Source organism: Sciurus vulgaris (genome assembly GCF_902686455.1).
Source record: "Sciurus vulgaris genome assembly, chromosome: 9".
Classification (NCBI taxonomy): Eukaryota; Metazoa; Chordata; class Mammalia; order Rodentia; family Sciuridae; genus Sciurus; species Sciurus vulgaris.
The window spans coordinates 135,054,768-135,126,856 of record NC_136469.1 but is presented as its reverse complement, the minus strand read 5'-3'; the positions used below and the strand labels follow the sequence as shown (position 1 = coordinate 135,126,856).

Sequence of the window (72,089 nt, the reverse complement as noted above, 5' to 3'; positions counted from 1 at the left end):
GTCTGACCCGACTCCCCTTCCTCCCTCAGAAGGAGCCTCCTGGGGCTGGATCCCAGCAGAGAGCCAGAGCAGGATAGAGAATCTGGGGGATGTGCCACCACAGCCTCCTGGGTAGGTGTCACCAGTGAGCGGGAAAAGAAAGGGCAGGTGGAACCACGAGCTTGGCCGCCTTTGTGAACCCGGAGCTGCTCCCCTTGGGAGCCCTGGATGCCAATGAGGGGAGGCCCTGAGGAAAAGAGTGGCATTCTGCACAACAAGTTGAAGACTCAAGAGGCACTAAAAGAGGATGTGGGGTTAGTGCGACCCCATTATGAACTCTGGTCCAAAGGGACCGAGGGACTCCGGGATGTGTGGCTTGGAACCATCCTCAGATTTCCAGATGTTCTCAGAGGCTCGCATGCTTACTGTTGTCCCCTCCTTAGGGCTGTGTCTGCATCTTCTGTTGGCTGACCTCAGGGCCTTGTTGGGAGCAGAAGCAGGAATGCTGAGAGCAAAGCCACCACCAGAGCTGGGTGGTTTCGAAGGACATGCAGAAACAACAGCCGATGCAAATGCACTTGCTCTGTGGATTTCTCAACTGGCGGGCACACTGTTAAGAAGGCCTGGGGGAGGAAAAGCCAGCTCTTCTCCAGTGGGCCCGTTTCGTAATGCATTAGAAACAAACAGATTCGTTTAAGATGACAAGTGGCGCTTTTTATATTATTTTTGGAAAGGTAACATATACATATGTTTAAAAAATAAAATCACTACAAAAGACTGTTTTTCACCTGTCTTATCTCAATTCTTGAGACTGAGGAATTTATCAAGGACGGAAGTTAATTTGGCTCCCGGTTCTAACCCGTTTCTGATGGTAGAGCCCTCATGACCTGGTCACCTCTCCATCGTGGGACTTTGTACTGTTACAACACAATTGAGTTTCAACATGAGTTTTGGAGGGGACATTCAAACCATGGCATCACCTGTCACCTGTTCTGATCACCCTTGTCACTCTGAAAACCACTTGTTTAAAGATTCACATAGGTCTGTCCAGTGTGAGTGTGTGTATAAGTAAATGCAAACAATAAATATTATTGCTCCCTACCTTTGATTACACAAAAGGCACTTTAAATACATAATGCTTTGAACCTTGATTTTTTTAATTGTTCATTCATCCTAGAGGTTACTCTGTATCAGCGCATAAAGATCCTTTGCTCTTTTTTCATAGTTGCATGGTACTCCATGGAGAGATGTCCTGTCACCTGCCTACCCTACTCCCTGTTGGGAACATCATGTGGGTTTTTTTGCAATCATTTTTTTTTTTCTTATAAGCAATGCAACACTGACTCATCTGGCATATCCACCATTTCTTCTGTGGGCAGAAATATTTGTGGGATAAATCCTGAGAAATATGACCAGAAGTTAAAGTGTGGATGCATTTGTAACGGCAATGTGTGGTTCCTTGCTGGATCTCTGTAGGCCAGCAACAAATAGAACAACTGCTTATTATTTACCAGTTGCAGACATCTTGAGTATTTACACACATGCGTGTGTAGGTTCTCATGTGTATTCTGAAAACCCAATCCGAAAAAAAAAAAAATGTAACCATCTGATTATTATTACAAATAAACCCCCTACTCCATTTCCAGAGAAACTTTCTTAATCATTCCAAAGAAGCCCCCAGGGCAAGTACCAAGTAGACTGACAGATGACTGTAAGGGTCCAGCCAACATTGAAAATATCCTCCTGGTTTTTTTGGCAAAATAATCATGAACTTCAAAATCACAGGGTAAAATCATCTTTATTTAAAAAAATAGAACACGTGACTAACAAAAACAACAGCAAGGAAACACAAAAATGGAAAATAAGTTTTATCTGGTGTTTTTACTAAAACACAGCAGGGTAAGTTGGGGAAGTTGTTCTTTTTAAAATATATTTCAAAGTTTATTTTTATTTTTTGTTTTATTAAATGGTGACAAAATACACATATCATAAAATCATCCCTCTCACCTGCTTCGAGTTACACTTGAGGGGTGTCAGGCACATTCGTGTTGTGTGGTCATTACTCCGTCCGTCTCTGGAATTGCTTTCATCTTGCAAAACTGAAACTCCACACTCAATATACTAACATCAGCTCCTTGTTCCTCCTCCTTCCAGCCACTGGAAACCACCATTCTGCCTTCTCTTCCTATTAATTTGAGGACTTGAGAGATACCTGAGACAAGTGGGTCAAATTTTTTACAGTACGTTTATTTGTGAAGGCCTTTTGTTCTTTTTGTATGACTTAAAATCTTTGCAGAAACAGACTTTCTAGAAGTAAAATAAATGTCCACATATGAAACAAAATATACTGAGGGTGTATGAAGAGGGGAGTCCCTTGTCTCTTTAGCCTCCAGCGAAGCTCTGCAGAAGCAACTGCTATTAGCAGATTCTCAGGCCTTTCCAGAAAGATCAGTGGCACCCGTCACATGCATTTGTTACATAAATGGGCACATATGTAGTCTCTGCGGCCGTTGACAGGAATGAGCCTGTTCTCCAGTGTTCCGCAGCTTACTTCTCTTGTGTTCACCCATTCCTGACTGTGAGACTGCATGAGGAGTTAGTGTTTTTCACTGGATAAGTACACCAAAATGCCTTTCCTCACTACCCCATGGATGTCAGCTTCCTTCCAATTTGCTCTTTCTAGAGGTAAATCCTGTGCTCCAACTAACCTCCCATGTGGGCCTCGAGTGCATTTGCAAATCTGTAAGTAGGATATATTTCTAGAAGTAAAATTGGACAGATGAGAGATTTCTTTAGTGTCAAGTGTGGGTAGATATTGCCAATATGCTGTCCCAAGAGTTGGTTCCAATTCATACCCTGCCAACCGCGTATGTGAATGCAGAAAGGAAGCTCTTGGTAACAATTCCTGAAATCTGGGCCCAAAGAGACTGCCACTCAGTGGTGAGTGCCCTGTCCTCAGCTACTTGTGGGGTTGTTGCCCAGGCCACACCTTCAGAATCACAGAAGGAGATGGATGAAGCTGGAGATGCTGAAGACACTACGGATGGTTTGGGTGACCCCATCCCTAACTCCAGCGAGCCCACCTCAGGTTTGTTGAGTTATCAGCCTCGACACCTTTGTGACAGACAGAAAGAGAGCAGGCTCTGCGTCTCTCACCAAAGTGGGGGACACTTTTTTCATAAAAAAGAAAACACTAGAAGACTTGGTCTTCTAAAGAGTCACCAAAACAGAATGTGCAGCAAAACTTAGAATTTCGTTGTTGAAGCCCCCAGAGAAAAATGGGTTCTGTGCTAGGAAACGCTCAGCTAGCAGAAATGTTCTCTTCAATTCCTAATATTTGTGGCTAGAACTTGGCGACACCCTGGGATGCATTTGCAAAACACGTACTGAATTTGCTTTTTGCACGCCACACACGGGAAGTGACACCCGAGTTTCTTTTTTTGCATGCGGGGGATCAAGCTCCGGTCCTTCGCCCTGCTAGGTAAGTGTTTGACCACAGAGCTACACTGGACTGCACCCCCAGCCCCAGCCATATCTTCTTGAGCAGAGTGGAGATGGTTTGAGGGCGCCGTGCAGGTTAATTCAGGTGGAGGAAACTGTCAATGTGCTGCATGTTCCCAGCCTTGTGGAGATGGCATCCTGAATGGAAAGGGAATCTTTTCAGGATGTCTCAGGCCATCTCCATGAAACTGGGTAATCGTAGCGTCCTGCAGGTGGGGCAGGTGGCGGGGAGCTGTGGATGCAGTGAGTGTCCTGGGGAGTCACAGCTTCCCAGGGTGCTTCGGGGCCATGTGGCAGCCAGCCAGGCCTCTTTCCATGAGGCTCTGTTGCTGGGGCTCAATACACCCAATCCAAAATTTGGCAGTAGGAGACCAGAATATGCACTCCAAAATAAACTTATTTGGCACATTTTGGGCCGATTATTCCAAGAAACTGCATATGCAAGAGTAGCTATGAGAAGCTCTCTTTCTGTGAAAGACATTTATATCTATAAAGGAAATCAACATTAGTAAAGTCTCTTTTAAGTTGCTTGTAGACGATTTCTACTGCTGGGAGACTCTATGTGTAATAAAGCAACTTTTATTTACCATATGTTTCCTCCCCTTACCCTTCCATAATTTATATTCCTAAGCCTCCCCCAGATCTCAAAGCCCCTAGTCCTTTCTGTAGCTCAGGATGCTGGATAAACTGTAATCACCTGGCTCTTCTTCAAGTCTCATCTTGTCCTGGGACTCCCGTACACATGATGTCATTAAGTGTGTTTCTTCTCTTATCTATCTGTCTTGGGTCAATTTGATTTAGAGCCCAGCATCAAAGACACCAGAAGGGTGAAGGGAAGCCACTTTCCCCCTGAAGTCTTCAGTGTATCTTTCTGGTCCAAGGTCAAACACTATTTCCACTGTCTTAGTCTTTGGACTATTGAACCGGAACTCTCTTTTTAAAATTTTGTTCTAATTAGTTATACATGACTGTAGACTGCATTTTGACACAATATACATAAATGGAGTATAACTTCTTATTCTTCTAGTTGTACATGAAGTAGAATCACACCGGTCATGTAATCATATATGCACATAGGGTAATGAAATCCGATTCATTCTACTATTCTTTCTACCCCCCATACCCCTCCCCTCCCTTGACTCCTCTCGGTCTAATCCAAAGTACCTCTATTCATCCCTAGCACCCGCTCCCTTGTTGTGAATTAGCATCCACACATCAAAGAAAACATTCAGCCCTTGACTTTTTGGGTTCAGTTTATTTCACTTAGCATGATATTATCCAGCTCTATCCATTTACCTGCAAATGCCATAATTTCATTTTTTAAGGCTGAGTGATACTCCATTGTGTATATATACCACATTTTCTTTATCCATTCATCTGTCTTAGAGCACGTAGACTGGTTCCATAGCTTAGCTAATGTGAACTGAGCTACTATAAACATTGATGTGGCTGTGTCATTGTGTAGTATGCTACTTTTAAGTCCTTTGGGTACAAACTGAAGAGTAGAATAGCTGGGTCAAATTGTGGTTTCATTCCAAGTCTTCTGAGGAATCTCCATACTGCTTTCCATAGTAGTTGCACCAATTTGCAGTCCCACAAGTAAGGTACAAGTGCACATTTTTTCTTACATCATCACCAATATTTATTGTGAAACTCTTGAGATTGAGGGATAAAGGGCTTATTGATTATAGATGCTAAACAAAAACAACAACAAACAGAAAAGCAAGTCTTGGAACCAGTTCCTGCAACTTCCAGTGCAAGGCTGGGTAGCAGTTGGAAATGTCCACTGGACCAGGGCGCAGAGCATTCTGAGCGAGGATTCCGGGCAGTTAGGCACATGCTGCTTATACTGTGCCTGCAGTGGCTGTGCATGAGGTTGATGGGAGGACAGGAAGCCTGGGTGGGAAGGGCTTGGGATAAGAGGAGAGCCCATCAGAAGTGGTTGCTGCTTCTGGGCGGGTCGGGGCTACGCAGGATGTGGGCGCTCCTGATAGGATCTGAGTTAGGGTTTTAACAGACACTCAAGGTCAAACACTGATCTTTTGCTCTCAGCCTGCTGCTCACTAACAGGGTGGCCCTCCCCTCTCCCCTATCCTCTTGCCCCTATGAGTAAATCTAGGTGTCTCAGGAGTGTCCTCTCTAAGCATGACCTGTGCTGCCAGCCCAGGTCCAGCCACTAGCTGCTTGAAAACCAATACCAGGAAGACGAGGGTGAGTGAGGAGAAAATCAGTTTTCTTCAAGGACCAGCATCCTGAGAAGACAGAGGGCCCCCATCACCAAAGCTCCATCTTGGGGAGCTCAGGCACACCCCGATAGGAAGGTGAAAGGGACAAGGGCCAGGAAGACTCCCTGCTGGGCAGGGTCTTAGACCTGCAGGGTGTGTCTCCTTTTCTCTTCTCAGGCTGGCAGGAATATCACTGTTAACTTCCGCTCCCTGCGCTACTCCTTCCTGGATGGAGTTCTTCAGCAGACATGGCACTTTTCTGCCAGTTAACTATTACAACTCACATGCCCTTGTGTGAGTTGATGAGCAAAATTCAGGAACCAGGAGGGTGCTACACATTCTGATGCAATCTGAAGGTCGCCAGGTGTTCTCTGCACATCTGAAGAAAGTCTTTAGCGTCACCATCTTCATCACTGAGGTGCAGCTTCCCTCCAGAATTAGAAAACCGGGTATGGGGAGGGGACCCAAGCTTGCAGAGGGCAGGTCGCAGAGGAGTGGCCACTGTTACACTTGCGGGGCAGGATGATCTTCACGCCTGGGAGGGGACGAGAGTGCCCCCCAGGGCAGCTCCAACCCAGTCTTCTGCAGAGAAAGCAACTTCTCCTCAGCTCCGCCTCTTCCCGCGACTCCTTTCCACTCATTACAGAGAAATGCTTACAGAGGATTCACAGGGAGCTTCTTAGATATTAAGTGTTTAATTTTTTAAAAACCTAATAGCATCAGCCTTTTGACTAATAATATTTAATACCAACTGATGAAGTTTTCAGATGACCTATGTATTTGAAGCCGAGACCTACATTGTCCTATAAAATGAAGCAGAATGGAATACCTTCCCCCTGAGCCACGTGCTCTTGCTGAGGGTGAGGCTGTGGCCTGTCACTCAGTGCCTTCTGCAGGGTCTGAGGCTAAGAGTGAAGGTCTGCAAACAGGGATCAAATCCCATTTCGGCTATAAATTGCCTGTGTGTCTTCAGTTAAGTTACTTGGCCTCTCTGCCACATGCAAAGTTCTTAGTTAAGTACAACAGACCATCTCCAGGTAGTGCATCGCAGGATATCAGGAGGCCCCAGGATCTCTGGGCAGGTGGAGGAATTAGGAAAGAGTCAGGAATAATATCCAGATTATACCGTGGTCCAGTAGAGAGCCCACTGCCCAGACTTCTGGGTGAAGGAGCTGACAGCTGTACCGTGGACATGCCGCCCAAAGTCGGACAGGTGGAAGCCCGTCCGCACTCCCAGCAGATGCCATGCTTCCGAACCCGCAGAGGGGGCGGAGTTGGGCCAGGCGAGGCTTCAGGGACACGATGCACACGAGGGGTCTGGGGGTGAGCTTGGCACCTGCTCAGTGCTTCTCTTCATTTCCTCCACCTTCTCTTTCTCCTGTCTTTGTGTCTCCACTATCTTTCTTCCTCCTTCACTTCTCCTCCTCCTGCTCTCCATTCTTGATCTTCCTCCTGAGAGTTGATTGGAGACATCATGTGAACCGTTCTACCGATGGAAGCAATTTCCCCTGTTTCTGGGGCCAGGAAGGGACAGTGCCATAGAGTAATAAGTGCTAGACATAAACACACCTCCTGCTGCTTCCTGTTGGCTCTTCTGCCTGGTATTTCCCCCCTTGGCCTCAGACCTGACCTGGGCTGTCTTCATCCCATAAAAAGGCAAGGGAGTTTACACTAGCCGGTAGAAACTCCACTGGGAAAGGGCTTTGTTTATCACCCTCTAGGAAGGGTGATTCACACACAATTCCCCGTGACAGTGTGTGTGCGGCTCAGTGGTTTCTGTATATTCAGATGCAAGCATCATGCGGTCACTGTTTAGAACATTTCCATCAGCTCAGAGAGAAACCCCACCCTCAGGGGCACTCAGCGGCCGCACTCTCCATGCCCCACCACCCGCCCGAGCAGGCACTCGTCTGCTTTCTGTCTCTGTGGACTTGCTTATTCTGGATTTTTCATGTAAATGAATCATACAGTCTGTCACAGGAGAGGGAGGAGCTGAAGCGTCAAACCCCAGTTCTTGGGTCCCCATGAAAGATAATTTGGGGTCAAGCTATGCAAGAGAATTTTATTGCGAGTGAAAGGAAAGTAAGGATCAAGCAAAGAACACTCTTTGTCGAGAGGGGTCGTCCCTGAGCAGAAAAGGACAAAGGAAGCAGTACTGCTTCCAAGTTCATTGCTGTTCTGTGTAAGCCTTGAGGTGGGGCCTCCTTCCGCAGCCTCCACGTCAATGTCCTTCCTGGAGCCATCATGGCGACCATCCCATTCAGAGGGGCTCCATCCTACAAGTCAATTCTATGTTAATATGGGTGCTGGGGTCCATGATTGGCAGATCTCCTGTGCTATTGGTGAACTTTCCCCTCTGAAATACATCGAGAAACCTATGGCCATAAATCCTAACTTTACAATGACCTTGCTGGACCCTGTCTTGATTTAGCTCCTTCAATCTTTCTTTCTTGACATGTTTCTTCATTGGCTTCCTTTGATTTCATGTGTTTATTCTCCAGGTTGGCACCCTTGTTATTTTTCTGTTAGTTTCTCAATTATACATTAGCCTCAAAAGCCATTTAAAGAAAACTCATGAGCCTGCCGGGCTATTGGTTTGCTATCCACTGCTCATTAAGGATGCTACCTGACCCAACATGGCGTTTATGTAGCTGGCTTCTTACACTTAGCATGACAGTCTCAAGGCTCATCAGCTTGTAACATGGGCTCGTTGTACTCCATCATTTTTCTGACTGAGTAATATTCTATTACTTGAGTATACTGTTGATTCATTCATCAATTGATGGGCATTTATTTGGGCTGTTTCTACTTTTTAGTTACTGTGATAATGCTGCTGTGAACATTCAGATACATTTTTGTGTGGATATGTTTTCATTTCTCTTAGGTAGACCCTAGAAATGGAATGTCTGGGTCACATTGATTGTCGTTTAAGGCAGAGGAAGGGATTTCCATCTGGCTTGTTCATTGCTCATACAGGGTTGCCACATAGCAAACTTTAAAGTATTAAATAAATTGAATGAACGAATAAATGAATGATCATCTAGTGAAGATATAATTTTTCCTTACATAAAATGTTTTTGTGTGAACATTACATGTGGCATATAGCTTTTTAAAAAGCTGGTATTTGGTACTTATTAAAGGTAAGATTTTGAGATTCCACTTTGGCTTGTGCAAGGAGGTGTTTTTGTGTTGTGTTGGTGACCCACCCTCTCACTCCAACCAGAAAAAAATAGCTGAGCAAGAAATTTAAATAAAATTAAATTACACCTGATAATATATTTGCAGAATAATAAGGTGATTAGTACAAGCACACATTAAAATGATCAAGAAGGAAGGAGGGAAGGAAGGAAGGAAGGAAGGAAGGAAGGAAGGAAGGAAGGAAGGAAGGAAGGAAGGAAGGAAGGAAGGAGAAGATTCCTGATTTTTGTCTTCTAGTCTCTTGCTGGTGGTGTACAGTGGCTGCCTCTTTGTGAGTTGTTCTTTGACATCCGCTCCTCTGCCTGGCATTTTAAATTAAGAAAAGCCAAACCTAAATGACTCAGAGGTGAACTGTTAACGAATTTTGGTTTAGATTTACAAAACCTAGATCCTCTGGTGACCACTGGAACAGACAGCCCTCCTGACGCTTTTGCCCTGTACATCAGCTAACACGCACCTGTTCACAGCTGTGAGCTTCACTTGAGGAAAGTAGTATGTCCGTCTAAAGAACTTCAACTACCCCGGAGGTCAGGGTCAAGGCCATTGCAGTCTTTCCACTGGAGAAAGCAACAGACAGACGCAGTCCTGGATTTCCAGACCCCACCCAGCATGCAGCCCTCCTGCTGTCCCACGGCCACTGTGCCTCCTCACCCGCCTTAGGAAAGCCCTTTCCCGTCCCTGAGTTCCCTGAGACGGCTTTTTTTTTTTTTTTTTTTTTAGGGTGATAGCTCCCCACCATCTTCTGAGTGCTGGCTCTTACACAAACCTGATTTCCTTCCTACAAACTCTCATTTCCTGAGTATTGGCTTTTGAGCAGGGAGTACACAGACTTAGGTCCAGTAAAATTAGCTTGGTAGTTGGAAAATCAAATTTTAGGGCTGTACATAAAATATAAGAAAATAATTTATAAATGAGGACTTGGGCGGAGTTATCCTTTTAACTCATTCCCCCCTCCCTCACTCCCACCAGTGCCTCTCTGGTGGGCGTAGCAGTCGATTATCCAGGTAGAACAGGAATTCCTTCTCCTGAATCAAAGCTGGACATGCACAGGGCAGACACCTGGTCCTGAAGGCCTTTGCATTCCTATGGAATGTACTCCACAGTCAGGAAAACACAGAGCTCAACACACAGTGTTCGCGTGAATGAATAAATAAGAGAGCTTTTGTTACGTGATTATGGTGCTTAATAGACCTTTTTCTTTTTCTTTTTTTTTTTTGTTGTTGATGGCTTGTGTGTCTGTGTGTCTGTGTCTCTCTCTGTATGCATACACACACAATGTGTATGTGTGTGTGTACATACGTGTGGGAAAACATGACCTAAGCTACTCCATTTGAAACATTCCCTCTGTCTTGGAATAACAGTCATCCCACGGTCACTCTGACCCAGCCAGACCTAAACCCCAGACAAATCTGTCATCGCACAAGAAAGGAAGTTATCTGGGACTGAAATCTTGAGGAACGCCTGGTTCGACTTGGAACCGTGACCCCTACAAAGAACAAAGGTGAACGTCCACAAGAACCTTCCCTGGCAGCAGCCTAACTGCAAAAACTCCCCACTCAGGCCCCTAACTACCCCAGGCTCTGAGCAGAAGACAAGTTCCAGTCTCTACTGGGCCCCCTCCGCAGGTCTGTCTCCAATAAACCTGTGTTATTCTTGAGCCACCTATCCCTCTCTGTTTTCTTCATTCAGATCCTTCTGTACCACATAAATATATACAGTTACATAATTATAATTAGAAGGACAAATATAATGTGGTTTTCTCTTGGCACTGTGATCATCGGTGGTTTTTATTCGCTTTTAAAATACCTTTGTGTATTTTCCCATTATTTTAGACTCTATTTTATTTAAACATGTTTAATTGACAAATAGAGACTGGATGTGCTCAAGGCATGCATGTGATGAGATGATACATGTACACATTGTGTCACGCTGACATGATCAAGTCCCTTAGCACCTCCATCCCCGCCAGCCTGGGCACAGAACTTGCACATCCATCTGTATCCTTTGAGTGTATCCCCCAGTTCCCAACAACCATTGTTTTATTCTCTGCTTCTGTGAGTTCAATTTTTTTTTGATTCCACATATAAGTGAGATCATGAAGTATTTGTCTCTGGCTTATTTCACTCGAGCATAATGTCCTCCATGTCCATCCATTGTTTTAGTCAGTTTTGTCACTACTGTGACTTAACAGCCCAACCAGAACAATTATAGAGGAGATAAACTTTATTTGAGGGCTCACGATTTCATAGGAGACTGACTATTCCTCAGGACTTGAGGTGAGACAGAACATCATGGCGGAAGAATGTGGCAAAGGGAAGCAGCTCATGTGGTGATCAGAAGCAGAGAGAGGGAAACTCCATTCGCCAGAAACAAAATACATACCACAAAGTGATGCCCCTAAAGTCCCACCTCCTCTAGCCACATCCTGCCACTTTAGGTACCACTCAGTTAATCCCGTCAGGGATTAATTCACTGACTGGGTTAAGACTCTCACAACCGGATAGTTTCTCCTCTGAACCTTCTTGCGTTGTCTCACATGTGAGCTTTTGGGGGACGCCTCACATCCCAACCATAATATCCTTGCTGTTACAAATAGCAGAATTTCCTTCTTCTAAGGCTGAATAATATTTGACTACATATGTGTACCATATTCCTCTAGCCATTCAGGTATTGATGTGCAATTAGGTTTTGAATCTTGGCTATTGCAAATAACACTGCATGGAGTTATTTGCTCACTATTTTTCAAAAGGCATGTATTACATTATCATATGAAAAAAGAAGCAATAGCAATTTAAAAAAACGATTAACTGGTTTCTAGATTCTTAACGGTGTGCTTGATAATTACCTTTTTTGTATGTGTGTGGTGCTGGGAATTGAACCCAGACGTTCTGCCTGCTAGGTAAATGCTCTATCAATGAGCTGCATTGTCCTCCCCAAGCTACTTCTTTTTTTGCATGAGTTTTAAAATTGTAGTTTTATAATATATTTTAATTCCAAGTTCCTTTTAATTTTTATGCTTTTTCTTTTAACATCAAGAATATTTAAAGGTCAAATGTAGTGGCACATGCTTGTAATCCCAGCTACGTGCAAGGCTGAGGCAGGAAGATCACAAGTTAAAGGTCAATCTCGCAACTTAGTGAAACCCTGTTTCAAAATTAAAAAAACAAAAAAGGTTTTACCACCTAGCTCAGTGGGAAAACATGTCTGGGTTTAATCCTTAGTACCACACCAAAATTAAAAAATATATATTTTTATTCAAATTCCAGAAGTTTATTGTAAGAAAATTAAAAGAGATATTCCCGGAGAATTATCTTTGGGATGTAATCACTGTACAGCAAGGACTGAGGATATTTAAAAACTAGATAATTATCAAATAAACTATGGTAAGACAAGACTGTGAAGGATTATGCATTATTAAAGTGCTATTTATGAATACTACTTAAAGACAAAGCAAAATATCTGACATATGTTAAAGTTTGATAATAAAATTCTAAGGTAACAATTCAAGAAAAATCCTTTATGTTAACACAAAAATATTTATGTTATTTTGCTTTCTCTTTATTTTCTTATTTTTCAGAAATTGCATATGGGCACAAAATTGCCATTACAAAACCTAAAAAAGAATTCTTATAGATTCCTTTTCAAAAGGGATCATCTTCTGGAAAGTATAAATTTGAACTTTGCTTTGGTTACTACTTACTTAGTAAAGTAAGCAAAACTTTGCAACTCATTAAGTTGGAAGAATTTAGTCTTAGAAGACAAAATGAAATTGAAAACGGAGCTGAACTGCAGCCATGACAGGCTGTGTTTACGGCATGAAAGATTTCAGGCCTAGGTTTCTATTAGGAGCTAACGAGTCAATCCCTAACATTCCAAACCATATATGTTAATATGTTAAGACCTGGGTACCCTGAGCCAATGGAAACATGCCAAACCACACATGCTGAAAGATCAGCCGACCGTTTACTGTTTGTTCAAATTTCCCGCTCTACTGTGGAGCTCATAAAAATCCCACTGAATCCAGACTCTGGACTCTCAGCCAGTACCTGCTGCATCAGTGAACACTGTGAGTCCGAGCTTGAGCTTGCAATAAAGACCCTTTTGCTTTTGCATCGGAGACAGCTCCTGGTGGTCTTTGGGGATTCGTGATCTGGGCGCAGCAGAAATAAGCAAGAGATCCTTCAGTAAACGAATGAAAAATAAACTGTAGTACGTAGGAACCCAGAATCATAGGTGATGGGGTTGAATGGAGGCAATGGAAGCCATCTGAGTCTGGGAAGTTGGAGACCACCCCTAGAAGACTGGAATGTCAGTGTCTCCAGAGCCATTTGACCACCAAGGTTACCTGCTTAGAGTACCCCTCCCAAAAAACTGCAGTCAGGGAATTGCTAATTGATGCCCCCTGGGCTCCTACCTGCCTGGATCGCTCCACTGGGCCCTTCCCCCTGCCCATCTGCTTCTCACCTTTTTGCCATCTCACCAGCATCTCCTGGGCCTAGTCAGGTAGGCAGGAAGGAGAGAGATAAGCGGGGAGAGAGCAGGAGAACAGAGGAAACTTTCATCTGTGAAAAGGGTGGGGTGCTCTTACTTCTTGGGATACCAGAACACCAGCCATGACCCCCTTCTCCTTCCCAGAGGAAGTTTGTGTTACTAACCTTTAAATCAAACCTGCTTCATATGCTTGCCTTGGCACGCTTCTCTGATGTTCAAACTTGAACATTTGAGGAAGCAGGACTCGTCACCGATAACCGGCAGTATCACACAGACAATGGAATATCATTCAGCCCTAAAAGAGATAACAAGGAAATGTAAGTGCAAATAGCTGTATACAAGAAGCTAATCTGAGAAGGATTGGTATCACGATGCCAACTACGTGGTGTTCTGCAGCAGACAGAACTACCGTAAAAAGACAGACTGTTGCCTGAGCTTAGAGGGAAGATGAACAGGGAAGCCCAGAAGATTTGGAGGGCAGTGGAACCATTCTGGATGATTCTACAATGGTGGATAAACACACCTGCACTACATTATACCTTTGTCCAAACCCACAGAATGTACGGCACCAGGAGCTAACCCAAATGCAAACCATGGACTTTGGGTATTAACGACGTGTTAAAGTAGGTTCACTGATTTTACCAAACAGGCCACCCTGGAGCAGGTGTGAGTGTCAGGGAAGGGGAGCCCATGGGAATTCTATTTTCTGCTTGATTTTGCTGTGAACCTACAAGTGCTGAACATAACAAAGTTTATTAAAAAGAATGAAGCAAAAAACATTTTTTTAAACCAGTGAATGATATTCAGTGTGAGAACTTAAATAAATTCTATCTGGAGATGTCTTTCGAATTTGTTTTATTTTGCTGCATCTTTTAAGTTGCTCAGAATGATGCTGGGCTGAGAGATCATTGTCCAGTTGCCTCTTAAATATTCAAGAATGTGTTCCTTCCCCGGCTGAGATATTTGACCTTCAGACTCTTTGTGTTAGAATATAAGAATGGAAAGCATAAATGTCCCAGGGAATGAAGTAAACATCTTATAAGGAAATCCTTGAGAAGATTTGGCATGCATCTGTGCTCTGGGTGGGTTTGAAATGCATACACAGAATGACTAACGTAGAAGCTTTGCCCTGTGGCATGAATGGGCTAACTTGGACATCGCGAGTGATTTTCTACTGTTTTGAATATTCAACATCTTCACCCTTTTCCTGGTGTTGATACCCTGATTTTCCCTGGGGAGCTTCTCCTAGCTCCACTCTGGGCCCATGTGGTCCTCCACCACAACATGAGGCTGCAGCACATGGCTCATCCTACTCTGCTTAGAATACCCCAGCCCCTGGCCAAGCAGTGAACTCAGAAATGCACCCAGTCAGAACAAATGCAAGGATTTAAGAGACTAGAGTGAGCTGATGGTGGTGTGTGTGCCTTTGCTCGCTCAAGAGGTAGCATCGTGGAGACAAGTGTGCATCCGTTGCCCCTTACTTAAGTTTGAGTCTCGTTTCCTCAGTTCTGCTGCCAACTAGAGCGTGATCTTCAACAAATCTCTCTGAGCTTCCGTCTCTCCTTGTAAGATGGGTCACGAATGGTACCTGCCTTGTTGAGTTGTTAAGCAGGTTAATATTTATGAAGCCTGGCACCGTGTCTGGCTGCCCAGCTTTTCACTTGCAGACATAATGTGCATCTCAAATTTGTGATCCAATGAATTTTCCTTTTATAGTCTTTCTCAAGTCCAAGAAAGACCACTCCATCCATCATCCCAGCTGTTCATGCCCAACTCCTTGAAGCCATCTTGATGCTGTTCACCTCTTTACTCCACCAGCAAACCTGTCAGTCCTCTCTTGGCGTTACATCTAGAACTCTGTGCTCAAGCACCATCATCTGTCATCTGGGTCATGACTACTGTCTCCCAAGTGGTCTCGCTCCTTCTGCCTTTGCACCATTTCTGTTCATTCTCAGGAAGAGCCAGAATCATCCTGATAAAGGGGTCACGCAGTATCGCTCTTCTTCAGATCAGCCTGCTCCAACACATGAACAGGTCCACCTCTACCCTCAGCTCCCACTTCTTTTCTCCTGGCTCTTCCTGCACCAGGCACCTCTTAGTTGACCTTTGATGTTCTTTGAACATCCCAGGCTCACTTCTGACTTGGGGCCTTTCCACCTGCTCGTTTTTCCCTCTAGACCTGGAATCCTGTCCCCTGCTCCATGTCATATGACTACTTAACCTTCTTCAGACCTTTACCACCTTCTGGGTGAGAGCTTCCTGGATCCTTCATCCTCAATTGTGATCCTCCACATTGTCTTCCCACCCCCCACTTATTTTGTCTCCTAGCCCCCACCACCTCCAGTTTCTATACTTACTTTACAGTAAGTATAGCATGTACAGTAAGCATATACAGATATTATATGTCTGTCCCCCCTAGAGTCTAAGCTCCACGAGGCTGAACTTTTTAAAGTACTATTCAGCCAGCACCTGAACAGTTCATGGAACAGCAAAGGTGCTCAGTAAATTAACGCATGTTTGGACGAATAAATAAATGAAACAAAAAAAGGTCTGTATTGGTCTGTGATATTCAGCAACAGTTTTGCAGTGTCTCTAGCTACCAAGGACTTGCTAGTCACTAGCCTCAGGCGAAGACTGTTTTGGTACCCTTCAGTCTAATGGGGGAACAGAGATGGAGGTGGAGAAACTGTCCAAAAAGAATCAGAAAGTACAGATGTACATAGGAACACGTGATAGGAAAGTGCAATGTGGGGGTGAAGGCTGTTAAGAGGTATCTTAGAGGTAGGGTGTCCAAGTTATCACTGAAGGTCCAGGAAGTGTAAGGAACTAGGTAGAGGAGGGGGAGAGATGGGAAAGCTGAGAAGTCACTGAGTCTGTGAGGCTGCAGTTAGCGCCGGAAACGGATGAGAGGTTGACCTCTCGTGCACTCAGATCTCCATCCAGATTAAGTCAACGGGCCTATGAGGAAGAGTTGGCGGCCTGTGTGAATTAAATATTTGGAGGCATTCTGCCAAGTCCTGTTCTTGTTTCATTGAACATGTAAAAAACAAATAGTGACTGCAACATTAGACTTTGCTCAATGTCAGGATGTGGGAGGGGAAACCACATAGCTCTCCTTTTCATGAATCTGCTAGAAAAAAACAGGTCCCAGGCTGTGATCTGATGACATCAGAGAGTAAGCTTTTCTACTGTTTGCATACCCAGCATCTGCTCATTCTTCTCATTTGAGGATGCACAATGCACATTGAGAAGGCGCACCTCCCCAGAAAACAGGGTCAACATGATCCTCCTGAGGAAATGTGAAGTCTCCCCAGGGCTGGGACCAGCCCACCCAGAAAACGTGTTCCCAGAAATCCCCCCTCTGGACCACAGATCTTCTTCAAAGACATGGAGCCTGTCAATTCTTAGACCTCTGATTCCTCATCTGTAATGTGGGACTCATAAAGTGTTTATGAACTGGCAGTGTGGTGGGGGATTGTTTGCAAAACTGGACACGCAAAGATGTTAGCAATTATGGTTGAAGGAGGAAGAGAAGAATTGTGCAATTAATTGTAGCATCTGTTCCCTTTGCATGTTATTCTCAGCAGATGAGCAAGAGATGCTTGCTGATAGATTTTGCTTGGAGAATCTGATAAAGACCTTGGAGTGAGTTACAGGAGGGTACCTCGCTAGGTGCCGCTTCCATTGCCTAAGTGCCAGCCATGTGGTGTCATTGTCCTGGTGCTGGGGACAAAATCAGCTTGGTGTTGCTGGCAAGCAGAGGAGGCGATGGCCCTGTCCTCACCTTCCTGAGGGGAGGAGGCCACCTATTTCTGGGGACTTCACCTAGAAGCTGTAGCTGCCATATGCAGGTATGTCCCAGAGCAAGCCAGAGACACAGGCAGGTTATGTAAGATGCTCAGGCTCACAGAGTGAGGAGTTGGCATTTGAGCCTGGGCTCTGGCGTTCTGGGAGGGAGGATGTGGCCATGCACACACAACACAGTGGAAAGAGCAGTCCAGACATATAAAATGAAAGCCATCAAAGATGGGGGTGGGGAAACTACACAGAAAGATACCAAAATATTAATGGGAGGTGAGCTGGGGTTTGGGAATGGGGGGATGTTTCTTCTTTTCTCTATTTCCAGATTTTAAAATTTGACTGCATTACTTGAATGATTTTTAAAATGACAAATGATGTTGGCCAAAGACAGAAGAGAGCCTGAAACCCTCATTTGAGGACCAGCATTTCCATCAAGTACTTGTGTGACTTGGAGACAGTCACTCTTCTGGTCCCCAGACATCCCCAAGTCCACCCTGCTGTCCTCCCTGTGGTCCTGGGTAGATGCGATCCCCTCTTTTTACACACCTGACTTGCCCTCCCCCAGCCTGGAGGAGGAGCATCTCTGTCTTTTCAAAGCCTTCCTCAATGCTGCTGTTTCCCTGTGATGTCCTGAGGGTCTGGTGGCCTCCCCAAGATTGGTGCTGACTGGCTGAGTATTTGTTGGGGATCTCCCAGCTAAGGAACTCGATGATGAGCACAGATATCCTTAAGCTCATTCTACAGAAGGGGAACTTGTGTTTTCATTATTCGTCTAAAAGGCAGAGTCCACCCAGCTCTATGTGACACAGAACCCGTGCTCCTGCCTACGATGAGACACAGCAATTCCTCAAGGCCAATCGATTAGTGTGTCCTGGGTACCTCACAAAGTACCTGGCATGTGTGGGCGCCTTCATAGATTTTGAGTGAATAAATACTAGACTATGCCATTTTTGAGCCTCAGTGCACTGTAACTAGGCACAAATGAGTTCATAATAACAGTAGCACCATGCGTGAGTGTCAGCCTATTCCAGGTGTGTAGAGAACCCCATTGGTTCCCCTTGGGATGAGCAGGCACTGTGTTGTACCCATTATACACATGAGAAAATGGAAATTTAAAAATGTGGCTTACTTGCCCCCAAGTCTGATGTGGTAGGAAGAGGGGGTACTTTTTTGTGCAGTTTCAATCTTCTCCAAACTTGTATCAGAATGATGGGCACTTGTAACTGAACAGCTTACGGGCAGGAAGAAAAACACAAATCTTTCAAACCAAATGCCCCAGCAGAAGGAAAGGGTTACAGGATCCTTTTAGAATTCATTTTCTCAAGTGTTTCTTGCATTTAGGAGAAAGAGAAACTAAAAGCTGAAGTTCCTTCGAGTCACTGCTGATTAATAATCAGAAATGAAGACAAAGCAAATCCGAAATCCTAAGTGCGTGACTGTTGGGAAACCCGCGTCCCCAGGCACTCCTAGCCTGCATGCCAATTGGTGTTTGCCTTTTTGGTTGGCAATATCTTTCAAAACTGCAAGTGTCTGTGCCCTTTGACCCGGGAAGTCTACTTTTAGGGGACTGTTTGGATTGGAGATACAGAAAAATATGCTGACCCAAGAATATTTACTATAGCATTTCTTTTTTTCACTTTTTTATTTGCTTTTTTTTAGACATACATGACAGTTGAACGTATTTGGACATATTATACCCATATGGGGTATAATTTATTCTAATCAGGATCCAGTTCTTGTGGTTGGACATGATGTGAAGTTTCACTGGATGTGCTTTCATATATTATTGTTGCATTTAATGTAGTAACACCAATTGTAGTGTCCACCAATATGGGCCTAGCTAAGTCAGCTATACTGGGCATTGGAATACCAGATGTCACTTTTAAAAAGTCAGTACAGCAATGTTTGCTGATTTGGAATACCTTCACTATATATCTTTATGTGAACAGTCAGGTGCCCAATAAGAGGTGCCCGATGCCATGACTTTATGAAATGGAGCAGAGGCATCTCTCCATAGGCTGCTCAGTCATTAACAGAGCCCCAGAGGACTCCAGGGAAGGGGTGAGAATCGTTTTATGCATCTACCACTTTGGTCTATTTGACTTTTACTCTGGTGTACTTGTCATATTTATTGTCAAAACAAATACCCTTTTCAAAGGGGTGCTGTGGGTGACCGGCCTCTGACAGGGCTTGTGTGGTAGTTGATTTGAACCTTTCACTACAGTCTCCATGAAAGAAAGCACAGAGACCAGGGGTGAAAGGAAGAAGGCAGCCCAGCAAGGCCGGGGACCAGGGAGATGAAGCTGGGACAAACCAGGGTTTCCCATTCCATCCACATCTCAGTTGGCGCTGAGAACAGTTCACTGAGTACAGATCTCCATGTTTTAAAAAGGGTGGAGGAGTGGGTGCCAGGTGTAAAACTGGTCAATCATTCACTCACTTGTTCAACCAGTATTTATGGACTTCAACTTCAGTTCCAAGATACTAAGAGAAAAAACTTCAGATGTTGCAGAGTCAGCCCTGAGCAAACCCCTGGTGTTGTGCAGAGGGAAGCTTCTGGAAGAAATTGAACAGAGGGCATCTCTCGGGCCATCCAGACCAGAGCCACTGAGAGACGCATTGTCCCTGGAGATCGACGGGCGTTTGTGACCGTCATCTAGGAACGTGCACAACTTGGAGAGCTCGCCCAGTTGGGAAAGGCCTCTGGAGCAAATCGCACTGCAGTCCAGGCTGAAGGATCAATGGGAATAGCAGGGTGAGGACATGACCTCGTGATGGCCAAAGACAGCGTGGGCTGGCCGAGGACGGGGAGAAGAGGCGCAGGACTGGAGTCTCCTGGAAGGCAGGGCTAGAGGCGCCTGCGGAGGTAAGAGAAGCCGACAGGGGTTCACATGCTACTTGCTGCGTCCAGAGCAGGTAGAGAAGTGAGAGAATCAGAGTCAGGCTGGAACAGTCACCACTTAAAAAAGGGGCAGCTAGAAAGAAGACCACCACCCTGGCTGGGGTGCAGGGAACAGATGGAGTACGTGAGAGTGGACTGGGCGAGTGGCCAGGAAGGCCTCCTAGATAAGAAAGAGGGGGGACGAAGTGCCGATGAGAGGAGAAAAATGGACATCTGGGGATCATTTGCAGGCAGTAGGAACCAGCCTCCTGGGCATCTGTGGAATAAGGGAGAGGAATGAATCCAGGAGACCTGCAAGTTTCTTGTTGACTCTTCTTACTGAAATGCCACAGATCAAAAAAGGAGTTGGTTTGGAGGAGGATTCACACCCAGGTAGGGACAGTACCTATGAAACCACTTGAGTGCAAATGACCTTCTTTTCTGTTAACTGTTTGACCCTCCTGGGACTTCCTGGTCCTGAGCTTTCTCATCTTGTCACTCTCTGTTCCCACCCTCCTGTTGGCCTCCCTTGAATGCCATGGGCCATTTTTAAAATCCTATCCTCGCTCAAACTTTCATCGTCCTTGTCTTTGCTTCACTGTGCTTAGCCAGTGTTAAGGGCTGAATGGGGTCCTCCCAAAATTCATATGTTGAAGTCCTAACTGTCAGGGCCTCAGAAAGTGACTGTTTTTGGAGACAGCAATTACCTTTAAAGAGATAACTAAGTTAAAATGAGATCATCAAGGTGGGCCCAAATCCAAGGATTGGTGTCCTTCTCAGAAGAGGAAATATGGACACAGACTATTGTAGAGGTCAGACCACATGAAGACGCAGGGAGAGGAAGGCCAGCGACAAGCCAAGGAGAGAGGCCTCGGCAGGAACCAACCCTGCCCATACCCTGATCCTGGATATCCAGACTGCAGACCCGTGAGGCCATGAATCTGTTAAACCACCCAGTGTGACAGCCCTGGAAAACTCTTTACCCAACAAAACCCACCCGTCAAACTCAAGGCCCTGCCTACTCTTACCCTTCTGTCTGAGCGCAGGCAGTGGTGAGGCCAAAGAACCCAGCCTGCTGACTGCCTTTCCTTTCCTTCCTGACAACTTCGCCCCATTTCTCCAGCCCTCATGCTCTCAGTCGCCTTCTAGCTCCACCAGCCCCTCACTCACACTGGGGACCTTTCCATTTCATGGAGAAGCAACCAGAAGAGAATGTCTTCACAGCACCATCACCAAATCCACTGATCTACCCACCCCCGTGCCATGTTCTCCACTTTCTCCGGTGGGGTTGGTCTTCCTACCACGCCCTCCCCTGTGGCTGGGATTCCTCTCGCTACCTGTGAGCTTGTCCATACCACCAAGAACTTCCAAGTCACCCTGCCCTGTCTCAGGGGCCACCTTCCCAGCCCTCTTGGCTGGGACTCCCTTGTCTCTCTTACTCAGTTATGGGACTGCCCCGCGGTTGGGTGCCTGAAGCTCTGTCGTTTCTGCACAGGTGCTCTGCGGGATCGCGTTTATCCTCCCGGCGGTACGTAAGTCTCCCGCATTAAGGACTGCGGCGCAGATCCCTCACCTGAACTCCAGGTGATCATACCCAATTGGTTGCTTGACGCCTCCTCTTGGGGGCCGACAAGGCATCTCCTACTTAATACATCTAAACAAAATTCTCCACCCATGCCTTCTTCCCAAAGCCAAATCCACCTCACCCCAGTTCCTGTCACTATACAGAGCAACACTGTCCCTCCTTTGGTGGTTACTCAGGCCTGGAGGCACCTTTGACTCCTCCCTTTCTGGCAGATGCCATAGTCAGTCCACCAGCAAATCCTGTTGCCTCTACCTTCAAACTATAGTCATCCTCTAAACTTTTTCCCCCCTTTACCCCCTTTGTTCCTTCTCTCATGGTCAAAGTCATCGTAACTGGGCTCTATATTTCCACCCTTTCCCTCTACGAAGTATTCTCAATATAAAGCTAGCTGTCACCTTTAAAATATCATATCAGATAAAGTCACTCTGTGACTTTGAGTGGATCAAAAATAAAATGCCCAGTCTATAAAAGCCCTAACCCTGTCCTACAGAGCCACAGGTGATCCGGCCCCCTGCTACCTTCTGAACTTCTCTCCTATTCTCTCTCCCTCACCCCTCTGGTCTAGCTACAATGACCTTGCTACTCCTGGAACAGGCCCCGGAGCCTTTGCATCTGCTATTCTTTCTGCCTAGAAAGCATTTGCTCCCTGGAAGTTCTGGGGCACCATCCTTCACATGACTCTGTGCTTAAAAAGCACAGATGCACTCTTGAGAAAGAAGCAGCAGATAAAACCCTTGGATTATTTTTGGGCCCTCACTTGGGATGCTGCCATACACCATTCAAACACACGCCATGGACTATGAGATCGAATTTCCGCAGCAACCTCATGGGGCAGGGGATCATCGACTGCAATTACTGACTACTTACCATGTGCCAGGCATGGTGCTAAACACCTTGGAAATATGAACTTGCTTAAGACTCATAACAACTTAGTGAGGTAAGTACTACTACTATCCCTGCTTTACCTCTGAAGCACAGAGAGGTTAAGTAACTTGCCCCAGTTACTCAGCCAAGGCTGGGTTAGAGCCTAGAGCTTAGCTACTGAGGTTGCTTGAGAAAAGACACAGACTCAAGTAGGGCCTTTAAAGGTGTCTGAGCAGGCACTTGTTGGAGCTAAGAAGTAGAGGGAAGGCAATTACTCCCAGGTCGAAGGAAGGCATTGTGGGAACACAGATAAGTAAGGGACAGACTTCATGCTTCAGGAAGTGCACACAGCTAAAGTTTGGAGAGAAAGGTTGATAAAAGTTGCCGGTCAGGGGTGGAAGGCCACACTGTGATTTGGGCATCTGCAGAGAGTAGCGGTGTCAGCAATCTCCTCTCTGGAGATTGACAGTTCGCGTTCAACTGCTCAGGAGTCTGGTCGTTTAGGTCCTTTAAACCCTTATTGGTGCAGCCACCCACGGAACTTCGAAGCAGGGGGCTGCGGGTGGGAAGAGAAGCCGAGGAGAGACCAGTGAAAGCGCAGGGGGAGGCGCAGGCTCCGACCCGCCACACTCGCCGCTCTTCCTGCCCAGCCTCCCGCTGGCCTCTCCTTCAACTCAGCTCAGCCGCCCGCACGCAGCCCTATGTCCAACTACGAATTCAGCCCGGTGATGTCCGGGGACAAACCCTGCTGCCAGATCTCTAAGAGAGCCCAGATTTGCCTCGGCCTCGGGCTCCTGGTGGTGAGCCTGTCGGTGGTGGTCGCGGTGGTCCTCCTGAAGGTGCGCTCGCCACCTGAGCTCTTGGAGTGGCACGGGCATGGCACCACCAGCCACTTTTCCGAGATCGTCCTGGGACGATGCTTCACCTACACGCAAATCATCCGGCCGGAGCTGAGGTGAGTGGGCCTCGGGGGAGCGCGGCGGGGCGCGGCGGGGCACGGCGGGCACCGCGGGGCACCGCGCGCGGGGGAGCTGTCCGCATGCCCGAGACAAAGCGCGCTCTGTGGCGGATCAGCTGAGAGCCGCGGGCAGAGCCCAGAGGATTCCGCGCCGGCCGCTCTCGGGTCCCCAGCGAACCCGCGGTGCGCGCGGCTCCCTGGCCCGACCCACGCGGCTGGAGCGCTGGCCGAGGTGCCCGCAGCCCGGGCCAGGCTCCCGGCGTCGCGGCCCTTGCGGGGTTGCCGTCCTCCCTCGGCCCCAGCCCCCGGCAGGGACGGAAAGTTAGCTGGCCGGCGCAGGGAGCCGCTGACATTTTCATCTGGGCTCGGAGTTCCGCTCTGGCCCCTCTGCCGGAAAGTGCCCCGGACCGTTACAGGCGACACCTGGTTAAGCGGTTGGTGGAGCTGCGGCCAGGGAGGAGGCGTCAGCAGGGTCAGACCGCCGAAAGCAGTTTTATTCCTTTATATAAAACGACATTCAGTTCTTTCGAGCCCTGAAATGCACGTGGCCATTTAACAAAACAAAGACTGTCAACTTTTAAAACGGAGACGTGTAAGGCAAGGCGCATCAGCTCGGGAGTCTGCACAGACGCTCGGAGGTACCACCAGGCAGAGGCGCTTTCCCAGAAGTTTCCCTGTGCCCACCCGCTGACCTCCCTTAAAGGGAACCTCTTCAAATTTCCATTCCCAAGGCTTGGTTTTCACCGTAGAACCAAGTTTTTAAAGTCGTGCAGAATGAGGAACGAGCCCGAAAGACGTGCAAGGGCCTAGCGTCTCTGGGCTGAGTGTCTGGGAGTGCAAAATTCCTCATTCTCAGCCTCCCCAAGTCAGTGCAGGAGGGCAACAGTGCGTGCTGCAGTTTTGCTCCAGTTATCAGAAGTTTGACCTGCAAATCCTTCATGTCCAAAGATTCCCAGGATCCCTTTAGGTGTTTTGTTTACAGATAATTAAATGCTTTATTGAAAGAGAAACTAGAAGTTGAGGCTTTCTTTCAGGCTGCACTTTTACAGCATTACTTAAATCAAGCAGATCCAACCTGAAATGGTACTGACAAAAAATTACATTATTTTTATTTACATCTTACTTTAAGAGTTAAAAAATTTTGGTTGTTCAATTATCTTCCACAAATCCAGGCTATTGCTTAGATGGGCCCGTCTGTGCAGCAAAATGATTCACATGGAAACTGCGTGGCCTGTAATGTTTGTCAGGATGCATGCTCAGTATCAAACACATATGTATATGTACATTTGTTAAGAATGTATATATATTCAGGAAATTATTAATAAATTAGTACTTATTTAGATCACAATCCAGTTTGAAAGTATCAGAATACACTTTTAGTTCTAATCTTAATTCTCACCTGCTACTATTTTGGAGAGCATCCTCCCAAACATCTCCTCTGTACAAACTCATGTACACACAAACGCTATTTTGTATAAATGGATGAGCAACAAAAAGGTACTTACTATGTGCCAGGTACTTAAAAATATCTAATCATTTAGTCCATGTGGAGTAGTTACTATCTTATGCCCATTTTAGAGAGTAGGTTGCCCCAAATTAGACTCTAGAGACTGAACGCTTGGTCACTGAACTGTACTGTCTGCCCAGGTATGTTCCATAGGTAGAGTGCCTATATGGTTTATTGTCTAGAGACTTGAAATGGAAAGGGATGTCAACTAATAAGCATGTGAATTCATGGACTTTAGCCAGAACAGAGGGTCAGCTGATGCTGGGTTAGTTTAAGAGCACAAGCTCTGGAGTCACAGTGCTTGGGTTGAAACCTTGGCTCTGTCACACTGTAACCTTGTAAAAGTTACCCATTTGTCTGGGCCAGGGTGTTCTCAACCACAAGTGAAAACATGAATGAGAATACTTCACAGCAGCAACCAGATGTGTTTGTCCACACATGGACAAAACGTGAGTGACACTAAGAGGCATAATCTTGTCCTATAATGAGCACTTAGGATGTTATCATTTTGGAAATGCAACATCTCAAGCACCTTTCCACAGCAATAAATATAGATCAAGCCTGTTTTAAATGGATGCTTTGTGTTATGTGTTTTTGTTACAAGCCAGTAAATCAATCCTTCCATGATAGGATGTATTTTGTTTCTAATTTTTTATATTCTTCTTAACACTTGGTCTCTGAGATCTTTCATGTCAGTATATATAGATCAACCTCATTCTTTTTAACATCCCATCATATTAGTATGGTAGATGTAATCATTTCTAGTCAATGGAAAATTAGTTTGGTTCCAATTTTTTTTTTTTTTTTTTGGTACTGGGATTGAACTCATGGGCACTTAACCACCAAGCCACATCCCCAGCCCTTTTTTGTATTTTATTTAGAGATGGGGTCTTGCTGAATTGTTTAGGGTCTTGCTAAGTTGCTGAGGCTGGCTTTGAACTCTCAGCCTCCTGAGCCGCAGGGATTACAGGCCTGTGCCACTGCTCTGGGCTGGGGTTCCATTTTTAAATCCCATTTATTCATTCATTCACTCAACAAATGTTTGTTGAGCATCTACTGTGTTCCAGGCAGTGATCTAGCCACGGCTGATACCGGAAGCCTTTGTTCTGCTTAGGAGAAACATGCTCTGGTGAGCATCTTCCTGAGTCACCTTTGTGTACATTTTGGAGTGCCTGTGAGATAAATTCCTAGTGATTGCATTATGGGGAAATTCATGCAGATTTTACGTATTTTATTCAAATGTCAGGTATTTCCAAATTCGTTCCCAAACAGGTATTCCATTTTACAATCCCACATCCATCTGTCAGAGGGCGTGCTTTCCCAAAAATCTCTTCATGGCTGAGTATTTTCAACTTTTTAATTATGAGAAAAATAGCATCTGATTATTCATTGATTAGTGTGAGTCTAAGCATTTTGTACTCATTTATCCTTTTATACTTTTCTCGTGACATTCCTCTTCACTCTTTGGTCATTTCCATTGAGATGGGTTATTTATTTGATTTTGTGGGAATGCCTTATATGTTATAGGTCGTATTTATATTACCTACACACACACACACACCCCACTCATTGTCTCACAGCTACCCCAGGAGTGTGTTTCAGTGGCAGCACCTGGGATTGCATTACGACCTTGAGGCCATTTCCAATGTTTGTATTTGTTTACCAGGAAAGACTGGGATCGACAGTTTCATTTTCAAACCTAACAAATCCTAACTTGGAAACATTTCCTCTTGATTCTGCTTTAAAAGTCAAGAATGCTTTCCTCTCTTTGTTGTTTGTTTTCATTCAAAACGTTTGAATTTTTCTTCTTAAACTATACCTTGAAGTGCCAATCAGATATGGAGCCAATGTTGGCAAAGCGGTGTCTGAAAAATGTGGACCATGTCACCAATTTGTGACGTCCCAGCGCAGAGGCCCTCCTCCTCTGTTCTGCATGCTTCTTCCACGTCCATCTGGTCTGCACTCACGGTTCCTCGGACACCTTTCTTCTTTCGCCTGGCACCCAGCATCTATGCTAATGCTATGCTGAGCTAGTCAGGGTCTCCAGATGAACCGAAATAATACAGGATAAAGTAAGAGAAAGGTTTTAAGAAATCGACTTGTTGCAATTGTGGAAGCTGGCAATCCAAAAATCTCTGTGTTAGGCCAGCAGGCTGGAACTCCAGGAAGAACTAATATTGCAGCTTGAGTGTGAAGGAACTCTCTTGCAATATTTCCTTTTTCTCTTGGGACCTCAGTCTTTTTCCTAAGACCTTCCACTGATTAAATGAGGCCCACCCATATTATGGAGGATTAAGTGCTCTAAAACAGGTCTAGTAATTTAAATGTTAATTTCCTCTTTAAAATACCTCACAGCAGCAACCAGATGTGTTTGATCAAATCCTGGGTACCATGGCCTCATCAACACTTAAATTAAATCATCATGCCCATGTTTTTATTTTTTGTATTTTACTTTCAGGTAGTATTTTATGTATTGGTCCCAATAGTCACCAGGTCAGCCCAGATTCAAGGGGAAGAAGAACATATTCTACCTTCAGTGAGGAAGTAACACAAACCCTGCTGGCTTTAACCCTCCACATTTTTTATGTGAGTCTATATTTTCATTTCCTTCTGATCTTTTTTGTTCCTCTGATATGTCTGTTGCTCTATTTTGCAATCTTCTATTAGCTAGATTTAAAATGATAAAAATCCAATACATGCCTCCTGAATACAACCTTGTTGAGTTTCGGAATTTTTGGTCAATGATATATTTGGAGGACTCAGAATAGTGCCTAGAATATAATAAGCGCTATTTAGTTGAATCATGTGAATGGTAAAGAAACCAGTATATTATAAATAATACAAACAAAGCCATAACAAACATGCCTCCCCAAGGAACTTTTCAATATTACCCTTAAATTCATCAGTTTCTGTTTTGGGCATAAAGGCTATATTTGGCTTTCTAGGAGTAGCTTCTTGGGGTTCTTTACAGATTGTAGGAATTTAACTCATTGTCTCTTCATTTTCCTTGGCTATTCTTTCTTTTTTTTTTTTTTTAAGATCTTCCTATCATTCCCAAAATTCATATTCCACCAGTCATTCATTTATTAATTTTTATTTTCTGCTGGGGATTGAACTCAGGGCCTTGTGCCTGGTGACCACACACTCTCCCACTGAGCCAGGCTTCCAGCCCCTGGTGGTCCTTTAGTGTGGTAGATGGGCACCGAGGCAGGTCCTTAATTATGAAGCTGGGCTGCTTTTAGATGAATCAGTGTCTGCGTGAGAATCGGGACTAAAGGGGATGTGGGAGGAGCCTGCAGCGGTGGGGGAGGAGCCTGCAGCGGTGGGGAGGAGCCTGCAGCGGTGGGGAGGAGCCTGCAGCGGTGGGGAATTCTGCAGGAAGGAATGGAGAGCCAGTCTCCAGAGGAAGACAGGCCTCCAGGGAGGTAGCCGGATGGTGTAACTTCAGTTCCATGGATTTCTTCCCACCATGTCAGGATGCTTGAACACGAACTTGAAGAGCGAAAGATTTAGAGAAAACGTCATCCTCTTTCCCTGCCTTCCAATGATCCCTTCTGTGCCAGTGTTGGCTCTCTTTTCGGATTCCTTTATTTTCATGTGACCCCTTTTTTAAAATTCTCTTTCCGTTTTACTTCTGCTTCCTCTTCAAAATCTCCAGAATTTCTCAGAGCTAATCTTCAATTTTACTTCCCTGTTCCTCTCATTTTAATGACTTTGGCATTTTATTAAGGTCTCCTCAGTAAAATTATTAGTACCAAATGAAAAATTCATACAAACAATAGAAAATTCCGGAACCAAAATTCCAGAGGCCAAATAAATCTGTTATCCTTATAAATTAATTGTTAGTTATGTTATTAGAGTGACAGAAAGTTGATTAATACAGCCTAACTAGTAAAAAGTTAAGAATGACAGTCAAATTTTGCCCAGTTCATCATAATTTGAAATCATTTTATAAAGCATAAATTTCAAAAAATTAAGATCATGGCTTTCATAACATATAGAATCAATATGCACTAAAGATTTATTAGTTTGTGAGATTAGTAAAATCATAAATTCAATTCAAAAAACATTCTGAAACACTGAATATTCATAAGTATTTAAAAATAATATTAGCCTAGGTTGGTAGGTTAGGTAGGTACTGTTCTACAGGATAATAAGCCAGAAACTTTGACATTATCTTTTTTTTTAATCTCACAGAGATTATTTGCATCTCTAACAGACAATATCTATAGGTTACCATCCAACTTCATAAGGTTTGGGCTTTTAATTAATAGTAAATAGTAATTGACAAACAAATACATATTCTACCATATAATGAATTATCCAATAAATCTGTCAAATAATATCCTAGTTCATTTCTGTTACTATAATGAAATCTCTGATGTGGGGTGGTGTATAATGAAAAGAGGTTTATTTGGCTCACAGTTTGGGAGGTTTAAGAGCACGCTGCCAGCTGCTGTGGGTTCTGGGAGGACCTTCTGGCCACATCACAGGTTGGCGGGTGGCATCCTAATGGTGGGATCGTGTGGAAGAGATCTCATGGTGAAACAGGAAGCCAGGGACCAGGGACAATCCAGGCTTCGTCTTTTTGCAATAACCTGCTCTCTCGGAAACTGACTCACTCCATGGGCCCAGCATTAATCCTGCCTGGGGGGTGCCCTTCTGCTCGGCCTCACCTCTTGAGGGTCCCACTGCTTCAACACTGCCCCACGGAGGACCAGACTTCCAGCGCATGGACCTCTGGGGTGCACACTGTAACCGTGGCCGTATGCTGGTATCACTCGGAAAGAACACACTGCCCATCTTTTTTGCCTTCTAAGTTTGAAGTATGTTTGTAACTAGTTAGTCGGTAAATACAGTCATCCCTCAAATCCATGGGGGATTGGTTCCAGGGTCCCTTAAGGATACCAAAATTCACAGATGCTGAAGTCTTTTGTATAAAATGGTGTCGTATTTGCATATGACCGATTCTCGTTTCCTCTTGGACTTTAGATCATCTCTAGATTGCTTATATTACCTATACACTGTAAGTGCCCCATAATAGTTGTTATACTGTACAGTCAAGAGAATGATAACATAAAAGTGTATATGTCCAGTACAGACACAATTTAAAATATTTTCACCGTGAAGGTGGTTGAACCCACAGATACTGAGAGCCCTCTGTACTTATTGAGCTTTATTGTCCCACAGACTCTTCTGGATCTTGGAAACATAGCAGTGAACAAAACAGTGAATTCTTGGAATTTATGGAAACTTATCTTCTCAGAAAGAGAGAGAGACATTGAACAAAACAAGAAAATATGTGGCAGGGCAGGTGATGAAGAGTCACTAGGGGAGTTTGAAATTTTAAGTATGGTAGTAAAATAAGAAAGGCTTCTCTGGGAGGTGACATTTCAAAGACTTAAAGAAAGAAGAACCGAAAAATTCTATGGAGTGTATCTCAGGTAAAGATAGTAGCATGTGCAAAGGCCCAGGAAACAGGCAAGAAACCAGCATGTGGAACTTTCTGTTATGGAAAACTTCAAACAGTTGTAAACTAGAGAAAATAATATAACCCACGCCCATTCACCTGTCATCAACTTCAATAGTTATCAACGTTCTACTGTTTTTCTCTCACCTCGTCTCCTTGTTTTTTGTCCCCTAAAGTACTTTAAAGCAAATTTCAGGTTTTATATCATCTTATCTGAAAATCCTTCCATCTCTTTCACTATCAAAAATCAAACAAATGCTAAAACATAAACATAATACAATTATCTTACCAACAAAATTATGAATATTTCCTTAATATCACCAAACATGCACAGTGCTCAATTTTCCAAACTCTTCTTTAAAATGTAGTTTGATAACTGATTTGTTTTAATCAAGTCACATGTTGCATGATGCAGATAGCATCTTAATTTCCTTTATTTTGTAACCATTTTCACTCCATTTAAAATGCTTATTTGTTGAAAAGACTGGGAAAGGCACCTCATAGAATTTCCTGCCTTATGGATTTGGCTGGATGCATCCTTCTAGTGCTATTTAACATGTTACTTTGTTCGTTCTTTACCTATAAAGTGGGAGCTGGGTTCTCACAGTTCAGACTAGGGGTGAAGGCAGATACTTCCCAGAGGGAGCTGTCCCCCGTTCAGATCCCCTCAGGAGGCCCAGGGTGTTACATTATCTCCCATTTTGGGAGAACAGGGTTGGGTGTTTTGTGCCCAACCCATCCATTATAAAGTTCCACAAGAGCTTTCCATTAATTAGTTTAGCAGCACTTGGCGATTGTGCCAAGATCCATTCTTTTTGTAGGGATTATTACCAAGTTGGTATTTTCTACTGGAAGCGTCTTCCTGTACTATTTATTCCAGTTCTTCTAAACGAAGGATTTTCTTTCATTCACTAAAAGATAATTCATAAGAAAGAAAGGATAGAAGCTGGAGTCTTTCCCTTTATTGATTGCAGAGTATTATAGTTTATTGATTATTTATAGTTTATTGGTCATGTATTGATTACAGAGTATTACAGTATTACAGCCTGGGTTCTCCGGAGAAGCAGAAGCAACAGACTATCTTCATAGACAGACAAGAGGGGGTTAGTTAGGGGGATGGCTCATGCGACTGTGGTGACTGAGAAGTTCCACAGCAGGCTGTCTGCAGGCTGGAGACCCTGGGATGCCAGGGACATGGCTCAGTCCAAGTCTGGAGACCTCGGAACAACAGGAGCCAGTCACTCTTATTCAGAGGCCGAAAGTCTGAGAACCCACAGGGCTGCTGATGTAAGTCCTGGAGTCAAAAGGCTGGAGAGCCTGGACTTCTGAAGTCCCAGGTGGGCGTGTACCCCAGTTCTTAGGGTGACATCTGTCCTCGTTCTCCCAGGCCTTCGGCTGACTAGAAGGTACCCGTCACATAAAGAGTGGGTCTCCCCACTAGACCACTCGGTCTCACAGGCTGACCTCCTGTGAAATCACCCTCACAGATGTCCCCAAAACAATGCCTTGCCTGCTTTCTAGGTAGTCCTCAATCCATTCGATCATCAGTTGACACCTAAGGTTTACCATCACAACAGAATCGTGAGTCCAGCCTCAATCAACTTCTAGAGGTGACCAATGAATTTCTATTTTGAGTATGATCATAAACACACAGACTTTTATATGTTTAAGAATCAATCATTGTTGGCACTCTTCTATTTATTCTTTAAACTTCTCCATCTTTGGTCAGTAGGGCTCCTTCAAGATGTCCCATGATATTTTAATATGGCCCTATCTGTTGTTGAGTTTCTTTCCTTTTGGTTTTGTGTGTGCATGTGTGTGTGTGTGTGTGTGTGGTATTTATTTGTTTGTTTGTCACAATAAATTGTCCCAGATTCATCTGGTAAATGTCCTTCCCTAGAACTGGGATTGCCCATTTCTTTAAAGAATCTTTATCTTTTTTATTGAGAACAAAATTTATAGACTATATTAGAGTACTGCTTGCTACCGGGTTGTCAAAACTTTCTGGCCTATTTGGAGGACATTGCTAGAAAACATTCTTTTTAAGAAGTGACAAATAAGTTATGAGTTCCTATGCGTGATTTCAATTCAAAGCAAAGATAAGATTTTATTTAACATTTCATGTTTGTATTTCTTTTTTCTGACACTGGCAACCTTGGTTCTGGATGACATTAAAATAGTTTTATGTTTGCTTTCCATGTATGTGTTATGTATAATTGTTACATATTTGTATGTCTGTGTAACTGTTATTACTAACAAAAAGTGATGTAGATTTCCTTTTTAGTTCTTCTGTCTCTTTGAATACAATATACATGGCACTAGTGACATGTAGTTACAGTACTATACATTGGTGTCTGACTCCTCAGTTAAAGGAGCACTCTGGATTTTCTGCTGAGAACAGATGGTGCCCACGAACCATGCAGAAGCTCTTGTAGTAATTTGGATGAGAGGCGATTGTGACTTGGGTGGGGAAGAGAAGTGGATGGGGTCTGGATACATTTTGATAGTAGATCCCATATGATTTGCATATGGGATGTGAAAGGAAAAAGAAGAAAGAACAATGACTCCCAAGTGTTTTGAACTGAGCTACAAAAATAAACTACCATTTCAAAAAGGGAAATGCTGGGGTGAAGCAAGGTGAGAAAGGAAGCAGAGGTTCGGTTTTGTGCATGTTAGTGTTGAGTTATCCGTTGCCATCCAAGTGAAGATGTTGAACAGGGGTTGGACTGTGTGTGTCTGGGGTACTGGAGAGAGGTGGGGCTGGAGATTGACATTTGAAAGCCAGTGTTCTGTGGAGAAGGAAATAGGAAGAGTGATCTGCTCATTCAAGTGATTCTCAGGGGTCAACCATGATGAAGACTGGAAATGGACCAATGCATTGATTATTGACAAGATCAGTTAGAAGCAGTGGTTGTCATGAAAGTCTGTCCTTAATAGATTCAAGAAAATGATGGAGAGAGAGAGAAATTGGAGACTGTGCACACAAATTCTTGCAAAGGATTTTGCTGGAAAGAACAGAAATAAGGTAGTGGTTGGCTGGATAAGAAGGGGTTCAAGATGGAAGAAATGGTGGCCTGTTTGAGAGGCATCTTCTTTTAAGTAGGCTGAGAAGTCATCTAAGCAAAGAAGGCTTTCTGATTTCTATGATTTCCTATGGTCTTTTGCAATTGACTTGCCAATATCAAATTCGGTAGCATTTTAAAGTGACTCACTTGTGGTCATTTTAACCAAAACCTTCACTTAATTCTCATAGGAAAAAATTTTGTTTCTTCTTCCACTTATATAATTTATTTATGTACAATTGAATGAAGTCATATAATTGAAACAAAAATACCAAGCATAAACATATTTACGAAAATTCTGACGACCAAGTGACCAATAGCTGGAGGTACAGGAGAGAGTGACCAGGAGCCGTGTTGAAGGCACTCAGGCTTCACAGAGGGAGCCCATAGTGCTGGTTAATCCTGCGAGCCCATTGAATAAGGGTCAGCTAAGATTTTTTTCAATAAATGAATTTATAATTAGCCAGACATTATTGCCCTTAAAAGAACCTCTTAGGAATAGATCAGATCAGGAAACCACAAAAAGAAGCGTTTTCTTAAACGAAGAGTGTTGGTAAGAATAGACATGAGACGTTGAGAAAAAAACAGGAAACTGAGTGACAGATGAAACCCAGAATTAATTTCTGTATGTGTGTGTTTATGTTTTTCAAAGACCAAGGGGTGAAAAGGGGAGGAACGGTTGTACTCACAGATGTCTGTGGTCGATCTGCATAGGGATTAGAAGATGATTTTTCTTTTTTTTTTTTTGTTAGCAAAATGTCACCAGTAAATATCCACTCTGATGGAGGATGATGAAAATCTTATTTCTTTAGACAAACAAGTAGGTGAAAACTGAGATCAGGAATTAGAACAATAGCTGGAACAGGAAACTAACATGGTTATTCCCTTCGGTGACTGATGTTTTTCTTACGATAAAAGTGAAATGTACCCACTGAAGAGCATTTGCAGAAAATGAAAAACTAGAGAAAAATATAAAGTCACTTAATCCCCAAAGTAGAATTCTAGATAGTGAAGAATACCATAATTTAATTATATGGGTATATAATTTAATTATATGTATATATAATATATAAAATTATATATTATATTAATTATACATTATATATATAAAATTATACATATATATATATATATATATATATCTGTTAAGGAGATCCACAAAGGAAGGTATATACCTGTTTAAATACTAGTATCAGCATACATAGTTTTCTAGATAACTTGAATTTCTTTTATGTTGTGGTAGTTTAAAAAATGACTAAGTTTCACTTTCTACTTCCTGTTAGAATTTGCTACACACGTGCATCCACACTGCATAGAAGGTTATTCTACATAGTTGGTCTTTGGATGTTTTGAAAGAACATTAGAAATTCCTCCAAGATATGTTTTTACTGGACCATGATCCAAATTTACCCTGATACTCCTTTTATTATAACTATCTTCAGCATGAGTTAAATTTTGTGGAATTTGTAGTGAAATTGCTTCCCAATGATCTTGTTTCCTAGGACTAAGGGTTTATTTATGAATTTATTTGTAGCAGTCATTAAATCTCCTTGGTAAATCTTCAAGGGCAAAGGAGGACTGAAAACAGAGTTGAAACTGGGAGAGACTGAGATCCATGAAGGAATGATTGAGACTTAGATCAAGGATAATTGATGGCATTTTGTAGACCTGCTTTAATACTTTTGTATAAATTACTTTTTGAAAGTACTCTGGAATCCCAGGATATGGGCTTGTCAACTATGGAGGAGAACTGTGCACTTTATATTTACCAAGTCTAGTTTTCTTCATTCTTCCCCTTTCAGGGGCCTCCTTTCCCTCCTTTGGTATTTGCTTATCTTCCTTTCATATTGCTCAGTCAATATCGCTTCTCAAATTTTGAATATTAAAAATGTTAAATTATGAGCCATTTAAACACTCTGAAATGTTCATGGTGTCCTATTACAAATACCTATCTACCCACCATGCAGAGTTCATAGACAATGAAATTTTGCTGTATTTTCTTCACATCTTTTTCTAGTTTTTAAAGAAATGACATCCCAGAAAAAAATATCCCTTCCTCCAGTTTCTTTTTCTTTTTTCTTGGAGGCAAATACTGCTACTTGTTTCCCAGATGTCTTTCTAGAAAGATTCTCTGCACACATGCATCTGTTCTTTTCTCACACTTATTCTCTCCTCTGGGTTTCACTTTCCCAACTTGACAGTGTAGCTTGGTTGATAGCAGACCTCTGCCTCATTCTCTCAGGAATACCTAGTGTTCTGTTTTACAAATTTATAGCACTCGAGCTTTCTATCTATGGCTATTCAGATTGTTTTAAATCTTTTGCAATATATCATAAAAATCCTGTGATAGAACTCTTCTGTGTGTATGTGTGCATGTGCATGTGTGGAAACTAGAATCCTATTGCTGAATTGAAATGGGCAATACTTCTAAATCTTAAAATATCATCAGATTTCTCCTCATGCGGCTAATTCTCCTCTTGAGGCAATCAGGCTCGATTTCTCCACACCCTCCCTACACTAGGTGCCCTCAATCTGATTGCCAGTACAATAAGAGAAGATATTGCTTCAGTTTCATTTTAGTTTGCTTTTATCATGTATATTTGCCTTGTAGAAATAATTTTTTTCCAGTTAGCAATACATTATGGTAATTTTAAAACATTATTTCTGAAATTTATCCCTACTGGTGTAGGAGCCGTAGCTCGTGGATTTTACCTTCTTCACAGCATCCTGAGAGGCTGCACCACACAGCCATCAATCCAGCCCCTTATTCTCAAGTTTTCCATGGCATAAATAACACTAGAACATGCCTGTCTTCTTGGGCGTATGATTGGTCCCCTAGGGCCTTTAATTAGAGGTAGAATCCTAAGTCACAGAACAGGTCATCTTTATCTTCCCTGGGTGTTAGTTTGCCAGAACTTCCGTAACAGAGTGGTTTGAACAGCAGAAATGCACTGTGTCACTGTCCAGAGGCTGGAAGTCCAAACTCAAGGTACCAACAGGACTGGCGCCTCTCGAGGGCCACTCGGGGGCTCTAGATATTCCCTGCCCACTCTTACCTGTGGATGGTGCTCGCCCTGCCTTCAGATTATCTTCCCTCTATACCTGTCTGGCTCCAGGTCCAAATGTACCTTCCTTTTTTTTTTTTAAAGGGCGCAGATATTTATTTAGGAAAGCAAGAGATACACATTCTAGGGAGAACATGGGCCATCTCCAAAGGCCCACATTTTCCTTTTTTAAAGCACCCCAGTCATATCGGATTAGGACCCACCTAGTGACCTCATTTTAACTTCATCATACACAAAGATCTTGTTTCCTAATAAGGCCACATTCTGAGGTACTGGGGGCGATGATTTCAGTGCCTTTTGAGGAACACAGTTCAACCCATGACACCTGGTCTACCAATTAAGAGGCTTTGGGCTGCAAGCAACAGGATGCTCAGTGGAAAGAGGCTTTACAGGAGAGATTTTTTTCTTTAAATACTTTTTTAAACTGTCAATGGACCTGTATTTTATTTATTTATATGTGGTGCTGAGAATTGAACCCAGTGCCTCACACAAGCCAGGCTAGTGCTTTACCACTGAGCCCCAGCCCCAGCCCCATACAGGAGAGATTCTTAACACACAAGCCTCCCAGGGGGCCCCAGTCTGTGCAGCAGCCCAGTGAGAGTCCTGGTGCTTTCTTTCCATTCTTCCATCTCCTCGGGTGGCTTTTGTCCTTGAGCTTCTTGTCACAAGGGGGCAGCTGCAGTTAAAGGACTATGTCCTCCTGTGATTATACCTAGGACAGAGCAGGAGGTGGGTGATAGTGCCTTCCTTTCCAGCCTCTGGTCATCAGGGAATGTTACCTTTCCCAGAATCCCTCCCGTGACTGTTCCCAGGATTCCCCTTAGATTTCACTGGCCAGAACTGGGACATATGGCTACCCCACACTGAAAAGGAAGCTTGAGAAATGGGTATTGAATATTTTGGATCATGATAGCAGGTATGCTCTGCCAGGAGGGAAGAAGGGTGAAGGAAATCTGTTTGGGTAGAGAACCAACGGTATCTGCCACATTACATATGACTCAAATGGTCTTCAGATTTGTTGAATCAATTTCCTCTGAAAAAGCAGTGTGGAAGTCCTCATTGCTAGACATCTTTACCATCATTTGGAATTATCAAACAAAATATTTTGCCCATCTCTTTGTGATTTTAATTTTAATTTTCCGGATCACTAACACAGTTGATCATCTTTTCACGTGTTTTTAGTTCAGCTTCTTCTGTGAAGTGCTTATTTTATCCCTTGTTTATTTCTATACAGAAATGTCTCCCACCTTTAAACATTCAGCATTCAAATATTTTGTCAGTTAAATAGATGGCAAATAAAGTTTCCCGATCTGTCGTTTGCATCTTTATTAATGATGCCCCTTGTCTGACTGAAAACTCAGTGTAATCATACTTATATTTTCTTTCATGATTGTGCCTTTTTATCTTATTCAAGAACTAATATATTTTTACCTAAGTTTACAGAAAGTTATCTATTTTTAAAAATGTCAAATTTTGACTTTTCATAGTTAGACCTTTTATTTGCTTGGATTTTATCTTTTGGTGGGAATGAAACTAGTGTCCTAATTTCATCCCCACCCCAGATTGACAGGCAGTTGTGCCAGTGCTGCTTGTGAAGTAGCGATCCTTCACGGGCTTTGTGCTGCTGTCTCAGCCGTATGTCAGGGCTCTCTGTGATCTCTTCTATGATCTGATATTTATTTATTGTGCCTTCCCCTCATGACTAACAATGTTGAGCATTGTCTTGTAGATTTACTGAAGAAAGTATTCAAATATTTTGCCCATCTTCAAAAATAAGTTTTCTGTTTTTACTATTGACTTGCAAAAGGTTTTCAATGTTTCCCGAAGACAAGTCCTTAGTCAGATGTGTACTGAAAATACATTCTTTCATTTTGTGACATGCCTTTCACTTTTCTTTAATGGAGACTTTTGGAACGAAGATTTTTGTTTTTAAATCTAGGTAAGATTCAACTTATTTTTTCTTTGGTATATTGCTTATGCTTTAAGTTTTTAATCTACTTTTAGTTAATTTCTTGTTTATGGGATAAAGCAAGGGTTAATTTCCTTTTCACTTTGATAACATATGAAAATCTATCATTTATTGAAAGGATTCTCTTTTCCCCACTGAATTATTTTGACATCTTTGCTGAATACAAATTCAAACACAAATTCAAATACAAATTTGCTGAATGCAAACACAGATTGCTTTCTGAACTCTTTTCTATTCCCTAGATTGGTGTGTATTCCTTCACCATTAATACATTATCTAGATCACGCAATCCCTTTGTTACATCTTACAGTCCAATAGCCTTATAGTGCCCTTTCTTTCTTTTATTGCTTTGGCTAGGTTATTTGTATTTTCACATAAATGTAGAACCAGTGTTCATAGTTTTAGCAGATATGTGGAAATTGTGACTTGAAATCTGTTAAATCTATAAATACCTTTTCTAGTTACCATCTTAGTTTTGAGTCTTCCAAACCATGAATATGGTATACCTCTCTGTATATTTGAGATATTTTAAAATTTCTCTCAGCACTGTTTTGATTTCAGAGTAAAAGTCTTGCAAACAGTTGTTAAATTCATGGCTCAGTATTTTCTACTTGTGCATTCTTATAATTTTATTGCAATGACCCTTCTTCATTCCAACTGATGGTACATCCATCCTTCCAGTGTCTCAGGCCCCAACCCATGGAATTATCATTGATCCCATATCATTTTGTCTAATACCCTGCACCCAATTCATTAGGAAATTCACAGTAAACCCAGTTCACTTGCCAGACTACTGGTCTACCTACCTTTGCCTTTCCCTTTTCAGAGTGCGCTCAACAAACCAGGCAGAGGAATTCCTTGTAATTTAAGCAATATCACGTCCTTCTATGGCTCCACTTCACCACAGGTAGAAGTCTGGTTCCTTACAATGGCTAACAAAGCCCTGCTCCTTGCTTCCTCTGCTCCAGCCACACTGTCTTCTTGATGTTTCTTGAACAGATCAGGCATTACAGCCCTGGCAAGGTTTGTCCTGCCCAGCATGTTGCTTTCCCTTGGATGTTTGCATGGCTAAGCCCCTGGCTTCCTTCAGTTCTTTGCTCAGTGTACCTATTGTCCCCACCTCACTTAATGCTGAATACTGCCATCTCCTTCCCCACATTCCTGACTCTTATCCTACTTATTTTCCCCTTTTCACATATTTGTAACATATTGCTATGGTTTGACATGAGGTCTCCCCGACAACTCCTATGTTAGGCAATGTGAGTAGATTATGAGAGGTGTAACCTAGTCAGGCGGGCGGGTGGGCATGGCTTCAGGAGATGGATCACTTGGGGGCATGCTCTAGAAGGGAGCACCTGTCCCGTGGTACCTTCTCTTCCTTTCCGCTTCCTGGATGCCATGAGTGGGACAGCGCCCTTCTACCACGTCCTTCCACCATGATGTTCTGCCTTAGCTTCGGCCCAGAGCAATGGACTCTGTCTGCAAAATGAACTTCTCCTCCTCTATGTTGTTCTTGTCAGGTCTTTTGGTCACAGTGCCCCCCCCCGAAAAAATTGACTAAAACAAATGTTGTGTAATTTACTATTCATTACATTTATTGTTTATTGTTAATCCTGCTCTAGTAGAAGGTACACTCTCCCAAGAACAGGAACTTTTGTCTCCTTTTGTTCTCTGGTATATCCTATGGGCTCATAAATGCACCTAGAACATAATGTATGTTCAATAAGTATTTGCTGAATTAATGAATTAATTATTTCTTTTTTCCCTTCCTCCCCCCACCTCTCTCTTTCTTACTGGGGATTGAACTTCTCTTCAAGCCTTCCTTTCAGCCTGAAGAGTTTTCAGATTTTTTTTTTTTTTGATTCATCGTACACAAATGGGGTACGACTTTTCATGTCTCTGGTTGTACACAATGTGGAGTCACACCGTTCGGGTAATCATATATGCACACAGGGTAATGGTGTAGCTTCTCATCTCGACTCCATACTTAGAAAGTCTTAATGCTTCCCAAGTCTCATCACTCATTTCTTCTCCCACAAGGTGGCAGCCTTGGCCTGAGGAACAGGCTCCAGTGGCCTCACATTTGAGGATTCAAGAGCCGATAAACATGCTTGTTTCCCTTGAACAGACAGCCCGCCCTGCAGGACCGGACAACTGGAAAATTACAGTATTGCATATTTCTACGCAAGATCTAAGTGCTTTTAGAGAAGCAGATTAGGGTGTGAGAGCTTTACATGGGAGCAACACAAGAAGGTGATATGCCTTGACTGATGGGGACGTTGAAACATGGCTGCTATTTAGGGAACGATGCAGGTTTAGAGATTGCACAGAGTTAGAACATCTATAGTTGGTGGTCCACGTACGAACCGGGTTTAACCACCAAATCTGTTTCTTCACGCTGGCATAAGACTAACTCTTTCTTCTGCTCCCCTCACTTTACCCTGGTGCCTGGGAATAGTGTGCCTGCTTCTGATCTTGAACCTTGCATGTGGCCTAGGGACATGATAACTCCCCCAGGCCTTGATTTTTATTTATGTTGGAACCAACTCTCTTTGGGGGAAGGGCCATGATCTAAAATTTCCTGCAGGGGGCAGCATCGTCCTGGAAAAAGAACAAAGCTTGGACTGTAAGGCAGCTCCGCCACCTCAGGCAAGGTAGGAGCTGCGCTGAGCTTGAGTCTTCTGGAACAGGGCCAAGGGCAGTGCCCTCCCCAGGGGCGAGTGGGAGGTGTCAGGGTAGGCGTGCGTTGGTGCTTAGTGGGGTGTCTGTCATCAGGGGAGCACTGTGCGGCAGTCACGGCCCCCTTCCTTCCTCCAGCTCTGGGCACCTGGCGTCAACCTACCTCGGGTTACGTCAGAGGACCGGGAGGGGGTAAGAGGTGAGCTGGAGGGAATGACTGGTGGGGGACAGGGTGAGCGAGAGGTCTGGGACCCGTTGAGAGGAGCAGAGTGGCAGGAAAGGGAGGCTGTGCCACAGACCTTCAGTCCTGATGTCTGTGTAGCCTGCACAGTGCTAGTCCCAGGTCCCCATCTGGCGGGGAGGTGGGGGGGGCCGGAGGGGACAAGCAGAAAACTGCTGTCGGATTAAGATTTCTCCAGCCTTCCAGAAGTCACTTGTAAAGCTTCTGGCAAGCATAAACACAATAAGTCATGCCTATTTTCATAGATGTTTTTGATTCTTTAAGATCCCATTCAAGAGCATTCATTACTGTCCATGCCCCCACCCAAGACCACTGGAGTCACACTGTAATGGGACAGAGGGGCTTACTGCTCTCTGTAAGCAGGGAGAACACCTCACAGGGACAGGAGAGGGTCCTGGGGGGACTTAGAGGATTCCGGCTTGTCTGGGGAGACCAGGGAAGGTTCAAGGAGCCTGGCTTTGCTTGCTTGTTACCAGGAATTAAAGGTGTGGGGATCATTCTGCCATATACTATCTTAATAAATCCTGTCCACCAGCCAGGAAGAAAGAAGGCCCAAGCTGGAATAGCCAAAGAAATCACATTCGCTCCATTAGCAATGACATTGGCCCTTATGTGATCATGCCACAGCCCACAGTGTCCTGTCAAATTGGAGGACACTGAGACCTAGAAGTGAGGCCAGACCAGCTCCTGAGGGCCGGGGGGCTGTGCTGCTTTTTCATCTCCAACATCTGCACCTGGAACCTCTGTGCTTTAGCCTGGGGTGGGAAGGAGGTAAAGCGACTGGCCTGCAATCATGGAGGGCTGTTCCCCAGGGAGAGGAGGGAGGCCACAGACTGGCCCACTCTCCCTGTCGCCTGGACCTCTGGGTAGACAGGCTGGCCACAGTGGCTAAACAGAGACTCAGTTCTTGAATGCCATGAACATTCAAAGATGTCCTTCACTAAAGGCTTGCTTCTGGGAAAGAAATTCAGAATCTGTGAGGCATGACTCCCTGGGGAATCGTGTAAACTGTAGAGCTCTCTATGGAGGGAAAGGGGATGCTTCAGCACTGAAATCCTGGCTCTGTGAGGAACCCTGCAAAACTCTTAGTGACCTGACCCAGGGCTCTGGGCCAGAAAGCACGTGGCCCATGAAGGAAGGAAGGTGGGACCAGGGGGCTTTGTGAGATGGGCCATCCTTTCCTTGTTTTACCTGAGCTTCCTCATTACCTATCACCCGACTGCATTTGTAAACTCAATTCTGGGTACAGTGTGCGATCTGGCAATCCAGTCTTGCTTAGAGATGCAAGGAAGTGGTCTGCAACCTCAGCCCCTTGCCATGCCCGTCACATCGTCAGAACTCAGCATACGGTTTAGGGACACCCACGTTATGTCTTCCCTGGTTACATGGTGTGGTTAACTGGGTAAGGGGTGAGAAGAGCACAGTGCAGCCAAAACACAAGGGGGAGGGCACAGAATAGAGGGGCGTCTCCCCTTCCCCTTCCCCTTCCTCCTTCATCACCGACACCCTTTCTTTCCTTCTTACTGGGGATTGAACCCAGGGGTGTTCTACCTCTGAGCTACAAGCTCAGCCCTATTTATTTATTTTCTTATTTTGAGACAAGGTTTCACAAAATTTTCCAGGCTGGCCTCCAATTAGCAATCCTCCTGCCTCAGCCTCCCAAGTCACTGGGATTACAGGCATGAGCAACTGTGCCTAGTTTGGCATCTTCTGAAATGTTCCCATTTTCTAAGACCTTCCAGGAATCTCAAACATTTGCTCTAATTGCACAAGTAACTTAACAAAATGAAAATTTTGCTATGACCCCATTGTTGTATATGCTTACTATAGAAAATTGAAAATATAAGGACAAAAAGAGAAGGTCACAAAGCAATCCTGATACTCTCAGTATGCAGTGATAACTATCCTTCAAACACACTTTGATTACTGTGGAGATTTTTTTTCCAGTTATTTAAATGGGTTGTGATCAGATTGGATCTTAAATCTTTAAAAAATTTAAACCTCACTGTTTAGATCATTTGCACAATATACAAATCTATTTTTGCTATAAGCAAACAACATATAAAGATATGGGGTGAAAGTAGATGATTCCCTTCATTCTTCTTCCCAGAAGCAACTCCAACTCACACATCTTTTTTCTATTTTCTGTAAGTTTGCATTTTTCACTGAAATGTAAAGTAACACTTGTCAGTTTTTCCAAGCTCTATGTAAGTACATGGTTATAAAATTATTACTGTATTTTCTGCTGGGCCATCACTTGACCAAACCATCCTCTTTGCTGGCTGCATTTTGAATCACCCTGGAACCACCACATGCCAGAAAGTAGCTGAAATCAAACCCACGGTGCTTATAAATGTAGATGGGTCTGTTTCTATTCCTCTATAGTAGAAAATGCCCCATTACTCTTTACTGTGTTTTCAAGTTTTAATGCCATGGGCAAATAGCCAGGGTCCCAAATGTAATGAGTTTTCTTCTTTTCTATTGCTCTATGTCTCAGCATGAGTGCTTTGAGGACAACAGTGATATGCAGGTATCTTTATAGCCCCTGGCATGAGGCTCACAGTGGGTCCTCAGCAAATGTGAAATGAAAGAATGGGTGCAGGAAACAACCCAAGTGCCCACTGACTGCTGGATGAATAAGCAAAGTGTGGTGCTCATACACCAGGGGATATTGCTCAGCCTTGGAAAGGAAGGAAGTTCTGATGCCCACCACAACATGGATGTTCCTTGAGAATGTCATGCTGAATGAAATCGGCCAATTGCAAAAAGGCAAATACTACTTGATTCCGCTAATAGGAATCTGCTTAAGTTGTGAAGTTGATAGGAACAGAAGTTACAAGGTGGGTTGCCAGTAGCTGGGGACAGGAAGTGTGGAGAGTTAGGGTTAGTGAGTTAGGGTTTCAGTTTTGTAGGTTGAACGGAAGTTGGGAGACTGGTTGCCAAACAGTATGATGTATTTAATGGCAATGAACTTGACACTTCGAAACAGTCAAGATAGGGCTGGGATGGAGCTCATTGTAGAGCACCAGCCTAGTGTGCTGGGTTCCATCTCCAGCACCACAGAAACAAATAAGTAAAAGCCATCCAGGCTTGGCAGTACACATTTACACTTCTAGCAACTCGTAAACTGTAGGTTATTTATATTTTACTCCAGTTGAAAATGTAAAAGAAATGGGAGAGGCATGAAAAAATAATTCCAGTATTTCTGTTGTGCTTAGACTTGGGTAGTTTTCATGGTTTCTTATCAAATGACGAAGTCTTGAGAGCAGAAACAGTGGGCATACGTAAGACAGGAGACCCCATGTTAGAAAAGCCCAGACTTTCTTCAAGGCATCCCGTGACTAGCATCCCATGACTGCAGCGAGTCTGGGCACACTTACTGGTGGTAACAGCCTAGGGAGGGGCTGCATCATGGAGCGTGAACACCAGCAGGGAATGGTTTGTTTGTAACAGAGAACTACTGAGGATGCCCAGGTTTGATGACCTTATAAAGAAGGACATGTATCTGAGCAGTTCAAAACGATATTACACATTACTCTTTCCCTTTAGAAATAACTCAGGATCTCGCCCCCATCACTGGGAGCCACACTTGGGATAGCCTACTCCTGGGATAGCCTCACTGGTTGAAAGTATGGGTTCAGGATGTGGGTGATCCAAGGAGCAAATTCTGACTGGAATACTTAGGGAGTCTTGGGCAAGTTATTTGGTTTTCTGAGTTTAAAAGTTAAAGGCAGAAAATAATGATAGGTCTGTGTGAATAAGAAACCTATGAATTGCCTCTGAAAGGCTTGGCCAGACACCCACCTGAAGAAAGCCCTGGTGAATGTTAATCGTGTGGTTTTGTGGTCACTGCAGTAACGTGGTGTTGATGACGAAGGCTGAGAGCTGTAAGCAAGTGGAAATAGAGTTGAGGGGTTGGTGGGTGGCAGTGGAGGGGCTAGGGAACCAGGGTCAGTGCTCAGTAAAGCTGTCCAGTGACTAATGCTAACCTTGAAGAGCTATGTGAAGTTGGGCCCATTTCTCTCTCTCTCTCTCTCTCTGAACTTCCTGTTTTTCACCTGTGAAATGAAAGGGGTCAATGAGATCCCTTGTCTTCACCTCTCATTTCTTCTTAGAATCATTTAGGAGAACTTCTTATAAAATCCCAGAGTCCGCTCTTCCACTTTCCCATTCTGACTTAGTTGGTCTGACCTAGGATCTTTGGCTTTTCCAAACTCTCCAGTTGATCCTCGAATATGGCCAAAGCTGAGGTCCTCTGGACTCATGACTTCCAACAGCGCTGCTGGCCCAGGTGGGACTGAGCCTCAGGCACAGACTGAGCCCTTGGGAACAGCTACTAGGCCAACAGCTGCCGGCTCCCAGCCTCCCTCTCCCAGGCAGTAGGCATTTTTGGAGCTCTCTTGACCAGGGCTTCAAAGGTAGGAACAGAAAGATAAAACAAATATGTATATATTGAACTTAAAGAAATGATTCCTAATCCTTCTCCGCTGATTCTTTGGTCAGAAAGATCAGCTGCCATCTCCCTCTGCCATCCTGGCTCCTTTAAATTTTAGCATATAGTTAAGTCTGACTTGTACGCCCCAGGGGAAAAGTAGCCTCTAAGGCCTGTCTCCAAACTTCTGGTGCCTCCCCCATTTGCTCTTATCTGTAGGACACACAGGCGGCACTGGTCCATTAGAAGGAGAGGGGGAGAGAGTAGGTTAATACTCTTCCAGGGTCACCTTCAACTCCAATGCTCCATAGCTCTGCACCTTCTAAACAAGGAACTGCTAAATTTTTAACCTGGGATTTTTTGAACCCTTATGATGTAGTTTCATGAACCGGTCTCTTTACACCTAAAAATCACAAAAGCAATTTTGGAGCTGTGTGTGTTTTTGGTGATAAAATAACCATACACGCCTGGCAGCATCTGGTACGAGGCAGGTACTCAGCACATGATAATTTCTCTTTCCCGCCAGGTGTTTTGTTGTGGAAAATTCTTATGCCTTAATCTTTGTCTGCCCTATGTCGTGCACATGCTGCTGGGGAAAGAGGTAGGAGAGTTTTATGAGAGAGCTGGAATCCAGAACAGGAAGTTCCTGAGATGGCCACTGCATTAATTAATGGAATAAAAGCATAATCCCTTAAACCAAAGTAGCGGCCAAAGCACCATTTCTCTAACCTACCCACGGTGCCCATAAATTCTGAATGACACTGAGGTACAAAATGTTATTGCTTTTTTTCCCCTTGGATATATAAAACTTACGGAGAAAGACAGGTCGACAACAGATTCCTGATATAAACTTTCAGAGACAAGAGCAGACAAAGCTGAGATGTTCTGCCCAGACGTTGGAAAGAAAGTTCTGTTGAATTTCACATTTTCATACAAAATACAGTGGTTCTCAAACTAATGGTGCATAAGAATTGCCTGGGGATTATTTTACATTAACTGAGTATATCTGCAATGACACTATTTCTTTCATTTTTGATTGACACTTAGTAATTATATATATTTACGGGGTGCAGTGTGACACTGCAATACATGGATACAACGGGTCATGCTCAGATCAAAGTAACTAGCACGGCTGCCACCTCAGAAACTTATTATTTGTTTGTGTTGGGAACATCCAAAACCCTTTCTGTAACTATTTTAACATGCACAGATTAATTGTTGTCCACCACAGTTGCTCCACTGTGTTATGGAACGGTAGACGTTTCCTCCTATCTGACTGCATCCTGCAAACATCCTATGTCTAAATAAGGTCATGTTCCAGGTCCTGGGGTTAAATGTCAACACGCAAGTGGGGGAGGGGCACAGTGGAACCCATCACACTGTCCTTGTAGGTATGAGGTGTCATCTTGTGGGTTTCATTTCTAGTTGTCTAGTGACTAACAAGGTCCAGTGCTTTACATGTGCTTCTTGGTGATTTTTATATCTCTTGAGGAAAGATGTGAATTAAAATTCATTGCCAGTTTGCTAATTGGGTTACCTTGTAATCACTGATGTGTAAGAGTTTTCAATTATTTTGGATGCTAGTCCCCAATCAAGAATAATATATTTAAAAACATTTAATCCCATTCTGTGAGCTTTCTGTTCACTTGGGTGATGTCCTTTGAAGTACATCAGTCTTCAACTTTCATGAAGTATGACATCTATTTTTTTTCTCTTGTCTCTGCTTTGGGTGTCAAAGCTAAGCAAACATTGCTTAATCCAACATTATAAAGATTTATAGTCTGTTTTCTTTTAATAATTTTAGTTATCAAATTTATGAAGTTTGCGGGCATTACTTCTTCAAAAACATTTTTCCTGCCCCTTTGTCACCTCTTCTTCTGCAGATCCCATTATGCTTGTGTCGTTGACCTCAAGTTCACTGATTCCTCCCGGTTCAAATCTGACATTGGCCCCTCCAGTGAAATGTTCATTTCAGCTATTTGCTTTCAACTCCAGACTTTCTCTATATTTCTTATAATTAATAATAATAATAATAATTCTTATAGATTTTTTGGGTATTTCTTATTTGGGGAGACTTTCTTTTCATTCCTATGGATATTTGATTCCCCAGTTCTTCCTTTTAAGTTTTTTGTCTTGAAAGCCCTAAAGGGTAAGGCCACCTCATGCACCTACTGTTATACAACTGCACCAATTGTTTTCATGAATGCCCAGTAGGTAGTGTTATTCACCCAGACTGAACTCAGTCTTGTCAAAGAAAGCCAAGTCCTGACACGTGGGCGTTTCAGTAAGCATTTAGACAGATTGAATGGGGACAGTTCTCTGGGGATGGGGACATTTGGGGAGATCAGTCTTGCTCCACACTGCAATGGCTGGCAGCTCATTTTTCACAGGTAGAGGAGCTGTTGGATTTCAAGGTTGACATGGAGCTGGGGAGAATGAATGGCAGTCAGGCAAGCTAAAAAGCTACAAGGCTCACTACTGCAACCAAGAGTTCACTTTCACTTTAAAAAAACAAAACAAAACAAAACACTCACTTCTTTAATTTTCAGAGTTCTGAAAAGTTGGTATTGATTGTTCTTGCTAGTGTTCCTATTGCTTTTACAGGGGAGCAGAATTTTGGAGTTTCTTACTTCTCCATTCAGAAAGTGAGATCTTTAAAGCATACATATATTTTGGATCACAGGAATCATATTCAATCTCCCACTCAATCTGCGAACATATTCTGGGCAGACAAGCCTGTTTGTAGCCAGCTTTCCTTTAGAACAGGAATTTGAGGCTAACCATGGGGGAGCAGACTTAATGTCCTTAGGGGAATAGAGGGTTCTCTAGAAATCATGGTCTTTGAGATGAGTTATGATTTAAGAAATCCTTAAACCATTGGTAAATGATGGCCTAACCCTTATGTATGCCTCATCGCGGGAGAAGCTCATAGCACACATGGTCAGGAGGCCTCCCAAATTATGGGAACAGCAGAGTGACACCTTCAGGGTCTGCTCAGGGCAGGACCTGGGCATCAAGTGTGGCTAGGCTTCAGCAGGCAGATATGGCGAAGACAGCATTGCAGACAATGGGTATGGTGCCCACAAAGAGATGGGAGAACTCAGGGAGAGTTCAATGAGGAATTGGGACTTTTCTGAAGGCAGTAGGAATCCTGAAACATTTTTACACAGTGTGAAGTGTGGGGAAGAGGAAACTGGTTGTCTTCATTTGATCTTCTCAGCCTCCTCTGACAGTCAGTCCACTGAGCACTAATGACTGACCCCAGCCCTTATCTGAATCTTGGTTCCACCACTTTGTAGACTCTGAATGAGGGAAGGGCATTTTGACCTCACTGAGCCCCAGCAGGGAGGCTAGTTTCACCTTAAGAAGATGTTGCACACGTTAGGTGAGATGATGTAAACAAACTACCCGGCACCTAATAGGTTCTTCCCAAATGAGATACTGTTTTTTTGGTAATTATATTCAAAAATATTTTTAAAATCTATGTTTTATTTTATTTTATTTCTAATGCCTTATCTCACAGAGATGAAGACTGCCAAAAGATAGTGGATGCATTTAAAAGTGCATTTCTTTCCAAGAATCCTTGCAACATCACAAAAGAAGACTATCAACCACTGATTAAGTTGGTCACTCAAACTATACCCTGCAACAAGGTAACTGGGACAAGAGATTGATTTTTTTTTTTTTTTTTTTTTTGTACCAGGAATTAAACCCAGGGATGCTTAACCACTGAGCCATATCCCCAGCCCTTTTTAATATTTTATTTGGAGACAGGGTCTTGCTGAATTGCTTAGGGCTTCACTAAGTGGCTGAGACTGGTTTTGAAGTCAAGATCCTCCTACCACAGCCTCCCAAGCCACTGAGATTATAGGACATGTGCCACCATGCCTGGCTAAGCGATTGATTTTTAAAAACTGAGGACTGGAGCCAGCAGGAAGAGGTCACAGGACCAGATTTTGATAAGGATGAAGGAGGGAAATACCAGGCATTAGAATCTGGGTGTCGTTGATGGGGATGGAGTTTGTTGGGTGAGTGGGGATCTGGGATGTCATCAGGGTTTAGGACATCTGGGGAAGGAAGGTAGGAGAGAAATGGGGCCACAGAGACAGGAAAGGAGAAGTGATCAAAAATCAGGCAAAACAAATCTAACACCAAACCCAACACAAAAAGGCAAACAAAAATAAAGCAACATTGTATAATTACAAAATTTTCCTTGACCTCTGATAATTAATAGACAAATAAACAAACAATAGAAATGCCACTTTAAATTTGAAGAGTGGTGTTTTTCACTTTTTTCTTTCTGCTTACAAAGGGCCCACCTAACCCTTATCTTCTTGGGCCTGCACAGCCGTCAGGCATGGGCAAGCCAGGCGTCAGCATCCCCATTTCATCCGTGAGAGACCCAGGGCTTAGTGAGTTTAGGTGACCAGTGATTGCCCTGGTTGGTTAGGCTGGTTGAAGTGTAAATACACAAGACTTGCACTCAGAGAAGCCTGTGTTTTAATACACTCACTACACCAGAAAAGGTCTGTGATGGGCACATCTTTTCTAAAGTCAGTGTTTAAGGCAACAATCCTACGGGCCAGAAGCTGTCTTTGAGAAGCCATTAAATCCATCCACAAATGACAGCCTTGTATCCCAGGCTGAGTGAGCCGGGTCACTAGGCTCTTCTTGGTGCACCAAGCACAAAGTTCTGCACAGAGGAGGTGCTTGGCAAATAGCCCTGGTCACATGAGCAAAAAGCATTGACACTATGCTCAGAATTCTGTCTGTATTACTTCATTTAATCTCCCCAGCATCACACGAGCTGATTACAGTCAGCATTGCTACTGCTTTACAGGTCTAGAAAGGCAGCTGAGCCGTGCTTTGCTTGCCCAAGGTCAAAGGCTGATAGGAGGTGATGCAGGCTTTATCAAGGAGCTGCACTTCAGGTCCTCTGCCGCTGCCACCACCTTCCACTGCGTCCTGCTAGCAATGAATAGGTTGATGGGACAGAATGCTATCCTGAAATTTGACTGCTCGCACCTTTGAGGCAGACCCTGAAATAAAGCCCCTTCTTTTTTGTGGGATTAGGAGAGATCTGAGGGAAAGTGAGGGACTTGGGGAGCTTTTCAAGAATTTCTTCCAGAAAGCAGCACATAGGCAAAAAAGAATTCTCAGCCAATAACTGTAGAAATATTGAAATTCCCTAATGTCTCCTCTAGCTGTGATCTTATCCCATGTTAATTATAAAATTTTGATCAGTGGTCTCCAGATTTTATTTTTACTACAATCCAGAAAAATAATTTTATTTACATTGTGACCTAGAACACACACACACACACACACACACACACACACACACACACACAGCCACACACTCTCTTTCACACAGAACCCAGGATGCACAGCAATCCCTGCCCTAACTATGTGATTCACTCTGACAGTTTGTTTTCTTTCCTTTCAGAATTGTGGACTATTTTTTGGGCTCTCTGAATTGATCTCCATAATGGGTTGTGTTCTTTCTTAGACTCTGTTTTGGAGCAAATCAAAAGACCTGGTCCATCAGTTCACATGGGTGCAGCGGGAGTTTTTCACCCTGGAGGACACGCTGCTGGGCTACATGGCTGACGACCTCACCTGGTGTGGAGACCCCAGCACTTCTGGTGAGGAGCCATGCGACCGCACAGGGACGCACTGGGGAGAGGAGCCTTGTGCTCTGCAGGGGGCTGGAGAAGCCAGTGTGGAGGAAGGAACCAGAGGCAGCCGTGCTGATGCCTTTAACAATAGCTCCAGCTCATAGAAATGCATCCCAGGACGAATCCCTGCTCCCTCAAGAGTTGGCTGCAGGTTTTGGGGTTGCTTCCTTGATCTCCTCTGAGTGCTTAAGCAGCCTGCTTCTAAATTCTTGGTGCAGGGTGAGGCCTCAGAGGGACCGGCTGTGCCTGGCCACAGAACCCCGTGGTGGCTGCAGGGGCTCCTTCCCTTCTCAGGCCCCGCTGGCTTTGTTGTTATCTCTCAGATGAGGCGTTTTCCTGCCCAGAAGGACCCAGAATGTCTTCCTGGGGATAGGTGTTCTCTACTTACTAAACCCATTGAATTGCTTTTCATTTTTTTCTTTTTTATTTATATAGTGGATTTTTTTACTTTATACTTTTTCAAATTGCTTTTGGCTATTTTATAAAGCTTATCTTACTGCAGCTTCTTCATCCCAGGTTTGCATTATTTTCATTTTAAAAAGGGAAGCCTGTTTATTGAAAAGGATACTTGCATATTACAGAAATGCATAAAAATAAAAAGTAAAGGTCACCCTGAATTCTTCCCCCACCTCCAACCTCACATCTTTTCTCAAGGGGTAACTATTGTCAACAATTTGGTACATATCCTTCCAGAATTTTCCCTCTGACCATATAAACACAAATATTTAAAATGTGCACATACAGGTCTGCAATTTCTCTTTCTTCTTTTGATTTTTTGCAGTGTTGGGGATGAAACTCAGGGCCTCACACTGAGCCACACCTCCAGACTCTCCGCGTTCTTATAAAAGCCTACATCATTAACCAGTTTTATTGACGGACATTTAGGGGTTTTTTGGTGTGTGTGTGTATTTGTTGCTATTATTATAATTATTACAAGAAACACACACACACACACACACACACACACACACACACACACACCTCTGCATGTTGGAAGTGTTACTGAAAGGTAAATTTCTACAAACTGAATTTCAGTGTTAAAGAATAAATTGTGATAGAAACTGATAAAATGTCATTTAAAAGGTGACAACAATTTATACTCTCATCAAGAGTATATATGAAGTTGTTTACCTATACAATCAATTCCAATTATTAATATTTCAAAAATTTTTAACTCATTTGATAAAGAAACGGCACTCCAATTTATTTTGAATTTCTCTGTGATGCTGAGCGTACCCACACACACAGTAAATATTTTCATTTTTTTCTGTAAAAGGGCAGTTCATACATTTTAACCCTTTATTGAAGTGCCTGTTATTTTCTTATTAATAGAAGTCCTTCGTAAGTTAATAACAAGGGCTAATACTGAGCACTTACAACGTGCTCATGATCTGCATGCTGCATAAGTTTTAACCCTTCTCAGGGACGAGGGCCCTTGGTGATCACATTTTATAGATGAGAAGTCCAAGGCTCAGGGTTAAGTGACTTGCAGCTGGTAAGGGGCAGGGCTGTAGCAAACCCAGGAAGACTGGCTTGAAAACTCAAAATGCTCTTTTTTTTTTTGGATATGGGGAATTGAACTCAAGGGCACACGACCACTGAGCCACATCCCCAGTCTTATTTTGTATTTTATTTAAAATACTGCACTGCTTAGTGCCTCCCTTTTGCTGAGGCTGGCTTTGAACTCGAGATCCTCCTGCCTCAGCCTCCCAAGGTGCTGGGATTACAGGTGTGCACAGAGGGGCAAAACTCATGCTCTTAACAGCCACATCGTTTTCCCTGTCTTCTGGCCCAAAGTGGCAAATTTACTTCTCTCAGTTTTTCTTTTCTTTTAATATTGATGTCAGTCTGTCTTTGTCCACAAACTAATTTGGTGAGATATTCATCAGGAAGGGATGTTTTATTTTGTCAAACAGATTTTTCTGCATCAACAAGATGATCATGCAGATTTTCCCCTCCATTCTCTTCATGTGCTGTATCACATTTATTGATTTGTGAGTGTTAAACCATCCTTGCATCCCAGGGACCAATCCCACTTGATCATGAGGGCTGATTCTTGTAACGTATTGTTGGGTTCAGTTTGCCAGAATTTTATGGAGGACTGTTATTCTGTGCTCATCAAGGATATTAGATGTAAATTTCTTTTCTTGTAAGATCCTTGCCTGGCTTTGGAATCAGGGTAATGCTGGCCTTGAAAAAAAGACTTTGAAAGTATTCTTCGACTTCCATTTTTTTAAATTTTTATTTAGAAGGATTGGTATTAGATCTCTAAGTATTTGGTAGAATTCAGCAGCGAAGCATCAGATCTTGTGCTTTTCCTTAATGGGAGACTTTTTATTGCTGATTCAATCTGCTTGCTCAATATTGGTCTGTTCAGAATTTTTATTACTTCATGATGCAGTCTTCAGAGGTTACATTTATCTAGGAATTGATTTCTTCTAGGTGATCCAATTTGTTAATATGAAATTGTCAATAGTAGTCTCTTATGAACATTTATATTTGTGGTACCAGTTGTCTCCTCTTTTGTTTCTGATTTTATTTATTTGAGTCTTCTCTTGTTTCCTTGGTCTAGCTAAATGTTTGTCGATTTCACTTATCTCTTTTAATAACTAACTCAGTTTTATTGATTTTTCTGTTATTCTAGTCTCTATTTCATTTTTTTCTAATCTGCTCTTTATATAATAGCTTTTCTTCTGCTAACTTCAAACTTAGTTTGTTATTCTTTTTCTAGTTCCTTGAGACATAAACTAAGTCATTTATTTGAAATCTTTCTTCTTTTGGATGTAGGCATTTATTGGGGTAAACTTTCCTCTTAAAACTAAGTTTGATGTATCTCTTAAGTCTTGGCATGTTGTATGACTGTTTTCATTCATATTGAGATTGTTTTTAGTTTCTGTTTTAATTTTTTCATTATTTTATTTGTTGTTTGGGACCATGCTGTTTAATTTCCATATTGTTTAATTTCTAGGTATTTGTGAATACATATGTATTTCCTCCTGTTATTGATATCTAGTTCTGTATCACTGAGTTCAGAAAGACTGACCTCCCTTGTCAGCCCTGTCTCCCCACAATGCGTGGAGGTGGAGCATGCCCATCTGGGTGAGGTTATTCTCAGCGACCTTTTGACCAGCAGGCTTCTTGATGGAGCAGAACTACTGCTTACCTTCCAGGTCAAGCAGGTCCACTGTGCTTCTCCAACATGGGTGGGAGAAAGCATTTCCCTGCTTGGCTGGCGTTGTTGGTGTCCCCTCTGAAGCTGGGTATGGGGACACGAGTTGTCTAAGGACTCAAGCTAGTGTCCCCATACCCAGCTTCACAGTGCCCACCAACACCACCAGCCAGGCAGAGGAATGTTTCAGGCTAGGTTGGAATTCCCAGTGTAGTTCAGAAAGTGACAGCTCAGCTTTGCAGATGGGCTTGAAGTTGGCTGGGCACCACAGTTGGCGGGAATACAGAGGTACCACCAAGACTCACGGGTTGGCCTGTGGCTCTGACCCCAAATGATCTACCCCTGCCTCTGCCCCAGTGTTACCCATGAGGTGAGACTGGAGTCTGTGCTAGGGAAACTGATGACTGCTTCTAGTTCTTTTGTTCACCCTGTAGAAACCATTAACCCAGGGAAACTCTCTCTACCTGTTGCCGGGCTGACTTGGGAGGTGAGGGAGTGGCATAGTTGAAGTGAGACCATTTTTCTTAGAACCCTTCCAACTCAGTTTTCCTTAGGCTCTGAGGACTAAGGAAAACTTGTTTCCAAGTACTGGAGCCTTCAAGAAGATGTTGTGGTCTTTAGATAATTGCTGGGTTGAGCTTTCTGGGTAGGGGGAGTGGAGCCTGAGATTTCTTATTCTGCCACCTGGCTGCTATCTCTGAGCCATCAGTAGTTCTGTAGTCAGAGTAGTTCAAGATCCAGGCACTGGCAGACTCAACATCCAGCAAGGGCTCTCCTGTATCCAAGATGGTGCCTTGATGTATTCCCACATGGCGGAAAGAAGAAGGGAAAGTTTTTAATTTTTCCCTATTCTGACTTAAGTTTTTTCTCTAAATTTTCAACCTAATATAGTTTTACCCCATTTATTTGCCTTACAATAATGTTTTTACTTTATTACCTTCTAATCTTTTTTTCCTTTTCCTTTTGCATTTCACTTATAGATGTATTTTCCAAGCTCTGCATGGCTGTCTTCTCCCTTTGTGTCTTTATATCATCTTACCTCCCCCTTTCTCTTTCTCTCTCTTTCTCTCTGTCCAAATTTCCCCTTCATATAATGATACCAGTTATACTGGATTATTTCCCAGCAACCCAAATGACATCATCTTCATTACATCTGTAAAGATCCTATTTCCAAATAAGGTCCATTTATAGGTACCAGGGGTTAGGACTCAATATATTTTGGGGGGACATAATTCAACCATAAGAAGGTAGAAGTAACACATCTTTTAGTAGGGAACAAAAGTCCACCCATTTGGAGGCGGGAGTAGAATTGTATTTCTTCAAGATCAACCCTACATCAACCCAGATTGGAAACAGGCAAATACCACCATCTCTGGTTTCAGGGATTCGGGAAAGGGATCTAGGGCCCCTCTTCATACAACTTCCCTACCCGATTATATTTGTCCAATTTGTATTGTTATAGCAAAGTACCTGAGACTGGGTGCTTTATAAAGAAAAAAAACTTTAGGTCAGCCTGGCAACCACAAGTTTCTTCCTAAAATGAAAATGTGATTGTATCTGTCTCCTACCAGAAAACTAAAACATTCTCTTTTGCTCTTCAGAAAAGGTCTGAATTTTTTGACATGACCTGACCTCTGTCTTTTATGTCTCATCCTCCATCATTCCCTTTCTCACCCTTTATTACTATGGCCAAAATGCTTGATACAGATAACTTAGAAGAGAAAGACCTATTTTGGTTCAGTTTCATGGGTTTCAGTCTGTGGTCAGCTGGCTCCATTGCTGTGTGGCTGAGAAGAGCATGGCGGAAGGGAATGGAGGAGGAAAGCTGCTCTCTATCCACAGCAGCCAGGAGTGGGAGGGGGATAGAGAGAAGAGGGGCCTGTGGACAGGAAACCCTTCCTTGGCCCTTCCACAGTGACCTGCTTCCTCCAGCCATGCCCCACCACCTGCAGTTTCCACCACCTCCCAGCAGTCCATTCAGACATGCAAGGATTAATCCACTGATGAGGTCAGAGCCCTCATGGCCCAGTCACTTCCCAAAAGCCCCACCTCTGAACGGGGCTGCATTGGGGACCAAGCCTTCAACACGAAAGCTTTTGGGGAACATTCTAGATTCAAGTCGTAATGGATCTAAACCATTAGGCTGTTTCAGAGCTCTGTTCCTCTGCACACATTCTCTCTGCGCATGGAGTCTGTCTGAAGATTCCTATTCTTCCTTCAAAACAAAGTTCAACACCAACCTTCCTGGTGGTGATGCACAGTCCCCCAAACCAGGCCTGGGATTTGGAAGTCACTCTCGTCTGCTCTCTGAAGGCAGGACTCCATCTAAATCATCTCTATTCCCAGGACCTCACCCCCATTGCATGTTGGTGCATTAAGGCAGATGTCTTGAGAGAAGCATCCCTGACACTGTGCCTGCGCGCTCTGTGTCTCTTACCTCACTGGGGCCTCCACCTGTCTTGATGGGGTACATGCAGAAAGCCTCTGAGGCCATCTGAGCCCAAGAGTGCAAAGACTCATGGGCTAACAAAGGAGAGTTGTCAGGAAGCAGAGAAGTGATTGCTGAGAGGGACCCCTGAAGGCCTGCTTTTCCCCCTAATTCTCCCTGGACTTGGGGATAGCGATGAGGCTTTGCACTGTTGGGTGAACTTTCCCTGCCATTTCCCAGAATGATGACTCAAAACCTGTCACTGTGTTCCTGTCTGGAATTTGGAGAGTAAGGTAAGAACTTGGAAGGGAGTCAGGGAACACTTAGTTAAATTAGGTTGAGTTGTGTCCATTCTCCAGCCTCTGTTTTGGCAATGATGCTATTGGAAAATGGCCCCACAGTGATTGGCCAGGGACGAAGGGAGCTTATTGATAATGTTTCCTTTTCCACTTTAGTGATTTTCTCTAAACTTTGTCTTTTAGACTTGAACTATCAATCTTGCCCTCACTGGAGGACTGACTGTAGTAACAACCCTGGTTCAGTGTTCTGGAAAGTGATTTCCCAGAAGGTGAGTACCAAGTCATGAAATTCCAGAATTTTGAGACCAGAGAACTTGAAGATATCATCCAGTTGTGGTAGGTTTCAACACTTTTTGGATCAAAGATGCTTTTAGGAGTGAAAGTATAGGATTCTTTCCTGAGGAAAAGGTTCAGAAGCACATGCCGGGAGAATTTTATATACAATTTTAGATTATTCATAGAGGGTCTGTGGTCTTCATTTGAATAATTCCTGCTCTTACCCAATTTTTGGCTGTGGGTACCAGGAAGCTAGGTTTAATCCTCTCAGTACAGCTTAGATTCCTAGGACAGTTTTATGAATCTACTTTATGGACCACATGCATTATGCTCAACTCTTTACATGAATTAAAAATGTTCCTTCTCACAAGAACCCTATGGAGGAAAAAAAAATCCTGTGGAGCAAGTACTATGAGTATTGTGCCCATTTTACAGAAGATGAAATAGAAGTGCAGGTGATAAGAACTCCAGTAAATGTGCAGTTAGCAAATGGTAGATTGAGCATTTATCCCCAGTTTTCTGACTTTAGATCCAGAACCTGGCTTAAGAAGTACTCCCCACTACCCTCACTCCCTATTTCTGGCTTCACCCGAAGCTGTCTGGGCATATTTATATTTTCTATAACCTGTTTCTTTGCAAGTTGCTCGAGGAAAAACTTCTTTGCTGGTAGATTAAGGGAAAAAAGAAAAGGAAAAATGAGAAATAAAACAAAGAAAAAGAGAAGAGGTGAAACTAATTATAATATTTCAAAAGTAAAACTAGACATCCGAGGAGCTAGGGCAAATGGAAACTTGTGTGTGTTAAGTGCATGTTGTGGTTCATATGTGCTCCTATAACAAAATACCAAAGAGTGTGTAATAGATAAGGAACATATATGTATCTCGTCAAAGTTCTAGAGGACGGGAGGTCCAGGGTCAAGGTCCAGTGGATTGGATGTCTGGTGAGAGCTGTTCTTGGTTTCCAAGATGGTGCCTTGTTTCTGTGTCCTCATGTGGCAGAAAGCATGTGAAAGAACCAGCTAGTTCCCTTGAGCCCTTTAAGGACTCTCTTCCCATGCATGAGAGCAGAACTCTATGGCCGAATCACCTCTTAAAGGACCACCTCTTAATACTATCACACTGGTTCTTAGTTTCCAACGTGAATTTGTGGGTGAGGGGTTTTAGTCGGGGACAAACATTCAGAGCAGAGCAGCACAGTTGTGAAAAGCCATGAGGTGTCTTCTTGATGTCATTCCCATTTAGTTCTCTCAAGAGGCGATGTAAGAAGGAAAACACATTTCAACTTGGGATTATCCCTAACCATTTTGACCTTTAGCTTCCTTATTTGTCAAACGGAAGTCAAAATATGCCTGTTCCATTGGGTTGCTGCCATGTTTAAATTAAATACCACTGTACTTTTAAGTAACTTGGAATTCATTCACAACAAATATTTTTAAAAAATTTTTCGTAGTTGTTGATGGACAGAATGTTTATTTTATTTTATTTTATTATGTGGTGTTAAGGATTGAACCCAGTGCCTCACATGTGCTAGGCAAATGCTCTTCCACAGAGCTATAGCCCAGCCAACAAATATTTGTTAAAGACCTACTACATGCTATTAAAAAAAAATAAGAGGCACTATATAGTTTTTGTTTGCTTGTTTTTTCTGAGAATAGTTTCTGTTTATTCCATTACTATATGGTATGTTTCAGGGCAGTGCTATTGTTAAAAACTTCCAAAGCCAAGTCACATTTTATGTTTCGAGTGCTTGCCTATGTTCCCACTCAATCCTTGGTGCCAGGAGTACACAGGTGAAAGTGATTGGAGTCATCTAGTGAACCACATAGTCCCCTGCGCCTTTATCTTTGCCAAATACTCATGGGTGTGTGTAGATGGCCCTTTGTCCCTTTCTTTTCTTTCCTTTTTTTTTTTTTTTTTTTGATAATAGCAATAGCAATGCTTGGTACTTCAAATCTTTGTCTGTCCCCTTGTTTCCAAGTAGTGATTTTGAGGCAGATAGACTCAACATTTACCTAGGGAGGTCTTGAGAATTCCATCTTGTGTGGTCTAGGCTTGGTACCTGCGAGCACTCTTTTGAGTTGGTACTTGTGATTAATCACAATGACTGGGCCTTTGTCTCTGCTCGTCACCCATAGTGGCAAGATAGAGTAGCCCTGAATTTCACAATTCGGTTTCAGATCCTTCAGTGGAGCCAATACCACCTGTGGAGTAAAGTCTGAGTTCCTTGGCAGAGCATTCATGGTGCCTCACAAACTAATTCCTACCAAGGGCAGAGGCCCCTAGAGGTTCCCCTATGACAACTGCTCTGCGAGCCTTAGGCCTTTCCCTTCTCAGCTGCCTGGGCCTTCACCTGCTGCTATCCCCTTGTCCTTGGTTCAACACTCTACCAACCTCTTCCTCTGCTCTTTCCACTCTCCTCCACAGAGTATCCGGGGCTTACTGCTTCTTCCCCTCCCCTCTCCTCCCTCTCTTCCTTCTTCAGATATCTACTGAATGCCCTCTCTGTGTCTTGCAGCAGGTACAAAGCACCCAGGGCCAAAGAGGACAGCTGGTTCTCGGTTCTCACCGAGTTCTTAGTACAGGGGGCTAAATTGACATTGAGTTCCTTATTATAATGCATTATAGTTAGGTAATGTGAAGGGGCCTGGGATGGAGTCAGGGCTCAGGGAAGGGCATCTGAGCTAGCGCCAGGGGCCACCATGTCGCCCAGGAAAGCATATTGATTGCTATGCTCAGCATGAGCATTTGCTACATGAAGAGACCCAACTCCTTGCTCAGTCATATCCGTTTGTTCAGCCCCCCTTTCTATTTGTGTCTGTCCAGGCCGTGAGATCATCTCTCTCTTGATTTCCTTTTCCATGATGTTCCCCTTTCCCTTCCTCCTGAATTGTCCACATTGCTCCCCCTAAGTAAAATGTAACATCGACAGAATGGGATGCTAGAACGCCCTCATCTCTCCCCTCCCGTGATGTTCTCCTTCCTCCCCTGGACTTCCAATTTCTGCTGAATTGAGCAACCCTGTGAGCTTAAACTTTGTTCAGGGGAGTTTGGAGCAACTGGTTGAAGAACCAGCTGGGAGTGGAGCATGGTGCCTCCAGTGGCGAGAAGTGGAAATTCTGCAGCAAGGACGGGAGGATGTTCCCTCCCTAGCCAGCTACTGCCAAGCATAGTTTTGGATGGACTTCCTGGGGACTGGTGACTAAGTTTTCATGCTGAGGAGTGGTGGGCATTCTTATTTTTTTTTTTTTTTTAAGTTTGCAGAAGCTGCCTGTGGTGTGGTCCAAGTGATGCTCAATGGCTCCCTCACTGAACCCTTCAACAAAAACAGGTAATCATTTCTTTGTATCGTATTTGCATGTTCTGCCATGGCCTCCTGTGGGATATTCCATCCCTAGAAAGATTGCGCATTTTATATTTCAGACCAGTTCTGAAGATTTGGGCTAAAACAGGCAAATATTTTGTATTCTCTGAGCAGATTTGTCTTTCTGGGTCACCGCTTTTGTCGAATTTCTCCTTTGTCTAACGTCTTCTAATGTCCTGATGGCCACTGCCCTGTCAAGAGCCCCTGCCTGTGACACTTCAAGGCCTGGCACTGTTTTCTCAGCTTCCTCTACTGTCATCCTTCACCTCCTGCTTTCCATCTTTGTCCATGCTGCTCTCCAGTGCGTGGACACCTGCCTCTCCTCCCTGCTTCCCCTGTCCAAATCCTCATGAGCCATGAATGGTCTGACTCCTCTCCACTCCATGAAGATTTTGAATCCCAATTCGTCAGTAAAACTACCACTGGGCACATGGGGGACTGGCTGGGGCTCTTGACCGTCATTGTCTCTGTGTAGGCATGGCCAGCATGGCACTGTGGTGGTTAGAAGCCAGGACTCCAGGGGTCATGACATATAACCCGTGTGGCCTTAGGCAGGGCACCTACCCTCTGTGAGACCCCCATATGTTTCTTTGAAAGAGATGATGGTGATGTGAAGCTTATCAGAAAGCATGACAAATGGCGAGCCCTGGGCCTAACAGGGAAGCCACTCAAGAAGTCAGCCATTGTTCTCCCATCGAATGCCACCACTGAATCCAGCCACACTCCTGCCTTCCTTCTCTGACCTCCTTCTGTGCTTACAGTTTCTATCCCATGAGTTACCTTCTGGCTGTTATTCTCTAATCTTTCCCTGATATGGTTGTTTGAGAGACAGAGCATGTTTTAATTTGCCCTGGGTACTATAAGTGACCCAAGTTACTTTTCCTCTCTCTTTTTTTAATATTTAATTCTACAAAATAAAATGTTGGCCCCTTTGTCTTCTGACTCCCTCTTCAGTGGGGTTTTGGGTAAGACTGTTAACATTTTAACATAACATATAACATCAGGATTTTATAATCTACCTTAGGGATTCAGCTACTTAGAACAGGAGTGGCATCTGTCAGATGATCAGCCTCTTTCAAAGCAGGGCTTCTCAGATTTTCCTGTTCATGTGAATCACCAGGCGATGGTTGGACTACAGATTAATTGGTCAGGAGGTGGGGCTGAAACTGCAGCTCTAACCAGCAACTGAGTGATGCTCCCAATGTTGACCAAGAGTCACTCTTGAGTAGCAAGTAATTTAAAAAATTAACATCGATCTACAGGCTGAACGTCTAATCTTGAAAATCTTTGTTAACTGAGAGTCATGTTGAATAAGAAAAGGTGACTCTTTCTAAGGCAATTCCAAGGGTAGTGTCCCACCAATTGTATCCAACTTGCTGATTTCTGACAGGAGGTATGAACTTTAGTTTAGGGTTGACAATGTTCTTTGTTTCTTCCATTTTAGCACTTTTGGAAGTGTGGAAGTCTTTAATTTGAATCCAGAGAAGGTTCATACGGTACAGGCCTGGGTGATGGACGATATTGGAAAAGTTTCCAGGTACATCTTATTACTTTGTACCCAAGGGATATTTTACGAGTCAGCCAATAGAAGAATCCAGTCGTGAGAATATACTAGGAACAGACCGGCTCGGGAAACAAATGGGGCCTTCCTCTATTCTTAGGTCATCCCGACCTTTCAATTTTATCTCCATAAATGGTATCCAACAGTTTCCCACCTTCAACTCCCCTGTCACCTGGGGGCTCGGAGAGGTGAACTTTGCTTCCCCTCTTTATCCAGGGCTTTGAAAAAGAAACTAAGAGACTCAGGAAATGTTTGAGAGATCCTGCCGTTTTATTTCTTCTTTCTCGTTACATTTATTTCTTCTTTCTTCCTCAGTGATTCATGCTCAGGGTCCTCCCTGAATGAGCTGAAATCGATTGTGAGAGAGAGGAAAATGGCGTTTATCTGCCAGGATAACTACAGGTAACTGACTTTCTTCCTGAAGAAAGATGTGCTTTCACCTGCAGACACTTCGCCTTTCCCTGGTCCCTTCTGACCTGGGAGGCCGGCCAGTGCCAGGCCTTGATGGGGCTCTCAGGTGGTGACTGTGGCCACCTCTCCTCGTCCTTCTAGTCTAGCTTGGAGGATTTCCTAGCCGTGGCCTTCACCTGGCCACTTCCCCCATCCTCCTCTTTCCTCACTATCATCCCCCAGCAGTGACTTGCTCTGGAAGCTGACCCAGCCTTTGAGGGCATATTTTCTGGTTTCCAGGGCTGGCAACCTGCTGGGGAGCAGAAGCATGTTTTTGCCAAGACCGTTCTCCCAAGCCGTAGAGTCCCAGTGACCTGGCACACGCTTACATGTGAGAGTTCCTTAGCTGGGTCTGAGTGTGCCTGTCTGACCCTTGGTTAGTTTCCACATGACAGTCTACCAAGACGTGTCCTTTTAAAATTACGAAATGTAAAAGTCTTAAAAGAAAGTTTATGTGATCCATGTTTATTGGAGAAAAGTTTAAAATGGCAGGTAGGTGTTTTTAAAGTTACCTGTAAATTCTTTTTTCAAAACTGCACCCCTCCCCATTCATTTTTAAGTAGTTGAGCCAGGCGTTTGATTTTGCTTCCACATATAACCATAAAACACCCCCTCTTGGTATTTAGTCTATGACTTTACAAGTTAAAAAAACTAGATTGGACCACACTCTCTAGTCATTCGCTCCTGGACGGGGCCTTTCTCCATGTTGTCATCCAGAAGAGGAGGTGTGTGGATGCGTGGTGGTCCTTGTATACTTCTGCTGCTGGGAACAGGGCTACTTTCAATAGTTTAATGCATTAAAATAGCAAACTTACAGGAACAGCCCAGAATACAGAACATTAAAAATATGTACTTGTTGACAGAGCAACTCAGAAGAGTATAGTGAATGGATGTATTCTATGATAAAAATGCTAAAAACACCATTTAGCCATTGTCAATAAGAAATTTACTTATTTAAAAAAGAAAAGTCCAAGTCCTGGCATTATCTAGAAAAATTTAACAGATTTATTTATAAATGTTATAAATTGAATTGCTGAAATTTGTTCACTGAAACATTTTGACTTGCATTAGTGCTTTAAATTCCTGGTATAAACTCACACAGATTAAAATTTTTCAAAAACCTGATTTCTGTACCCTATTCTTCCACTCACGATCATATACTCAGGTGCCTTTTAACCCTAAGGGGAATATCTAACCTTCCGAACTACCAAAAACAGAAAGATGAGGGAAAAAAAGAAGACTGAAATGTTTCCCATCATACTGAATTCTTTTTGGGGGGTTATCTGAAGTATTTGTTTATTAATCAGCACAGTGTGAGTGGTGATAAATGAGGAACCAATGTTCTTGTCATTTAAATGTGAATAAATGTTCCATACTTCTCCACTTCTTTTCTTTGTATTAATTTTTATTTGTTCTAATTAGTTAAGCATGACAGCAGAATGCATTTCCATTCGTTGTACACGAGTGGAGCACACCTATTCATTTCTCTGGTTGTTCATGATGTAGAGTCTCTACCATTGGTGTGATCATACAAGTACTTAGGTTAATGATGTCAATCTCATTCCACCATCTTTCCCACCCCCTACCTCCTTCCCTCCCCTCACTCCCCTCTGCCCAATCCAAAGTTCCTCCATTCCTCTTCTTAATCTCCCCTTTTGTTTTCCTCTCCTAGGCCCGCCAGGTTCGTCCAGTGTGTGAAAAATCCTGAACACCTGTCTTGCAGGTCTGGGATCTGAGCCACAGCTGCTTTCGATCTTTGACCCCTTGCAGTAGATACTCATGTGCACGACTCAGAAGGCACACTGGTGGAGAGCTGAGGATTTGGGGAAAATCCTCCATCACTATGTCGACATGGGAGATGGGCACCTTTCCCCCCAAATATACATTATTAAAATAATGTATATCATCAGCATAGTTTTTATTGTGTTCTACTAATAATCAAGAAAAAACTGTTGTATAAAATCAGAATGAAAATTTTATATTAAGTTATTTCCCTTTAATTTTATGTGATCCTTTTATTTTGGTAACATCCTTTCTTTTTTCTTGGGGTGGTTGTTGCAGGGGTTGGACCGAAGGCCTCAGCACACGCTGAACTAGCCCTCTAGCCCTGAGCTACACCTCAGCCCCTCCTTGCTACTGAATAGTGGCCACACAAAACCTCTCCTCTGGGAAAAGGCAAATAAAGACAAGTAAATGGACAAGCTTCTCAGAGACACTACATTTCCAGATGGTTGTCTTATGATTCATTTTTGTACGCTTCCCTTTGATAGGTCAGCTATAGGCCTGGCGGTCCTGGGTCATAGCAAGGAAAGTGCTCAGTGGGATTCAAGCTACTGGTGCACTTAGTGCTTCATCTCTAACCCCTCGCACAGCCCTAACACCCATAAGTTGATATTATTATCTTCCTTTATTTAGATGAGAAGATAGGAGCTCAGAGAGGTTGTATAATTTGTTCAGAGTCAAACGTTTTATATCAATGTGGGGGCTAGATTTGAACTCAGGGTTGTCTAACTCCAAAGTATATGTTCTCCTTCGCTCTAGGCCTGTTAAGATCAATCTGGCAGGCTGGGGTTGTAGCTCAGTGGTTGAGCACTTGCCCAGCATGTGTGAGGCACTGGGTTCATCCTCGGCATCAAGTAAAAATAAATGAATAAAATAAATGCATTGTGTCCATTTACAACTAAAAAAATATTTTAAAGAAAGATCAAACTGTAGGTGATTTATGTTCTTTTCCATCAAATGTGTGTTGGATTAAGTTGAATGTAATAGAATCTGGAATGTGATTTCTCTGAATGGCTTCAGAACAGGTGAACATTTTTTTCCTTCTTGCTCATGCTCAGTGTCTTATACATGTAGTAGGTAAAGTATATTAGTTTCTGATCATGGCAATTTATATGTTTTCTTAGATCTGTCTTGCTTAGGATTTATCGGTTTTATTACTTTTTCAAAGTACCAATCTTCAGCTTTGTTGATTTGTTTTTGTTTAAATGTTTTTGCTCTTTTTTATTTTTAGAAATATAGAAATTCCTTCTAATTTCTCTATTCATTTTCTTCAAACAAAACCTTAGATCACTGATTTTTAGCTTGCTTTCTTATACATATATTTTAGTACTATAAATTTTCCTCTGAGCTGTAGCTCTTAAATTTTGATGTCTCCTTTCTAACTTCACAGTTATTTAGAAATATGTTGCTTAATTTTCAACATCTGGAGATTTTCGAGTTTTAAAAATTATATTTATATAATGAATCAGAATTAATAAACTAAATTGATAAAATTAATAAATTTTAATAAAATAAATTAATAAAAAATTGAGGCTGTCAATTTGCTTGGTTTGTTGAAAATAGCATACATTTTGGGGTCAGGCATTGCTGGGTTTATATTTTGACACAATGTTGTGATCTTGAGCAAGATACCCAACCTCTCTTAACTTCAACTTTCTTGCTAAAGATTATTAATTTACCCCATTAAAATATGGTGAGTACTAAAGACCATGACAAAACTTGGTAGCTTAGCACAAAATCCACAAGCCCTGAGCCTTGTATATACACAAGCCCTCCACAAGGTGGGCACCTCTCTGCCTCCCCCTAGTGGACAATCCTGTTTACTTGATGAGCCCTTGCAACTGCAGCCATTGCAGATGGTCTCCAAGAGCCCCTTTCTCCACTTAGGCATGTCCTCGCGGGAGCGTAGTCTTCACCAGACAGGAATGTGGGTGCTTGGAAGTAGTTCTGACTGAGATTCAGACTTGCTCCAAATTTCAATGAGCCCCACCTGCAGAAGGTCTTCAGAAGCAGGTCCTTCCCAATTCACCAGACTCCTAGGATGTTTGCTCTCAGGACTCTTACTGTGCTATTGTCAAATTTGGTGACTGATGTCAGAGTCATTGTTCACCGCCACACCCCTGAAGTGGCCACCTGTGTCAGAAAGCTTTGCTTCCTCATATTCCCTTCCAAAGATGACTCGAATGCAGTAGAAAACAACTTAAGAGCTGTCCCTTACAAAGGTCCATTTGAGTGGTCAAGTTCTGAGCCAATGGAGACCTCAGTGGAAGCTGGCCAGCAAGGTTTTCACACAGGGTTGCCGGGGGCACCAGGGAGCCACTGAGGTGGCTCAAGGCCTGGGGTGTCGTTCCTCTCACCTTCTTTATGTCTGTGTATTTTCATTACCTAGGTGCCCCATTTCTGCCGCCTTTCTCTCTCTCTCTGTATTTCTGACTTTGAGTATCTTTGCGGTTGACCAAGCAGCCATCTCCAGATCCGAGGACCTGCTGCTATAAATAGATGCCTCACATTCCTCTACTAAATGACAACTGGATCACCATTGCTCATAAGCTCCCATTTCACTCGTGAACCTGCTATCCCTATCTCCACGCTCCATTCTTGTTTGACCTAGGACATTTTCTTACCATTCCTGCTTGCACTCTTAATTACCCTGAGGCTGTAGAAGTGACCTATCCCAGAATCCTGCTCTTCCAGTGTCCTCAGGCTCACCGTTTTCCTGCTGTGATGGTTCCTGACCTTATCATGTTTAAGGCACACTTTCAAATGCCATTCTGAAATTTTAGGCTGAATACTTGAAAGGGTGTACACAAGAATAAGTAAGTGTGGGAGAGTATGTGTGCTGCCTGTTACAAGCACAGGATCTGTCAGTGCCCAGTAATTATGGCACTCAGCATTCTTACATAGCTGACTAACAGAGCTATCAAATATTTTGGCAAAGCACGTTGGCAAACGTGGCTTTGTCTTGGCAGCTCCCTGTGCCTCTTAGTGTTGTTTGAAACAAGCTCAACCCCAGGCTACACACTCTCTGTTGCCAAGGACAGTACCTAGTACTGCAGCGTCGACTGACTGCTTGGGGCCCATTCCTCCTTACAATTCCTCAGTCTGTAGCTTGAGTGTCTCAGGAAGACTCTGTACGGCACAGGACTCTGTTTTGGTTGGTTTTTAAATGGCAGGTAGTTACATGCCCTGGATAATTTTTATGTAGGACAAATAAAAATCATTTAAAGTAAAATGTTGAAGTACACCTGAAGGACTATATAACTTTAAAAGGCATTCTATAAAAGGGATTTTAAATGAAATATTTTCTATAGTTTTTAGAAGTATACCAAAGCAATTAATTTACTACTGACTCATCATTTTAATATATATTTTTTAACAGTCCATCAAGAACTCAGTAGCAGGGGCTGACCTGAGAGGCAGTGGTTTGCTGGCTCTCAGCCCCCACACAAAATAGAAGGCTTTGAACTGCTCCCCCAAAGAGCCTTCGCCCTTGAACTTGATTCAATAGGTACACTCCTCGTCTTCTGCTCAGAATGCAAGTAGCGCAAGGGGAGGAAACCACACAGTCAAGAGGCAGATGACCCATTAGACAAGGTCATTAACACTTGTGACTCTCTAGTCTTGAATATATTGATAACACACAAAAAGAATTATACAAACAATAAAAGAATAATACGATTCCATGCAATTATCCTTTTAAAAACAGTTGCTTCTGGGCTTGGAGGAAGAACCAGTGGACATATTAAACTGTTAATATAGTGCCAAAGACAAGAGGACCTCCTACCCACCCCTGCCCAAAGATGAGTGAGTTGGGAAGCTGAGAGAGGGTGGATTGTCCTCCTGGGTGGGCTTCATGGCTGGAGGAGGTAGGAGTGGCTACCAGAGAAGTCCAGACTTGCACCCTGTTGGACATTCACTCCTTTTTCCTTTGAGACATCAAAGAAGGAAGACTATTGTTTTGCTTTTCTAGTGAGAGTCTCAGGTTGAGAATTACACAATGACCCCTCTGTGTTCTCTGTTAAGAAAATTCACCTCATCTTTCGGTGGGTGTGATGTAATGACCTTGCAAAATGTGTGATTATTAGTAAATGACATAGTAATTCAGTATACACGTAGGTCAAGATATTTAGAAGCTTGATGCAAAAGCAGACCTGTAGAGAAGAGGAAACTCACATTTGTGGTATCAGGTACCTTAAAATGTCAGACCACCCAGCGATCTCACAGCAACCATGGAATCCAACTTTTATTGAAAGCAAATTTACTGAAGACTGTCAGGAGCCTGCAGGCTCTCCAAGAGGGCAAGAAAACAGTTTAGAAACTAGCCAAGAACAACATGCCCAGTGACTACACTGACTGGTCAGGTAGAGGAGTCTCCGCTGGCCCTGTGGACCCTTGGCTGTGACTCTGGCAGTGCTGAAACACACCCATGGCTCTTACTGGGCTAGAAGTCACCAACATGGTTGGCAGATGATGGAGGGATCCTGGAGACTGTTTTCATGCTGTGCCAGCCTCAAATCCACACTTGCACAGATCTGTCTGGTGTGCAAGACCTGACATAAGTAAAGTGCTCAGAACCAAACTCAGTTTCTCTGTTTGTAAAAGGGAAGCCCTACTATTACCCAGCTATATGCATTGCTTTGGGCATTAAACAAGATGATACATGGAAAATTCTTCAAGAGTGCTAAGCATGTTTGAAGAGTTCTATCAATGTTAGTTTTTGGAAAGTTGTTGAACCTGATTTTTTTTTTTTTTTTTCTGGAGAAAATTCCTGGACAAGCCAACTTGATTTAAAAGCTGAGACCCTGAGACCTGGGGGCAGTGGAGAAGAGGGCAGGGAATGGTCCTCTTGCCAACCCACGGGATCAGCCACAATCTCTCACAAGCTTTGAATCACCCTAGAAGGTGAGCAATTTCCCACCTGAAGGAATGGTGTCCTAGGACCGTTCATTAAGAGCTGGCTCCCATCGAATCCCCTCTACCTGTGACAAATGTGGCAAGAGAACCTTCCCCTCTCTGTCTAAGAACTTAACATCTGTTAAGCAGACCAAGAGTTCAGCAGTCTCTCCTGGCATTGCCAGTCCAGTCCCCTGCTGTCCTGCCTAGGGCCCCCTGTCTGCAAAACAGGGGAGCAGCTCCCCTTGATGGAATGAGAAACCCCCACCCTCTATCTTGAGTAAAAAGAAGAAGGGTGACAAAGACCTGTGGTGGCAACTGGGAGACACCTGTAGCCCCTGCGCCCTGCGGCCACTCTCAGGCCACCTCCTCCCGCCTCCTCCACCCTGTCTTCCCGCTGGCTTCCCGCTTCCTCAGTGCTGGCTCTTGCCATCGCTGCTCAGTACATGCTGTTTTCTGGCCGGCATCCTCTTGTCTGGCAGTAAAATTTGGTGCTTGAGTCAGGCTTGGGGCCAGCTCCCTGGGCACGGTTCCGCTGCACCTGCTGTGAGTTGTGTGACCTTGGCCAAGTACTTAACTTCCCTGGTCCTTGGCTACCAGTGCCCAGCTTTCTGCAAGGATCAACAAAGGGAAGTTTTGCTGTTCTTATTATTTTCTAGACCTCGTTCGGCCTTGCTGAGGCCCAATTTGAGGGAGAAAGAGCGTGAGAGCAGAAGGCCTTAGGAGTGGAAGGGGTCAGACTGAGAATTCTAACTCACCCATTGGTCTGAGTTCTTTCATGCCTCACTTTCCTCCTCTGCCAAATGAGACAATAACTCACCTTGAGTAACAATAACTCACCTTGTCAGGTGGCTATGAGGTTTAGTAAAAACGAGGTTTACCTTTAAGTGTCAGAACATTCGTTATCGCGGCGGGCTAAGTCTGAGAGGTGCTTATTTCTCTCTGTCCTGGAGAAGTTCTGAGGTCAGTGGTCTGTGCAGGCTGGCCTGCTCTGTTCTGCAAGGTCTGCAGAGACCTAGCCTCCTTCCTCATCACTAGAAGGCCATCCTTTGGTTTCCATGGTCTAAGATGGCTCTCCAGTCTTCGTACCCATGTTCCAAATGGCTAGAGGGAGGAAAGAATGACTTCTGCTAACACCCATTGACTAAAACTTACTCACATAACTGCGCCTAGCCAGAGAGGAGGCTGGAAAGTTAAGGTTTTATTCTGGCCAGTCATGAACTGACTAAATATGCTATTCCTTACGGTGGAGGTGAGAATAGGTAACAGCTGGTTGGTTGGGGCCCCTGTCTGCCATTTAATCCTGGCTGCGTGGTTAAGTACGCGGCAAGGGCCCATCATCATCATCTCTTTCATCCTCCATCTGCCTACACTTCGCTCAGGTAAAGACCAGTGTGGATTCCCAGAAGTTCTCTCAGCGCTGAGCTTCCTGGTTTTCATTGTTCTGGGTCCCAGTTCCTGTGCTTGTGAGTCATGGTGCGTTCATCAAGGCATCCTGCCCAAGCGCCTCACCAGGTGTTGTAAATTTAGGTGGAGGAGATCAATAAAGTTGGGGTATTGCTACAATATGGACCATACACTCTTTGGAATGATATTTTGGAATGAAAATGTCTGTGGTCTTCATGGTTTAAAAAGAGTCTGATCTTCCAAGGGAATAAGCAGTTCAACGCGCAGACTAGAGGACACTGACAGAAAGCTTGTATCAGAATGAATTATGTTGGTAGAATTATGTGAAAAGTTGTGTGAAGGATAGAATGTTTGAAGATGTAGGTGTTAACACAGGGCTTGTTCCTTGAGTTACTTTAAGACAACTGAGACATTAAGTTCATTATGTCACCACACTGGGGGTGTGCTTGCGTGCTATGAATCAGAAACTTCAGAACAGATAGGAAACTTCAGAATCAGGCAAAAAATATTTCCAAGTCCATTCTACACAGCAAAGCTTGGACAAGGGTAAGTGGGAGAGGCCTAGGGCAAATCATCTTAGGAGACATCTCAAGATTGAGCATGGTTGAGCATTTACAGTCCAGTTCTTTTTTTTTTTTTTCTTCTCAATTTTGTATATTAAAATAAGAAGGAAAGCTAAGAAAAGAAAGAGCAAGAGGGAAGATAGAGTAGAAATGAGAATAATGCCAAAATGCACCCTGAAATGGCCTACTCACCTCCTGTGGGTGGGTCACTGATTTGTCCCTATGCTTTTCTGAAGCCAAAATGAAAAGGAGACCATGTCTGTTACACAATTCCCAGTGTCCATGAGATAAAAACAGTCCAGTTCTTGACAGTCA

The 72,089-nt window shown here is 43.5% G+C and overlaps 1 protein-coding gene across 2 annotated transcripts; it reads left to right on the top strand.

Annotated features, from left to right (window-relative positions):
• Positions 1–21,625: 21,625 nt before the first annotated feature.
• CD38 (CD38 molecule) lies at positions 21,626–65,106 on the top strand. Of its 2 annotated transcripts, XM_079154569.1 has the most exons (9): positions 21,626–22,598; positions 23,176–23,480; positions 49,432–49,561; positions 51,418–51,553; positions 57,666–57,751; positions 61,012–61,085; positions 62,563–62,655; positions 62,995–63,081; positions 64,802–65,106. In XM_079154569.1, the coding sequence occupies exons 2-9, from the start codon at positions 23,227–23,229 to the stop codon at positions 64,863–64,865; spliced, it is 924 nt and encodes a 307-aa protein (XP_079010695.1). In that variant the 5' UTR covers positions 21,626–22,598; positions 23,176–23,226; the 3' UTR covers positions 64,866–65,106. The 2 variants fall into 2 exon arrangements, with proteins under 2 accessions (XP_079010695.1, XP_079010696.1); XM_079154570.1 differs by lacking the exon at positions 21,626–22,598 and having other exon boundaries at positions 22,631–23,480.
• The last annotated feature ends 6,983 nt before the right edge of the window (positions 65,107–72,089 follow it).

Coding starts and splice junctions, on each gene's coding strand:
- CD38 (XM_079154569.1), top strand. CDS start 23,227: ATGTCCAACTACGAATTCAGCCCGGTGATGTCCGGGGACAAACCCTGC. Junction 49,562..51,417: donor AAACTATACCCTGCAACAAG/GTAACTGGGACA, acceptor GTTCTTTCTTAG/ACTCTGTTTTGGAGCAAATC. Junction 61,086..62,562: donor GAACCCTTCAACAAAAACAG/GTAATCATTTCT, acceptor CTTCCATTTTAG/CACTTTTGGAAGTGTGGAAG.